General features: G+C 34.7%; 4 protein-coding genes and 1 pseudogene across 4 annotated transcripts; 2 read left to right on the top strand and 3 right to left on the bottom strand.

The window, feature by feature from the left end:
• Nucleotides 1-8,880: 8,880 nt before the first annotated feature.
• On the bottom strand, nt 8,881-16,713 carry LOC120211908. The gene is made up of 17 exons (XM_039210383.1): nt 16,563-16,713; nt 16,340-16,478; nt 14,643-14,846; nt 14,372-14,553; nt 13,909-14,035; nt 13,632-13,826; nt 13,377-13,424; nt 12,932-13,228; nt 12,314-12,829; nt 12,073-12,180; nt 11,715-11,788; nt 11,032-11,083; nt 10,849-10,935; nt 10,721-10,764; nt 10,378-10,449; nt 9,411-10,298; nt 8,881-9,331 (listed from the first exon to the last, which is right to left on the bottom strand). Exons 2-17 carry the CDS (start codon nt 16,472-16,474, stop codon nt 9,157-9,159), a joined length of 3,204 nt encoding a protein of 1,067 aa, XP_039066314.1. The 5' UTR covers nt 16,475-16,478; nt 16,563-16,713; the 3' UTR covers nt 8,881-9,156.
• A 4,924-nt stretch (nt 16,714-21,637) lies between these two features.
• Nucleotides 21,638-43,617, top strand: LOC120211979 (annotated as a pseudogene).
• Nucleotides 43,618-46,132: 2,515 nt separating this feature from the next.
• LOC120211787 lies at nt 46,133-47,246 on the bottom strand. Its single transcript, XM_039210262.1, has one exon. The coding sequence runs from the start codon at nt 47,225-47,227 to the stop codon at nt 46,133-46,135; it is 1,095 nt and encodes a 364-aa protein (XP_039066193.1). The 5' UTR covers nt 47,228-47,246.
• A 4,748-nt stretch (nt 47,247-51,994) lies between these two features.
• Nucleotides 51,995-52,246, bottom strand: LOC120211978 (ethylene-responsive transcription factor ERF003-like). The gene has a single exon (XM_039210433.1). The coding sequence runs from the start codon at nt 52,244-52,246 to the stop codon at nt 51,995-51,997; it is 252 nt and encodes an 83-aa protein (XP_039066364.1).
• A 5,543-nt stretch (nt 52,247-57,789) lies between these two features.
• LOC120211786 lies at nt 57,790-58,806 on the top strand. The gene has a single exon (XM_039210261.1). It carries the CDS (start codon nt 57,897-57,899, stop codon nt 58,476-58,478), a length of 582 nt encoding a protein of 193 aa, XP_039066192.1. The 5' UTR covers nt 57,790-57,896; the 3' UTR covers nt 58,479-58,806.
• Nucleotides 58,807-67,907: the final 9,101 nt, after the last annotated feature.

Below are 67,907 nucleotides of genomic sequence, written 5' to 3'. Positions count from 1 at the left end.
TTACAAACCATGTCTCTACCGACGATTTTCTCTATCTCAAAGTCTCTAAAGTTGAATCATTTATTTCAATAGTTGTCATTTTCATTATTACCAAATTTATTTTAACGATTATATCTATTTATTATGTTGACCTATAAATAATTATCGTCACTTCGTACATAAATTACCTTATAATTTATAAAATTATAGAGATACTCTCTCTCTCTCATACATACTATACCTCAGCCTTTTTCATTGTTTATCATCTTTCTCATATCACAAAATTATTTAATTATTTTCTTATTTCCAAATGAAGTAGCTTTAATTTAACAATTATATAAATTAAATAACAATTTTCGATGAAACATGAATAAATTATTGATCTGGTTTGGTGATTAATGAGTTGGATATATATTTTTTGAAAATGTTATATATTTGAATATCGAATTCAATAAAATTTATTTATTTTACATTAGTGATTTAGTAAAAATTAAATATATATTTTGATAAAAAAATAATTTAATTAATATGCTTAGACTAGGGGCTAGGAGATTGATCCTTTTCCAAGAGGATTAGGGTTTGAATTTTGTTATCTTTATTTTTAGAGTTAGGGTTTGAATCCAATTACTTTCAATAATTTTATTCTAATAAGGTGATGTCACGTTTCATATAAAAAATAATTAAAAAATATTATTTATATAAAAGATGAAAAATAATTAAAACAATATGTCAATATAAAAATAATTAAAAATATCACATTGATATTATTATTAATCTTTTAACGATGAACTATCAAACTAATAATTAATAGATGACTAAATAGATAATTTATATTAAAAAAAAACCTTCAAATACTTTGAACCCTGAGGAGCCCGGACCTAAAATAATAATTTTCTTAATTAATTTGAGGTAAGTACAACATAGTATATGTTTATAGATTACTCTTCTCCATTTGACATTTAACACTCACACCCGTGAAATTCATGATGCTCGCACCTAGAACCTCTACGAATAACAATAATTCATTCACTAGCGAAATCACTTGGTTCATACCAAAAGAGCTCAAACCTACTAAAATATACTCAATTGCTACCTATATACATATTTATGCAATGCAAGTATTTCGTTTTGTATATTTTAAAATAAAAAAAAATCATTGCACGAATCAAGCGATCTTGATGGTTATGACACTTATTGTTATCTTTTGAGATCTCATGTATGAGTACCACATATGTCAAGGATATGAGTGTTCATTGTTAAATAGTTTATAGAAGTGATATTATCTTATATACCATCCAAATTTATAAAAAAAAAATTAATGTATTATAAGTGAAGAAAACAATTTTCAAAACATTAATAAAAATGAAAAATGTATTTTTAATAAATTTAAGAATTAAAAAAACCAAAACTTTTACCAACGGTAATGGTTCAAGTAATAAGTAACTTTATATTGCTTAAGCAATTTGTCGGGTTCGAGTCTTTGTGTATGCAGAAAATCTTTGTTGGGAGACTCACCTATCAAAGCTATGTGTACGATGCGGGTCGGTTTGGATTAATCAGGACAATACATTGGAAAGGAAAAAAACCCCAAAGCTTTATCGATATTTTAATTTTGTTTGCAAAAAATACTTTCAATTGAGTAAATTTAATTGTAACTTTTTGCACGAATCAAACGGTCTCAATAATTAAGGGATTATTGTTATTCATTAAGGTCTTAGGTTTGAGCATCGTGTATGCTGATTTGTATAAACTTTAATTGTCAAATGATTAAGAACCTTTGCATATAAACTATTTGTATTCACTCTAGACCAATGTTTTAAAACCGGACCGGACATTGAACCGGTGAAGGTAGTGGTTCACTGGTTCAACCAGGTTCAATCGCGGTTGAACCGGATTTTATATAAAATAATATTTTTTAATTTTACATAATATTCAAAGCAATATTAATATATATATGTAACACTTTTTTTAAGTTTACAATATTAAAAGGTATAAAAATATCACAAGTCATAACATATATAAATTAAAAACCATAAAATCAAGTGAAACAAAATGATTCAAATCAACTACAACATAATATTGAAGGTAAAACATATTAAATAATAAATATAATTATATAACTATAATAAAAAAATAAAATTAGGGCTTAAAAAATCATAACAAATGATGTCATTTGGTTTAATTTTTTTTTTAAATAATATCGCATGTCTAAGAAACATAGATGAGCATCCCAAAAGTTTAAAGAGTAAAAATACGAGAACAAAACAATCCCACATGGCTAAGAAACATAGAAAGAGCATCTCAACTTACTTCTATAAATAATAGAGGTAATTTGACATTCAAAACCATAGAGTCTTTTGGTGAGCACAGAGCGAACTATTCTTTCGCTTCAATTGTAGGTTTCAATCGAACTTCTAAATTTTTTTTGAGTTCGGTCATTTTTGAGTTCAAGTTTTAATATTATATTTAGAGTTTGAGTTGAACTTGATAATTTTTAGCTCGTGAGTTTTTTAGTCGAGTTGAGCTTACTTTTAAAGTTTTCGAGTTCGAGTTGAGCTCAGCAATACTCGAATTTGACTTGGCTCGTTGAACAAACGACGTCGTTTGGTTTAATTTTTTTAAAAAAAGAAAAAAAAATGAACCGGCGGTTCAAATCGGTTTTGCCAGTTTTCAGTCGGTTCACCCCAGTTTCACCAGTTTTCAGCTGGTTCTACCGGTTCATTGCTAGACCGGTTTTGTGAGGTAACTGGACCGGACAGGCCATCGGTTCATGGTTCAACCGGTTGAAATGGTCGATCCGGTTTTGATAACCATACTCTAGACTAATAAAAGATAATAATGTTTTAAAAATATAATTTATTTTTTAAAATAAGTAGGCATCTAACCAAGCCATACGAACACGAACGAGGGTATGTTCATATTCGTTCGTTTTACTTTAGTCGAACGAACACGAACAACTAAACGAATAATTTTTTTTGTTTGTGTTCGTTTATTAAGAAATTTAGCTTGTTCTTGTTTGTTCATATTCGGTCGTTAAAATTATAAATAAACATAAAATTAATTGAGTTTATATTCGAGAAGAGTTTTTTTCTTTCCAAATAATTTTAGGATTTATATTTTCTTTAATTAATTTGAGTATTTGTTTAGGTTTAAAATTAATTGAGTTTTAAAATATTAATGGGTTTAAGGTTAAAATTTATTAGGTCTTAATATTTCAAATGATTTTGGAGATTTGGTCGAATAAAAACGAACGAACATAAGCAAAGGAATTACCAAACATTCACGAATATAAATGAACGAACGAACATTTTATTCGTGTTCGTTCATTTTAATTAAATGAATATAATATTTTATTAATATTCATTCGTTTAATAAATAATAAAAACATAAACTAATATTCCACTGAATAATTTACGAACGATTCACTAGTAGTTCTCGTTTACGTGTATAAAAATAAGTATAGAGGAACTTGAGACAAAGTGTTTTTTCTCAGTGATAAACCGACAAAAAGGAAAGAAATTAAATGTCAAGCAGTGATTGGAACATGGAAGGAAACTATAGGATCCACGAAAGCCGCCGAGTGAGTCGGCCTGACCATGGTGGCCCCGGCAGCCCCACCGCAAGTAAAGTGGGCTATCATCATCTTTACCTTTGCTTTCCATGTCGGGATAATCTCAAAAATTAGCTCACCCTTTTTTCTCATATGAAATGAGGTAAGGAGAGGTATAATAGTAGGCTACCTCTAACGTCAGGTTGAGATCAGTTTTTGTGGAGATTTTCGAATTATGAAATGCCCTCCGTGGGACTCGATCTCATGACCACAAGTTCTGATTCAAATTCGAATCATAGTGGTTACATGCGAATTAGAGATGAACATTTGATTCAAATTCTACGAGTTTTGATTTGACTTAACCTTATATAATTGTGTTTTTTAAAAATAAAAGGTTCAAATACGATTCATATTTATGATGAAACATATCTGACTTGACCTGATCTAATCTGACCCAACCTTATATAATCATTTTATTAAAAAAAAATTAAGATATGTTGGGTTTAAGTTTAAAGTGAAAAACATTATACCCGACCCCGACCTAAAAATAATAATATAATTGACTTTAATATATTTAGGGATAATTATATAATACTTTTATCTATATTTTTCAATTATCTTCCTATTTTATATAATAAAATTAAGTATTATATCTGAATGTGTATATTAGATCATGTTGGATTGAGTGTAGATTTTATCTTAAAAATTAAATTAAGTTTAAATCAAATGAAATTTTTTTAAACTAAAATTAAGTTGGGAGACGGATAAAAAATTGTTATATTCAAATTAAGTTCGAATGTGTAAAAAATATGACGTTAACAAAATTTTAGAATAAAATATATGTATTATATCCAAAGAACAACAGCAGCAAGATGCTACAAAGGACTAGAATGTTGAAAAAAAAAAGACAAAATGGTACCTGAGGTCCTCTACTTTTAAAAAAAAAACTAATGTGCCCCTCCACTTTTTTCTCTCTCAATGTGGCCCTCTAATTTAGAAAAAAAAGACTCAATGTGGTCATTTGACCAACGTTTTTCATCGTTGATTGACAGGGTTGTTACTTTGTGCTGACGTGGCACGTTAAACAGGCCAACATCCTATTTTTTGTCTTTCAATCTGACCCTCCAACTTAAGAAAATAACTAAATATGACCATTGTAGATATGTTTAATGCTGTTATAAATGAGAAAATTATGTCTTTCATTACTCAACTATCTTCTCTCTTCTATTTTAGGCACTAAACTTTAAAAGTTTTCAATTTAATCACTCAACTTTTGAATTACTCTTGTTTTGATCATCATGATTTATTTTATTAATATTTATGTATGATGTAGCATTTATTATTCTTATTTTATTAATATATGATTAAAATAATATTAATTAAATTAAAATTTTAAAATTATATTGAAACAAAAAAATATTCCAAAATTATAATTAAATTAAAAATATTCCCCCTACTTTATATTTTTTCAAATCTCCACTCTCATCCTTTATCCTCTCATTTCATTTTTCTCCCTTTTCAACTAAAGAATTCTTTTCTTTTTTCCTTTCATTACCCGATCAAGTAGGTCATCCCCAGTTTTTTCAATTTTTTTACAACTTCAATATGGGTCCACTGAATCTGGTAATGAAAGAAAAAAAGAAAATTTTGATTAAAAAGGAAAAATGTCACATTATACATAAATTCCACATCATACATAAATGCCACATCATTCATAAATATTAATAAAATAAATCGTGATGATTAAATTAGGGGTAATTCAAAAGTTGAGTGATTAAATTGAAAACTTTTAAAATTTAGTGACCAAAATAGAAGAAAAAAATAAGAGGGCCACATTAATTTTTTTTTTTTAAATGGAAGCCTAATATACCCTTTAGTCAATATATATATATATACTCAGTCAAGCAAGCTCTAATCTATACAAAGTCTAGAATTTACAATATTAGTCCAATCAAATTTTCCTTTATAAAGATTACTTCTACGGTTTCTTTATTGCATTTAAAACATCAAGTTTCTCACTAGCAGTAAACACCATGCTAATTGTAGTGGTGTTCAAAATTTTTGTTAACCGATTAAACTAATAGAACCAAAATTTCTCGGTTAATCGATCAATTAACAATTAATGATTTTTCAAAGTTCGGTTATCAGTTAATTAGGTTTGAAATCGGTTAATTAACCTAATTAACTATTTTTTAAAATATTTAATATATTAATAGCTTTAGGAGTGTTTAAATTTTGGTTTTAACCAAATTAATCTACTGAATTAACCAAAAATATTAAATATATAATATATATTATATAAAATTTTGATTAATTTGGTTAACCGACCTATTGACTAAATTTTATTCAGTTTAGTTAATTATTTTCAAAAAAATTTGGTTCGATTAACAGTTAACACGAAAAAAAATCAATTAATGAAAATTTAAATTTAAAAGAAAACACCAAGTGCATCCCATTATTTGAAAAAAATATGAAATTTAGTTTAACATATTAAAAAAAATTTACATACCAATTATTTGTAAGAAAAAATATTAAAAATTTATACTCGTATTTTTAAATTTCTAGATCAGACCAAAACCGTTAATCTTTGAGAGTGAGGCGATGCATTGATAGGGTCCCCAACTCCCCACGGAGACGGCTCAGAGTCGAAGTAGGAAATATTCTTTAAGTAAATTACAAATTTGACAGCTGAACTTTCATATGATTCTCATTTTACTCAAAATACTTTCAAAGTTTTCAATTTGCTCACTCAACTTTTAAATTCCTCCTGTTTTGGTCACTCAATCGTTAAATAGCTAACGATGTTATGATATGATAATCTCAACAAAAACGACGTCATTTAATATCCTACAAAAAGTTAAGGGTAAATTACAAATTTGATAACTAAACTTTCATATAATTTATATTTTACTCACCGTACTTTTAAAATTATCAATTTGCTCACTCAACTTTATAGATTGAGTTTTTTTGTCACTGTTTCAGGGTTAGATGAACGAACGGCCAGCGGAGGCAGAGACGGTGAAAGGGCAAATCGACTGGGTTTTGGTTGGAAAGAGGAGAGGACTTCAGTGGTGGCGGGGTGAGACAAATGACGATCGAGGTGTTAGAAAATCGATGAAAACCAATGGGAGGCTTTGGTTTCCCGATGAACCATCGACAGTTTCTTTACGATTAATGGCGGGGAGCCTTGACGATCGACCACCAGGGTTTCGATCAGGAGGAGACGCCGGTGTTGGAGATGGAGGTGCATGGTCGGAGATGGGTTCAACAATGAGGGCAGCAATGGACGATCGTTGACGATGAGAAGTTTAATGGCAGAATGATCAAAATTGAAAATTTTGAAAGTACGGTGAGTAAAATATGAATCATATGAAAGCTCAGTTATCAAATTTGTAATTTACCCTTATTATAATTATTATGTGGAAATCCGATGTGGCATGTTTAATATTAGAATATTCCACACCAACGAGTTGTCAGTGATATAACGGTGGAGTGACCAAAAAGGTTCAATCCACAAAGTTGAGTGAGCATATTGAAAATTTTGAAAGTACGGTGAGTAAAATAGGAATTGTATGAAAATTCAATTAACAAATTTGTAATTTACCCATATTCTTTAGACTTCAAATATATTTGTACAATTAAAACTTGGGATTCTTTAGACTTCAAATATAATTCAATGCAAGAAAAAATTACTCATAAAGTTTGTTTGTTTTAATAAAACTAGTCAAGGTATTGATATTTCAATAAAAAAAATATAAGTTAATTATTTAACTGATACATATATTATATTAAACTATTCTATGTTTTATAAATTATTTAACCGATACATTATCTAGTGATTAATAAATTATTAAAAATTTATAGAAATAAAGACGACGACGACGACACGGTGGAGAAGATGCTATAAAGTATGTTATACTAAGAATTGATACATTATATTAAAACTTTTATTTTTAAATTTATTTTTCAAAATATGTCTATTAAATTTATCGTCAGTTTCTTTTGTAAAATATGTTTTTCTGCAAGGACGTTTTTAAATATGTTAAGAAGTTGAAAAAAGTGAATTTAATTATGCTTTATTAATTATTGTAATTTAATTATTTTTTATTAATTATTGTAGAAGTCTTCAAATTTATTAATTAATTTATGTAAAATCTATAAACCCATGGTTTAAATATACAAATAGAAAAAAACAATTGAGTTTAGGGATGGCAACGGGCCGGGTATTGGTCCTCACGTCCCTGTCCCCGTTTAAAAAATCACGTGTATTTAAACGGGGATCCCCATCGGGTAATCGCGGAAAACCCGGGGAAACGGGTATGGGCCGGGTATCGGGTCGGGTAATCGGGGCGGGATTACTAAACCCGTCCCCGTTTAACATAAACGGTTTTTCTCGTCCTCGTCCCCGTTTAGCATAAACAATTTTTTCCCGTCCCCATTTAATTCGGTTTTTATTTTCCCCGTCGAGTTCGAATTTTTTGCCATCCCTAATTGAGTTCAGTTCAGAAGAAAAGATTTTGTATGCTTAAACGCACAATATATTTCAACTTAAAGATTAGGGTAAAATTTACGCTTAATACCTACACTATAAGTTTTGATCCGTTTTAGTAACTAAACTTTTAGTATTTTCAAAACTATACCTAAACGGACTAGAACCTTAGTTTTAAAAGGCACAAGACCCAGCAGGACGCAAAAGGTCCCTAGAGTCTAGGCGCAGGGTGAAGGCGCGTACCTTTTCTAGGCAGGACACAATTTTATACTAAAAAACATATAAATCGAGTATACAATGTGATTTATACTTAAAACAACGTAATAATCATATTATATATGTTTAAATATCATAATATTCAATATAATTACACTAATAACATACATTAACATAAGAAAACATAATTCAAATACAAGAAAGCATAGTTCAAATACTTGAGCACTAATAGTATAAACAACCATAGTTCAATATTATATAATATACTTTAAATATGACAATATTATAATACCTGTAAAATTTGAATGCCTTTTAAATGAATATTCCCAAATAATAAATGCAGGCATAAACTATAACTTCCGATAGAAACAAACCCCATAAATTTAATAATCACACACACTCATTATTTATTAATTAAAAACAATTATAATTAATAAATATTTAATGCAGTTGACCAAATCTCCTTTTAGAATTTTTGAAAACTTAAAAGTAATCTCTAGTCTTTGTCATCCAATATAAAAAAGTATAATTAATTAAAAGTAACCTAAAATACTAAAATATACTAAAATTAATAATTTAGGTACTAAATACGCAATTTAACCTAAAATTTAAAACAAAATGGCTTTCAACCGAAGATAAAACCAAATTAGTCTATAAAAGCAGCTCTTTTTTTTTTATCATAAAGTAAAAGGCCAACCCATTGTATGTAAATGCTGCACCTTAAATACTTGAAACTCCTAAAAATAAACTAGAAACTGTAACTGTGAATTTGCTAGGCATTGTAGGCCTAAAAACTAAAAGGTCCATACCAGAATGCATGGATAGCTAGCTGTGAACGCAGCATCTCAAAGGCTGCAGAAAAAAATAAAAGCTAGGGTTCAGCCAAAGTTCCACATTGGACAAGATTCAGCCCTTGCCCTGGCTATGACTCTGCAGTTGAAGTGGCTTTCACCTCTTTTCGCTGCTTCTTTTCCGGCTTGGAATCGGTTCCCGGTCCCACAGACGAAATCAGTGCCTTCCGCTTCAAAGTTTCCACAGCATCAGCCGGAACAGTTGGGTTCTCTTTCATGCTCTCACTTTCTTTCACCTTGGTTGAACCGGATTTCGACTTGCCACCACCGTTTGCATCTGATTTGCCACCGGTTTTAAGAGGCTTGCCCCCTGGAATGGGAGGGAACTTTGGGGGTGTCCTGCTTGGACTTGGTTGTCTTTGTAGTGTCTTGGTTTGGCTCGTCCTCGGGTTTAGTAGACTTGGGAGTGTCAACACTGTCCTCATTTTTGGATTTGCTGCCCACTTTTGAAGCAACGTCAACTGGTCCACTAACAGTGTTAGTGGTATGATCCTTGGCTTTGGTAACATTGTCGCGCTTGGGTTTGTTGTCATCCTTCGGTTTGGTTGGCTTGGCCGTAACGACACCGTCCTCAGTTTTGGACTTGCTGCCCACTTTTGAAGCATCGTCAACTGGTCTACTACCACTTTTAGGGGTATGATCGTTGGCTTCGATAACATTGTTGCCATCCTTCGGTTTGTCATCGGCCTTGGGTTTGGTTGACTTAGGCCTGTCGACACCCTCCTCAGTTTTGGGTTCGCTGCTCACTTCTAAAGCAACAACAACTGGTCTACTACCACTTTTGCGGGTATGATCCTTGCCTTTGGTAGCATTGTCACCATCCTTGGGTTTGTCGTCGCCCTTGGGTTTGGTTGACTTGGGCGTGACGACACTGACCTCAGTTTTGGGTTTACTGCTCACTTCTAAAGCAACAACAACTGGTCTACTACCACTTTTACGGGCATGATCCTTGGCTTTGGTAGCATTGTCACCATCCTTGGGTTTGGTTGACTTGGGCGTGACAACACCGTCCTCTTTTTTGGATTTGGATTTGCTCCCCACTTTTGAAGCAACGTCAACTGGTCTACCACCACTTTTAGGGGTATGATCCTTGGCTTTGGTAACATTGTCTGCTTTCTCGTCACTATTGAAGCCACGCACTTTGCCATCTTTTATTTTGCTACCAGACTTCATGGCAGCACCCTTGGATTTTCCGGACGAAGCTCCTCCACCCCTGTAAATTCAATTCTGAGATATCCAGAAATCAAGGATAGAATCGTAACAAAGATTTTCGTTCGGAAGAATTTAATAACCTTTTTGGCGAAGCATCCATCTTGGCTTTCTTCACCAGCTGATCAGCAGCTTTTGCTTTCTCCTTTTGAGAGCTGTTAATGGAAATGGAAACAAGGGAGAAAAAATATAAGCCCATAGAAGATATCGGGCAGGAACAGACCAGGAAACGATCAAGCATATGCAAAGATAGTACGAAATATATTAATCCCTACACCTAAAGTAAAACTATAGCATTCACGTAGAATTAGTATTGCTAAATATCGGAAGACGTATCAACTTGCCAAAATACATAAATGACACTATCTATAACCATCATTGTGATACAATTAACTTTACTAATCAAGAATCAGAAAAGGAACCTACATTTCGAACGAACCATCTGGACTTGGATGATCTGCTGCAATCTCCTGTTTCAATAAAATATTAGCAATCTAGAACACCAATCAAATAAAAGCTTGTAATATACTATATTAATTAGGAAAACTGTCCACCTCATTCGACTTGGGCTCAACTTTGATCACCTCCCATTTTTCCTCCTTGAGATTCAAAATTTCTACATCACCATCATCATAGCACACCTACAGACGAGAAAATGAATTTTTTTTTAATTTCTAGCATGAACAGTCAAGAGAATCTGCAAAACATACAAGGAAGTTATTAATTGATGTGTCAACCTTGTGCTTCTTTATAATAGGATCAAATGACTCGATAACACCGTCATAGAATCTGCAAAAGAATAACACCCATAAGGGGAGAAAGAAACTGAACCTTAATCAAGTAGAAAAAAAAAACTCATATCTACGAACATTTACATGACTAAGTTCTAAAGTTGGTCCAGCCAAAGACTTGATAAATCTTCATACAAAGATGACTTGATTAAAAAGTAATTAACCCTCGAGTGACAAGTAACAAATAAATAACCATGTGGCACTTAAAACTCATCATTCAAAATAATCAAGTAATTCACCCTTTCAGGTACATGTTATTTACTTTCTCTACTAAGCATCCAGCATAATCGATTGATAGTAAGTGAAGAGGCCCAACAGAAATATAAGACAATAATAGTCCTTATAGATGTGGGGTAATACCGTTTCATACACTCAAGACTCACATTTGCACCACACATTAGAAAGAGAGCACTTTCAATTAATTATCTTCTTTTCCTTGGAGAAAATGTAAGTTGTGTGTGTGTGAGAGAACATGGTAATAGAAGAATGTTATAAACTGGTACGGAAAAAGACATTCACACGTATAAGAAAAGATAAAACAAATAATATACCATGGTTTCTATTTTTAGAGTATCTCCGCTATAATACTTGTAAGTAGAGCATGGAAATACAGAAATAAATATACTTACACATGGTCTAGAGGCCACCAGACCTTCACCTTCAAGCCAACTAGATTCTCATCATATTCTAAGGTATCAGACCCCTGACAGAGAATCAAAATGAAATATAAATCATTTGTTTCCAGAAGATGGATATGTGATATCATTGCTTCAACTAGTTTCAAATTGCAGTTTGCATGAACAGAGTCAAGCAAAAGGTTTACGGTACTTCATATAGAATTATCTGAGCCTCTATTTCCATAATGAGATAAAAGGGACTAGCTATGATCTCAAGAAACAGCAAAAGGAATTATAGAAGTTAGCAAAATGACACATACAAGTAGAAGACAAATGCAGCCTCAACAGTCTTGTACCTACAGACACTTACTTTTTCTTCACTTTGTGTATACTTTCTCTTGGAATTTGACTTATGGATCTCATCCATGTGAGAATCATGTTTGTTTGGCTTCACTGCCTTCGGAGAATCAACCATTTCCTGAGTAAACGATAAGACAACAACAATTCCCTTTATTGAAGTATACAGAACAGCTAAAATGTAAATGATAAAGCTTTAAATAAACAACTCTAACAGAATATAATTTACAACTTAGAAAGCCAAAAGTAAGCACCTCATCATCAATACTGGTCGAGATTTTGGTTTTATCCTTCTCAGGAAGAACGAGTTTTCGCCGCTTTTTCTTATCCCCCATTTTCTTTGAGGATCCATATGCATTATTACTACTAGTATCCAGCTTCTTTGACACCTGCTTCAGTGTTTTTTCCTCTGAATCACTTGCAGTGCCACTTTCCTTCTTAGTTTTATCTACATCGGCTAGAGCACTGTCCTTGTTCGAAACTGCAGAAGCAACCTTTTTCCCTGGTCGTTTATTTGTTTTTTCTTCTGAATCACTCATTGCTCCAGATGACTTCTTGGAGGCATTGTCAACAGAAGGTGTGATGATCTTGCTCAAGCCATCTTTCTTTTTTGGCAGAGCGGCCTTGTTTGAATGGCTCTTATCATGTATGGTCCCACTTCGCACTGGGGAAGTAACATCATTGGATTCATCCTCAGTTGCTTTTGTCAGGGAAGGCTGAACATCTTTCTGTCCTTTATTTTCCTTGAATACAGCCCCATCAACAGAGGGATCCTCACAAGGTGGATGAACATCATCCTTACTGTCATCTTTCTGGCCTGTTAAGGTCTCAACTTCCTTACCATCAACATGAATGCTGTCAGAAGGTTCTGTTGATTTTGAATGAGGTTTCCCCTGTTTTTCCTTGGTACTTTGTTCCAACTTAGAATCTGAAATTACCACTTTCTCCCCTTCCAATCCATTAGGCTCAGCAACAGTCAACTTATCAACATTCTCAGACTTATCAGCAAAGCATTCATCCTCTTGCTTCTTTACGGAGTTTGAATCAGGCAGTATATTGTTTTCATCAGTTTGAGCAATGCCATTGCTAACAACTGAAGTTGGAGATTTTTCATTTGCATGATCAACTTGTTCAGTTAAAACTGATTCTTTAGGAATCTCTTTGTCCTCCTGCATAGGATTTGAGGATTCATAAATGACTAATTTCAAGTACCAAATTCTAATAGCAAAATTGGAATACAATAAAAAAAAAGGAAGCACTTGAATCCACTCAAACACACACACGCTCATAATACATTCATAAATATAAGAAACATGCCTGGATTGCATTGGCTAAAGGTGCCTCCGCTGGTTTGCACTCAACATCCTACAGAAAATTAACCCCAATAAGGATCAATAACAAAGTATTGTACAAAATTAAATAAACAATTCTAAACCTTAAACAATCAAATAGCACCTAATCTATCTGCAAACAATATAGACATACAGAACCAGAGAAAAAAATGACTAAACAAATTGCCCTCAAACAAAAAGAATTTATGGAATTATATTCAGATGCAAATGAGATAATTACCACACGTTTTTCAGTAGCAGCATCATTCTGCAGCACAACATTGGGTGCCACTTGGCATATAGAAGCTACTACGTTACTATAATCCTCAAAAGGAATTCCTGAGTTCTCTACAGCTTGTGTTAGGTAAGGTTTCAGCTTTGATGCACAGTTTTCAAGCACACTGCTCGCCAACCTCCTAGCAATAGGAAGAACCTCCTGAGAGAAAATAGATGCCCTATGTGAACTGAACAAGTTCAAAGAAGAGAACAGGTAAAAAATGACTTATATGGTAACGGACCTCATTATCTCTCTTTACCCTAGCTATGATCGTGGAGAGCAGCTCCATAGAGATGTCTTCACTTTCTTCTAAAACAAGTGTCATAATTGTCACCATTGATGTAAAGACAGTATCCGCATGATAATCTCTGAAAAGCAAACAAAAAGAATCACAAGAAAAACAATGGTTCAGAATGCATATACAAGATAGCATACTAAACCACTTCTTTTTTCTCTATTATAATAGCAATCTACTCGAGTAAAGCAGCCTTATAGAAGGACAAGGACAACAGGATCACAACAACTTTTTATTCTAGATAATGCAATAATTTTTTTTGGATAAGTTAATGCAATAATCTTGAGGAAAACTAAAGCTTACGAATCACACAGAACTCATAAGGTTGGAAATAATGGTCAAAGATTTATGTTGGCGAACGAATGTGAACAAGAGAATTCATCTCTCCAATCAGGGACTTAGTTTGTACCTTATTGCATTAAGAAAATGCTGGAACATCTCAATGATTAAAGCATCACATTCAAGATCCAACATCACCACACATGATCTGACTCTGGCAACAGTTTCAAGAATTGAGTTCCTCTTAATATATGAGCGATTCAACTCGTCAGACAAACTCTCAAATGATGATACAATCAGTTTAAAGACCTCCTGCATACACATTAAGAATAATCAACACTTTTAGTTCAGAAAATGGGTCAAAGATAATGAAATATGCAGAAAAAATGAATTCAAAGTACCCTCATTTGGTCATCAGGATAAGGAGCTTCTGGTGCAGTTATCCTTGTTATCTCGCTGATGCATGCAGCAACTGCAACTTTGACATCATCATCAGGATGTCTGAAAAGCTGCTCTGCAATCAATGCTTTAAGTGAATGAGAGAGTGCATTCTGCATTGCTTGACCTGGAGATTGTTCCACCCTTGAAAGAAAACTCTCGACTTGCTATATTTGCAGAGGATAGAAAAAACAAACAATCACCAATCAACGTAAAACGAGGATAAACAAGCATAAGGCACAACCCAAGGAATACTATCATGCCTAAAAATTCAGATAATCAATTTGATAATCTCAGCTTCATTAGGAATTGCTTAAAAATTACCCATAAAGAATAAATTTCTACAAAAAGAAACGGGTTTAATACATAATCCAGCCAACTGCAAGGGTATGGTTAACAGTGAGTGAAAGAAACAACTATGCCTCAGTCAAAATGTCTAATAGGGTATAGTTAACACAAATGGACCAAAACTTGAGCACGTGTAGATATATCCTAACTTAAATGCGCTCACGCGATTGCCTTTAGGAGGAATCAAGACTATTACGCTGTATATTGACCAAAATGTGAAAACTTTTAGACGCACAAACTTAAATGCAGTCTGTGTGATTCTATTTAGGAGGAATCAAGACCGTTACACTGTATACTGACAAAAACATGCACACTTGTGGATACACACTTACATAAATGCAGTTCATGTGATTTCCTTTAGGAGAAATCAAGACCGTTACGCCGTATATTAACAAAAACGCGCACACTTGCAGATGCACACTCACTTAAATACAGCCTGCGATATTCCATTTAGGAAGAATCAAGACCGTTAGGCTGCATATAGACAGAAAAAAAAAACCGCGCACGTAGACACACGCTCACTTCAATGTCGCTCGCGCGCAATTTTAAATCTGAAGAATCAAGACCGTTAGACCGCATATAGACACACCCTCACTTCAATGTTGCTCGCGCGCATTTTTAAATCTGAAGAATCAAGACCGTTAGGCCGCATAAAGACAAACACTCACTTCAATGTCGCTCGCGCGCATTTTTAGATCTGAAGAATCAAGACCGTTAGGCCGCATATAGACAAACACTCGCGCATTTTTAAATCTGAAGAATCAAGACCGTTAGGCCGCATATAAACATAAACAACCCCAGGCACAGAGATACATGCTCGCTCGAATGCAGTTCGTGCGAATTTTTAAATCTAAAAGAATTTCAAAACTGCAAACCATTCCAGCCAAATACTTGCTACTGCATAGCATTTGCACCCAAATACACACAGCATTCCAGCACTGAATCCATAGGAGACCAAAATCATTTTACATATCAGATTTTTGAAAAATTCAATCCACAATACATCTATAAAAAAGGATAGAAAATTGGCTATCCCCAGACTAGAACTGAACACCAGTTAGAACTCACTTTTGAATTCATTCAAGATAACAAAGTAACGGCAGAAGCATAATTGAACACACGAATAAATCCAAAACAACAACAAAAAGGGGGGAAATAATCCTTGAGGACAAAGGGAAATGCAGATTACTCCGATTTCAGAAAACCAAAAAATTTTCCAACAAAAAAACGAAACCAGCATGCACACCACAAAAACGAGGAATGAAACGAAAACAAGTCTGAAAAGAGTGAAAAAGAAGACGCTAGGGCTTACATCGAGGAGATTGATGAGCTTATCAACTGACGAGACAGGTTCAAGGAGCTTGTTTCCGGCCTCCATTAACTTCAGCTCGAGCTCCTTATCAGGTGAAGCCATGGCTTTTTTCCCCCTACGAACAAAAGTAAGCATGTACCTAAACAAACAAAGAGCCAAACAGTTCAAAATCAGTGTCTGGAAACCACCATTGAAAAGGCTCAAACCCAAAACCAAAACAGACGAATTCAGGTGGAGACGAAGACTTAGGGTTTCTTGATTCCTTCCCGTTAGTAGCTGAATGAGTGAATCGAAAACCCCTTGAAGACTAAGATCAGTGGTGTCAGAGGAAAAAGAGAGATTTTTTTTTGTACTTTTTCACACCTCACTTAGTCTCTGTGTCGGACAGTCTTTGTGCATGTGTTCGTTTGGTATTTAAAGGGGGAGAAAATCCAGTGCTCGGATTCCGCCTTGCTTTATAAACTGGATTTGATATTACGGCTTCAAATCCACCTTTGGATTTTCGGTATATGGGGTCCACCTAGATTTTTTTAGTTAAATTATAAATTTGTTTGTTAAACTTTACTTTCTTTCCTATTTCACCCACAATATTTTGAATCCTTTTAATTTATTCACTGAGTTTAATACACTAGATTTTTCCGGTCACTCAGTTGTTTTTTTACTAACAACGTTATAAATGGGATTTCATATAGATGCAAAACGAATTTGTTTTGGTGAATTTTTTTATTAATCTGGGGTAAATACAAAATATTATTTGTTCAAAGATAACTCTTAACTGCTTGACATTGAAAGCTCACACCCCATACATCCCTTGTGCTCGAACTCGGAACCTCAAAGAATAACAACAATTCATTTACCACTGAGGTTGTTCGGTTTGTGCTTTTGGTGAAAATTTTGTTTTTTTTCAAACTGTGTTGTTTTAACGCTAATAACTATTTAACAATAGAGAGACAAAAAAATCAATGTATTAAGTTCAGTGATGAAATTGAAAAATTTTAAAGTTAAGTGATCAAAATAGGAGAAAATGTAAATTTTAGTGATGAAATTTGTGATTTACTCTTTTTTCTAGGGCCACCTGATTTCCGCCCTTTTTTTCCGTCTATGGAAATTCAGTAACGGCTCGAAAATACAACTAAGCGCTGATGCGTAATATACCATTTATTTACCATTAAGATAACCCATACTTTTCAAAAGAATTAGAATTCTGTTAGCTTGGATAAGTTTGTAATAAATTTTAATTTTTCCACGTAAGAATTTTAGTTATATAAATAATAAACTTTAATTGTGTTTTTAATTATATGCCTAAGTCTTCTTATTTTGATTTAATTATGTGCATTTAAAGAAATAAACATCGTTCGAACAATGAATGAGATGTTAGATCTTTTAAACGGGGTTTAAGATTCGAATTTTAATATTGTAAATAAAGATAAAGTATACAAATAGTCTCTGACTATATGGCTCTGTTTTGTTGAGTCCCGCCACTATTAAAAGTCACAAAACGATCTCTGACTATATGATGTTGTTTTGTTGAATCTATCGACTATTAAAAGTTACATAATGGTCACTCGACTATTCATATGTTCCAAACTCTTCATTTTACGTTAAAAAACTGACGATCGTCTAAGCTACATGTTAACATGCTTACTGTAAAATAACAGGGATGAACGTAGGATTTTATGTTAGAGGGGACAAACATACAATATTCTAGGGGCGAAAACAAGTTTTCGATAGAAAATACATATAAAAAATCTAAAATATATGATAATTTTGAATTTTTAGAGGGAGACTGTCCCCACCCTTCCCCTCGGTTCATCCTTGGTAATATGATAAAATCATATTATTGACACTGCCGTTACTTTCAAGCATTGACTCGACGATATAATATTTCAAGGACTGACTCATCGATATAATATAAACGAAGAGTTGATCCATAAAATGTAACTCAAACAATTCTGGGAAAATATAGCTCAAACGATTTTGGGAAAATAAGCATGGTGGTGTGGGTTCTTTCTGACCAAAACAAGTTGTTAATATCATTTTGTCACTATTGAAATGCTTAAATTGAAGCAATTTTTTTTTTAATAAAATATGTAATAGTGACAACGTAGTGGATATGATTTTGGATATTTGCTTGAGCTTTTGACCTGCAGGAGTTTGCCCGATACTCAAACCGGCTTCTTCGAATTGATCAGCATGTACTTCCCCATGGTGTATGATATCAAGCATATGATGAAGTTCTGCAATAGCCTTCACGGTGGATTGAACAAGCTCGCCGAGTTGTTGGAAGTGGAAAGAGTTGGCGTCTGCCATCAAGCCGGCTCGGATAGTTTGCTCGCATCATGCACATTTAGGAAGTTGAGGGATAACTTTTTCAATGGCTGGACTGAGAAATATGCAGGTGTACTCTATGGCTTAGGGATGGAGAGCGGACAGAATGCTAATTAGAAGAAGAAGAAGAATATGCAAAAAAAGGATTGATAATGAATGTAGACTACTCGAGCGTGAGACTTAATTGTATTTGTATACATTGGCAAAAAAGATTGTTGATTTACTTGTGACCTCTCTCGTTTGCTTGCATTGTAACCCTTACATGATTGTTATTTGTTGTATGGAATTAGATGGATTGGACATGTAGGGTAATTGTTTAAGTGTGTGTTTTGCAGGCTTTGCTGCACTGAATCTGTAGGTTCAGCGAATCGGGCATGTTTATGAGGAAAAGCACGCAAGGTCTCTACTGGCTCGGGATGCATCATGTGATACGTGCTTTGCTGCTCCCGATCTTGCACGCGCAACAGATCAAAGCTAGCTTAATATCGAAAGGCCTGCAAGACATGTACCAACTCGGAATGCATCATTCTATTGCATCTGATAGGTTCAGCAAACTCAAGCATGCTTATAAGGAAACTCTTGCAACACCTGTACCGTATCGGAAATGCATCACGTAGGTTCTGTGACTCGAACAATGCTTATAAGGAACTGCTCGCTAGGCCTCTATCAGATGCAAATGCATCATGCAACACAGCCTTCATTAATCTGGTAGCATTTGATGTAATCATCAGGGATTATGGATCAAAACTGTGAGGTAAAGAGGAGGCTTACATATACAGATTGTGAGCAGGTTTGCTTGCTATTGTAACCGAAGTCAATCTGGAAATAAGGACCGAATAAAGTAAATTTCACAAGTGAGGCATCTTTTTGTGCATTTTCTTACATCTGTTCTTTCTAATTTACTGCAGTTTATTATAGGTACAGAAACCGAGAGAGAGATCTTCTTTTTAGGCATTTTATGGTTTGTATTACATACCAAATAGGTCATGGATTCTTCATGTGTGCATGAAAGGCATGTGTGTGTGTGTGAGTTACATTCTTCATTGTTTTTTCCCCTTGTTTCCTGGCTTAGCTTTAACGGTCATTCACATCATATTGCATTGGTGACAAATTTGTATGATTTTTTTTAATTAGACATAGGCAGGGACGGAGTTAGATCAAATATTGAGAGGGGTAATGTCTTATTTGACTAATATTTAAACTAACAAGGATTTAAAATATTGTTCTATCATAATTCATTAAGTGCTCTCAGTGGATAAAGGGAATGATGTTCTCCGTAGAGGTCTTAGGTTTGATTAGTTATATTTGCAAGTTGTGTGTGCGTTGTTCTGAAAATATATTACCTCAGACTATTAAAAAAATGCTACTCTACTCTCGTATTGGTTGTCTGGTAGTGAGATGACTGGGTGATTCGAGTTAGGGATGGGTATGAGACTCGAACTCGATGGGTTCCGACCCGATCCGATCGGGTCAGTTTTTTTTAAAAATTCGGGGTCAGGTTTAGGTTTATGGTAAAAAAAAAAAACCCAACCCCGAATTAAAAAAAAACTAACCCGATCGGGTAGGGTATTTTTTCAATTAAATCACTGTTTATATTGAATAAAAATAATATTTTTTATTATTTCGGGTCAGATTGAGTCCAGTCGGGTTTTTAAGTTATATATCGGGTCGGGTGAAATCTTGTTTCATACGGGTCGGGTCGGATCTCGGGTGGAAGAATCGTTGTTCTCGGGTCGGGTCGGGTGGACCAAAAATCCGACCCATGCCCATTCCTAGTTTGAGTTTGTTAGTTGTTATTTTTAATTTAATAGTTGAATTAATTATATTGTTATACATTATTTATTTATGGTCCACGATGATAAAAGATGTGATGTTTTTCAGGTTTAAAATGAATAATTTTAATTCATTATTAAATTCATGAATTCATATATGATTATAAATTTATCTGATAAATAAATTATAAATATTTAATTTAATTTAATATATTACTCATCAGGTGAAAAGACCATAACACCCAAATAAATTTGTTGCCCTTAATTACCATCAAAATGAACCTAACGCATGCTTATATTAATTTTAGGCAAATATATTGTCCAAAACTCCAAATGTCTAAATTATTATTTACAGCCTGTAAATGGCAAATTAAAATACAATAATGCCCATCCTAATAATCCATATTATCATGTATTAGTTACGTCATTTTAAGAAGGCATAATATTAAAATAAGTGCCTAAACTATACCCTAATTCTCAAATAGGTGCTTAAATTATTTTTTTCACTCATCCAATTACCACAAACGTTACCCATTTAAATGTCTCAGCCATAACAACTGTTAAATAGTCTCGTTAAATGATACGTGTGCATCTCCCTCTCAACTCTCCCTTCCCTTTTGTTATTTCCATATCCATGGCCAAACCGCCAAAATTCAAATGGCCAGCCAGTAAACAATCAATTATCACAATCGACTAAAGAGATTTAAGGGATTGGGTATTTTGATTTTAGGGATTAGGGATTAAAGTTTATGGATTTAGATTTTTTGTGTTTTGAGATGATAACAAGGGTTATGACCGGTCAGTGGGTGGTCGGCGATGTATGAGTGGCCAGTCGTCGATTGATAGGTGACCAGAAATGACCGGCAATTGAAGTAAATGGACTAGAATAAGAAATTTAGGGAGTTTGGGTTTTTTTTATATTTTTTAAAAGTAGGCCTTTTTCGAAAATAAAATATTTTTTTGAAAAATAAATTTTCAAAATTATCATATTGTGACACATGTCACTTAAAGGACTTTTTTAATGACCGTTCGAATCGAGGCATCTAAATGGACAACGTTTGTAACGTTAAACACCTAGATAAGTAAAAAACATAATTTAGGCACTTATTTAAGAATTAGATTATAGTTTAGACACTTATTTTTGGTATTAAGCCTTAAAAAAACATATGAAACCTGCCGGTTCAAGTTATTTTTCTTTTGCATCCGTAATTTTTTTTCCGCTACTTTCCTCCACCCTGCGCCGGTCCGCCACCGTCTCTCCGGTTCCGTGTCGGACGCAACTTCAACGTACTTGAAAGGAGCTCAGATCCCTTAATTATCGATAATTTGCTTTGCCTACGTTGTACATTTTTTAAACGTTTTGACGTTCCAGTTCTTTGATTCCAGTGCCGAAGAATGCTGCAAATGAGGTTTTGATTTTAACTTCTATGAGGTTTATAAGTGGGGATTGCTTGTTTTTGCATGCAATTTTGTGTGTCTATAAAGATTTTTTTGACATATAGGCTTTGCTTTGATTTTTGGTACATTGTTTACTTGCCAGCTTGGTAGTTCAGTTCTAGGGTTGATGATTAGGTCATTCTTACTTGTTTTTTTCGTTAAAATATGCTTAGATGTAAGTGTATGCCTTTGTTTCTTGTGCTTGAAGTGAAATTTGATTCAAAGTTACCGACCAGTTTAAGAAGCAGGCATGGAAACCTTTAGTCTATAGTTGTTTGATGGTAGACATATGAGTGGATATGTCTTTTGCATTAAGTTTCAGCGACTCAGGTAATTTTTAACTCCAAGCCTTTCATTTTCTCCCCCCTTTTGTAGATTCTGTACAGTATCGTTACTGGATATTTTGATAAAAATTTCAAGATTTACGAATGTCTATTCAACGGTCTAATTTAATCTGTGTCATTGCATGTTTTCCTTATTTTTCCTGTCCATTTACTTGCTGTTCTTAGTTTATTTGCTGTGCCACTATTTTACCAGGTCTTATAGGGGTGTCTTGCCGCTTTTGGATTAAGCTACATGCTGGTTTATTGGCTCAATTGTTTTCTCGTCGTGATCTAAGCGATTTTCTTCTTGACCATTTCCTTAGTCTTCCTGTAGTATTTACTGCATATAGCTGCTCCTGTTAGGTTATTTTATCATACAGTGCTTCCTGTGCTAGGTAAAGGTGGCCTGGCTAATTGCACAAACTTATGCAATCATGATCCATTGAGAGATCATACACTTATGAAGTATGGTGGTCCCTGCATTTTTGTTTCACATGCATGCCAATTTTATGCATGGAACGCTTTTAATTAAATGAACAACGAGACGAGGAACATGAACAGCCATTTATTTTACATTGTAGTTTGCCTTTTTCTTTTATATGTGGCGGGGAGCAGTTATGCTTTATTATCAATATCATCTTATGCACGTGTTTCACGTTTTAAATGAAAGTTTGTGTCCGGTCTTTTTTTTGTTTTTGTTTCTCTAGTTGGAAGTTTTACCATATATGGAAGGTACTTAGGCTGGGGAAGAAAAATTATATATAGTAAAGACGGAAAAAGTTGTTCCGAATAAATCGTATTTATTTTTGCTGAATATGGCCGACTTAAATAGAGTTTACAATGTAATAATTTTACATAAAAAGATGCATAAAATTAGCAACAGAATAAAAACTGATTCTATCTAATTAAAAATGATCCTATCTAATAACTAATAGAATAAAAAACTGATTCTATCTAATTAAAATGATCATATCTAATAACTAATAGAATAAAAACTGATTCTATCTAATTAAAACTGATCCTATCTAATATTTAATTTAGATATTCTCGACACCCCCCCTCAAGCTGGATAATAGATATCGATCATTCCCAGCTTGGACAGAAATCCTTCGAATATCGTAGTAAACAGTCCCTTGGTGAGAACATCGGCGAGCTGCTCTGATGATGGAACAAACGGTATGCAGATATCGCCATTTTCCAGCCTCTCCTTGATGAAATGTCGATCTATTTCGACATGTTTGGTCCTGTCATGCTGTACAGGATTCTGAGCAATACTGATTGCTGATTTGTTGTCGCAATACAACTTCATCGGTTTAACTCCTTCAACCTTCAGCTCCTCCAAGATCCTCCTAAGCCATAACAACTCACATACTCCTTGTGCCATGGCTCTGAACTCGGCCTCCGCACTGCTTCTAGAGACAACTGGTTGCTTCTTGCTCCTCCAAGTAACTAAGTTGCCCCAGACAAGGAGCAATAACCGGTAATAGATCTTCTGTTTGTAGAACTTCCGCCCCAATCAGCATCAGTGAAGATCTCCACTCTTCGACTTCCATTCTTCGAAAACATGATTCCTTTACCATGACTCCCTTTCAAGTAATGAAGAATCCGGTAAACAGTCTTGGAGTGTTTTTCTGAGGGACAATGCATAAACTGACTAACCAAGCTCACAGCAAATGCAATATCTGGTCTCGTATGAACCAAATAAATCAGTTTCCACACCAGCTTCTGATACCGATTCTTGTCCACAGGCTCGGCACCATCTTCTTTTTCGAGTTTTTGATTCGGTTCAATAGGAGTCGCCACTGGTTTACATCCGAGTAATCCGGTCTCTTTCAAGATATCGAGGACATATTTCCTTTGCGAGATAATTATACCTTTTGAGGATCTAGCCACCTCCATTCCAAGGAAATATTTGAGTTGTCCTAGATCTTTGACTTCAAACTGGTTGGATAAGAAGTTCTTCAACGACTCCAACTCTACTGTGTCATCTCCTGTCATAACAATGTCATCTACATACACAATTAAAATAACAATTTTACCATTATTGTGTTTGTAGAACATAGTATGATCAGACTGGGCCTGAGTGTAACCATGTTGTTTCACAGCTCTCGTGAATCTCTCGAACCAGGCTCTCGGAGATTGTTTCAATCCATAAATGGATTTCTTTAGCTTGCAGACCCTGCCATCCTTCTTCAATTCATCAAAGCCTGGAGGAACTTCCATAAACACCTCTTCCTCTAGCTCACCGTTTAGGAACGCATTCTTCACATCAAACTGTCTGAGAGTCCAATCCAGATTGACGGCTAGTGAGAGTAGGACACGTACGGTGTTTAGTTTGGCCACAGGTGCGAAGGTCTCCTCGTAGTCAAGGCCGTATGTCTGAGTGAAGCCTCGTGCTACGAGTCTTGCCTTGTATCTCTCGACCAAGCCATCTGCATGGTATTTGATGGTGAACACCCACTTGCTGCCTACAGATCGTTTCCCCTCAGGTAAAGGAGTTAGATCCCACGTGTCATTCTTCTTCAGGGCCTTTAACTCCTCAAAAACTGCCTCTCTCCATCTCGGAACTTCTAGAGCTTCATGTATCGACTTAGGTAGTGCATCATCCATAATCCTGGTGGAAAAAACTTTGAAATCTGGAGAGAGTTTATTATAAGATAAGAAATTGGATATTGGATGTTTTGTGGTACATGATCTAACACCTTTGCGCAAGGCTATGGGTTCAAAGAATTCTGTAGAAGGCTCTAAATTTGGAGAAGAAATAGGAGAAAGAGAAGTCGTACCTTGGACCATAGTCGAGTCCGATGGTTGGCATACCTTGGGGGCCGGTGGAACATTACTTGGTCGAGTCATCCGTCTAGAATAAACACGAAGTTCAGTAGGTGGTTCCAAGTTGGTTTCTACCTGAGTCTCACGAGGTTGTGAATTTATAGGTTGTGAAATCCTAGGATTAGTTACGGAAATATGAATTGGTTACACTGAGCTATTTACAACCGATTTTGGCAAGGATGTTTGTTCCCAAAAACTCATTTCAGAGTCATTCTCCCCCGGAAGAGAGTTTTTGTCAAAAAAATGTTGTTTTTCAAAAAACGTGACATCCATACTCACATAATACTTCCCAGATTTAGGATCAAAGCATTTATACCCTTTTTGTGTTGGTGAAAAACCTAGAAATATGCATTTATGTGCTCGGGGATCGAGTTTTCCTCTATTTTGGCCGTATATATGAACAAAAGCAATGCAACCAAAAATTTTAGGTGTTAAATCAGTGAAAGATCTATTTTCAGGAAACATATTCTTTAGAGCTTACAAAGGAGTAATATAATTAAGAACTCTTGTAGGCATTCGATTTATCTAATAAGACGCTGTTAAGAGTGCTTCATTCCAAAAACGATTAGGAACATTCATAGCAAACAGTAAAACCCTAGTCACCTCTAATAAATGCCTATTTTTTCTTTCAGTAACTCCATTTTGTTTGGGAGTATCAACGCAAGAACTATGATGAATAATTCCTTTTTGTTTCAAAAAATCACCTAAGATTGCATTAAAATATTCTCGACCATTATCGGTTCTAAGAACTTGAATATTTGCTTGAAACTGAGTATTGATCAGTGAGTGAAAATTTTTGAAAACACTTGTTGCCTATGATTTTTCTTTTAGTAAATAAATCCACGTGACTCTAGTGTAATCATCAATGAATGTGATGAACCATCTAGATCCTGAGGCTGTTTTTACTCGTGAAGGGCCCCAAATATCACTATGCACAAGAGAAAAAGGTTTTGATGGCATATACTTTAAAGATGGATAAACAGATCTATGATGCTTTGCCAATTCACAAGCTTCACACTGAAAAGAAAAACCGTCCTTTTTTTGAAAAGATTTGGAAACAAATATTTCAAATAATTAAAACTAGGATGACCTAACCTATAATGCCACAACATTATTTCATTCTTACAAGACAAGGTAGTAAAGCATCTCGGTTTCTGAACTTGTTTATCTGAAGGATTATCCGTGACCAAGTGATAGAGTCCATCAACCTCCTTAGCATTGACAATCATCTTCCCCGAACAAGGGTCTTGAAATTCAAATCCAACAAATGTTATTGTAGCAATGCATTTGCAATCATGAATAATACGATTAACAGAGATGAGATTGCAAGAGAGCTTTGGAACATGTAGGACATTTAGTAATGTGAGAGATGGAGAAATAATGATAGAGCCTTTTCCAGCTATAGAGGTTAGGGAGCCATCAGCAATTTTTACCTTCAGATTACCAGATAAAGGAAAATAAGATGAGAATATGGAGGAATTACCGGTCATGTGATCTGTTGCCCCTGAATCTATGATCCAAGGGTTTGATTTAGAACCGGCTATGAAAGCTGTAGGATATGTACCTTTCTGGGCTAATGATGAAGAGGCAATATAAGATGATGGGTTAGGAGTGTTGGATATGGAATGAGAACTCATTAGTTGATACAATTGCTCTAGTTGTTCTTTGCTGAAGGCAGACAGTTCTTAGGCAGGTTTCGGCTCTTCAGAAGCATCTTCAGATGAGGCATGAAATCCCTTTGCATTACGAGAATTTCGATTGGTTGAAAAATTCTCGGCTGGCTTCCCGTGTAGCTTCCAACACTTGGCTTTAGTGTGTCCCGGCTTGTTGCAGTGCTCGCAGATTGGCCGATCTCTGTCGTTCCGACGATCGTTGCGACGTGGTGGCTGACCCAAGAACAAGGCAGAAGACTCGGTGGGATTTGGTGAGTGGCCTCCAAGCATGACTGTCCGCCGACTCTCCTCTCGTCTGACTTCGGAGAAGACTTCTCTTGTGCTTGGTAGTGGTTCACGACCAAGAATGTGCCCTCTGACTTCATCCAATTCCTTGTTAAGGTCGACAAGGAATTCGAAGACGCGTTCTTTTTCCACCATCTTCTGGAATAGAGCCATGTCCTTAGCACAACTCCATTCGTAGTCGCTGAACATGTCAACCTCTTACCACAAGGTCTTGAGTTCAGTGTAGTATCGAGTGACAGTTTTTTCTCCTTGTTTTAGCCTCCATAACCAAGTTTTTAGTTCAAACCATTGTCCTGCGTTCCCGAGATCAGAATAGGTCTCGTTCATAGCATTCCAAATGTCATGAGCAGTAGGTAGGAAGAGATAAGTTATCCCTACACTCGGATCCATGGAATTTATGAGCCAAGACATAATCATCGAGTTTTCTGCCTCCCATCTTTCAGATTCTTCATCTTCTTCGGCAGGTTTCGTAGTGGTACCTGAGAGATAGCCGAATTTTCCACGGCCACGAATAAACAGTTTCACAGATTGTGACCACTGTAAGAAATTATTTCCATTCAACTTGTGAGAAGTGATGGATATGTTTTGGAAGGATTCAGTGTTTAGGGTGATTGAATGTGAGCGAGTAGAACTCATAGAGTCGATACCAGAGGTATCATCGTAGGGTTTGGCCATTTTGGCTCTGATACCATAAAGACGGAAAAACTTGTTCCGAATAAATCGTATTTATTTCTGCTGAATATGGCTAACTTAAATAGAGTTTACAATGTAACAACTTTACATAAAAAGATGCATAAAATTAGCAAAAGAATAAAAATGATTCTATCTAATTAAAAATGATCCTATCTAATAACTAATAAAATAAAAAATTGATTCTATCTAATTAAAATGATCCTATCTAATAACTAATAGAATAAAAACTGATTCTATCTAATTAAAACTGATCCTATCTAATATTTAATTTAGATATTCTCGACATATAGAAGTAGATTTACAGAACCAATATGCTGCTCAAATCCATGTTGGTTGAATTTATTGATAAAGTTGTGTTTCTTTATAATTTCTTCCCTCATTTTGATAAATATTTGCACTTTTTAGCCCCATGGATTTTTATCCATGTTGAAATAAGTTTCTCGAATCAAGTAGGTTAGAATCTTCACTTTGTTTCTCATGTTGTTTAAGATCCATTTGCATCTATGTTGCTCTGACTCTTCATTTTACTTGAGGTACCGATGTCCAACACAAATTACAAATGTTTTGTCTTTCTTGCAAAAGATGAGTAGCTTGGTTGAGAGGCTCCGGGTTAGATCAGAACGAAAGCCAGTTTACAATTTGGATGAATCAGATGATGATGCAGATTTTGTGCCTGGAAGATCTTGTAAAATTGACGAGAACTTAGAAAAGATAGTAAGGGATGATGTGGTCAGCCTCTTTTTTCTTTTGATAATTCTTTAACGTTTCCAAAAGAATCACCTCTGATTAGGAAGGATAGCTTTTCTTCCTGTCCATACTGCATCAGATTTAATCTTCAGATAGTCTGTGTTGTTGGTATTTTCAGATTGGTTTTTAGGTTCCTGTTAGGATGGGGTTTGCTCATTGTTGTAAGGGTTATTTGGAATAGATTTTTTATGGTTGTAATTATTATTTTCTATAATGAAATATAAAGCACTATTTTTCTCCTTCCGCTGATTAAGGAGTTTCTATACAAGCTCCATTAATCATGAAGGAGGTTTTTAATGAGGCCTTCAAATCTTATAAAAAAAAAAGATAGTCTATGTTGTGAAAACTGCTGATGCCTTGCAGAAAACAATGTTGGCGATATATTACTCTCTTTAGTTTATGTTTTTGTTCGTTCAAATTTACAGATATGGAACATTCAGATGGTTCTTGGTAATTTCTTTTATTCTTCATTAACCATTTTTAATGATTGAAATCACAGAAAGAAAACTCATGTCAAGCCTGTGGAGAAACCGAGAACCTCTTGAGTTGTGCAACATGTACTTATGTATACCATCCAAAGTGCTTACTTCCTCCACTGAAAACTCCTCCTCTTCATGACAACTGGAGATGCCCTGAATGTGTATGATTAAATAGTATTTTCTGATATTGTTACTATCTCTATATATTGGGTTTCTGCAAACCTTTCACAGCAGCTTAGAGTTAACTTTTTTTGCTTGCAGGTTAGCCCTCTGAATGATCTTGACAAGATATTGGGTTGCGAAATGCGTCCTACTGTGGTTGATGATAATGATGCTTCCAATACGGGTGCAAAGCAAATATTTGTGAAACAGTATCTTGTAAAGTGGAAGGGATTATCCTATTTGCATTGCTCTTGGTAATTTTCAGATTAATTATGTTTATAATATTGTTTTTAGCAAACATTAACCATATATCTACATTGGTGATGTTAGGGTACCTGAGAAGGAGTTTCTAAAAGCTTTCAAGTCCAATACTCGTTTAAGGACTAAGGTGAACAACTTCCATCGACAAATGGAATCAAAGAATAGCTCCGAAGATGACTTTGTTGCCATTAGACCTGAGTGGACTACAGTTGATCGAATTCTTGCTTGCAGGTTCATCTATCTAATAACTTTATCATATGCATGCACACATACATATGTTATACATGTATATCGTAGTTCTTTGTCCTTGATTTCGATCATCTGATTTCAATAATCATCCTCATGTACGTTATCATCTGAGATCTGGATCTTTATTTACTCTACTGATTGTGAATCTGACTTGGTGTTTTTGTGTGTTGTTTTAAGCTTGGGTTCTGGTTCAGTAGCTAATGTATGTGTGTTATGTATACTGACTTCTTCAGGGGAGATGAGGATGAGAAGGAATACCTTGTTAAGTATAAAGAACTTCCTTATGATGAATGTTATTGGGAGTTCGAATCAGATATATCTGCATTTCGAGAGAGATTCAATAAAATTAGGTCCAAATCTCATAAATCTTCTAGTAAGAAGAAAAACAGCTTTCAAGATGCTGTTGAGTCCAAGAAAAAATCAAAGGAATTTCAGCAGTATGAAAATAGTCCTGAGTTTCTTTCTGGCGGTACATTCTATTTCCTTTTCCCTGCAATCTTGCATTTGTCTGAGTATGCTTGTACATAGTCTGTCATCATTAATTTCTGAAATCATTTTAATGGATTTCTAGGCACATTGCACCCTTACCAGCTTGAAGGGTTGAACTTCTTGCATTTTTCTTGGTCCAAACAAGCACATGTAATTCTTGCTGATGAAATGGGCCTTGGTAAGTCCTGTTTGTAGACAGTTTATTTTTTGAAGAAATTTGAGTAGCTTATATTGTATTTAATAGGTTGCAAATGCTTTTTCTTGTTTTCTTGCAGGTAAAACCATCCAGAGTATTGCTTTTTTAGCATCTCTTTTTGAAGATAAAATTGCTCCTCATTTGGTAGTAGCACCACTTTCCACATTACGGAACTGGGAACGGGAGTTTGCAACATGGGCTCCCCATATGAATGTTGTATGTACATGAAAATATAAAATTACCAGTTATGATTCCCTGTATATGCTATTTTAATTGAGAATACTATGATGCAGGTTATGTATGTAGGTTCTGCCCAAGCTCGTGCAGTGATAAGGGAGTATGAGTTTTATCATCCTAAAAAAAGTCATAAGAAGATAAAGAAAAAGAAATCTGGCCGAGTTGTTAGTGAAAGCAAACAAGACAGAATAAAATTTGATGTTCTTTTAACGTCATATGAGATGATTAACTGGGATACAACATCGTTGAAGCCAATAAAATGGGAGTGCATGGTATATCTTGTTGCTCTTTGAATCTCTTATGTAGTCTTTTGAGTGAGTTTTTGCTCTTAGATGATTCATTGTGTAGATCGTTGATGAAGGACATCGGCTCAAGAATAAGGATTCAAAGTTGTTTCTTTCATTGAAGCAGTATACGAGTTACCACCGCACTCTTTTAACTGGAACTCCTCTTCAGGTGTGTTTTTTTGTTTTCGGTATTGCCTTGGAGATTGTGAAAGTTATCACCAATGGCATTAAAATTTGTTCAACGAGTTACGAACATGCTTTTCAGTAGTGGCACAATTATTTGCATGTTATTCCCTTCATACCATTTGCTATCTCAAGATGATATCTTCTTTTCCAGCCTTTTATTTGTTTATATATCTATTTTATTGTATCTTCTTACCTAAAAGCCATTAAACTCTTATATGATAAAATTCTTGAATTTAAAAGTTTGATGTTAAGAAACAAAGTCAGACAGCATATTTCTCTTTTGTTAGTAAGAGCTGTTGCTAACCGTTGTACATAAACAGAACACCAGAAACATTCGAAAATAAACCTAAAAAACATCAAAAACTCTGTCTAATCCACCTTAACTAGAACAACAGCCTCAAATAGGACTGACCACACTTAAAACCTAAGCTTGTCCCGAAAGACACCACAACACCAAACAACTATAATATAAGCCAAATAAAACAAACGATTCAATCCAAATAAGCCAAATTCATTATGATGCTGCTGCTAATGATAGGTAATCTATTATTCACTATTGGTGCTACATCTTGATTGATGATGGCCTCTGCATATTTGAAGTTAATTTCTCGGTTCTATTTTTCCCTTTGATAGATTACTTGATCGTCAACAAGTTGATGATGAAGAGGCTGCACTGGATGATGAAGAGGAAGATGGATTTTTGAAAGCGTTCAAGGTTGTCAATTTTTATATCTTAACTTTTTTTGTATTATTCTTTTACTGGCTGATGAACTAAAAAGGCATGCAGTTATTTGCTTCTTGAATGACCAACATGTTGCCAATTGATTTTCTTCCTCAAAATTCTCTTTTTTAAAATTCCAAATTTATCACAATTAAATTAAACATTTTTTGGAAGAAAGAGTTCTCATCTGTGTGCAATCTTAGCGTATTGGTTTGATTACAGCACCCCACTATAGTCTGTGCCATATATGTAAGGCCGTTTATTTTTCCATGGGTCCAGTTATCCTAGGGCAACCATCTGTCAAAATTATATTGTTCTTTTCAAAGGTTTGATTTCTTAATCACAGGCAAGTGCAGAATGTAACGTGTTAGCCCGTGCCATACATGTAAGGCTGTTTCTTTCTCCATGGGTCCAATTACGTTACATACTGCACTTGCTAGTATTTCAGAAGTCAAACATTTTAAAAGAGCAATAGAGTCTTGAAGGTCAGTTACATGAATTGGTGGTTTAATGGAATCTGTTCCAATGGAAAAATTGGAGCTGACATTCGCATTGGGTCGTTTTGTTTGTTCTTCGTTGACGGTTCATTAATAAGAAATGGCATTTAAAACAGTGGTGGGTATGAAGTCTGAAATGGTAAAGTTCTGAGCAAGTCTGACCTATCATTAATTAATTGGCTTTAGTGTGGAATACAGAATTTTACAATGCATAATGCTGTGAATGACTGAATATATAGTTGGTGTTGCAAGTTTGTTGAATCACATTCAGTCACTCCCTTTTAGACTCACTGTCCATAGTTCACTACCTTTTAGTTTATTAAAGAGAAAGAACTACTGTTATTTGCTGCAGGTAGCTAATTTTGAATATAAGAAGAAGAAGAAGAAGAAGAAGAAGAAGAAGAAGAAGAAGAAGAAGAAGAAGAAGAAGAAGAAGAAGAAGAAAATGTTGTAGAGGAAGAAGCTCAAAAAGTGGTAGTGGAGAATAAAAGTACTCTGAACAATTCTGAAAGAACCAGTTACTGGGAAGAGTTGTTACGAGACAGACACGAAGTTCAAAAAGTCGAGGAGTTCAATTCTCTAGGAAAAGGCAAGAGAAGCCGTAAGCAGGTGTGTGTTATGCCATAATGGCATAACTCAAAATTTGGTTCAGTCAGATATTGATTTATTAGTGGTGTCTCGGGAGTGATTCAGCTCCACTCTGCTTATTGATCTTTTGGTTACTAATGGTGTTGTGGTACTTATTGATTTCCTGATGTTATCTTCAGAAGATATATTTTCTATTCTTTTTGCTAAGGCTTCTTCCCTCTAAATTTCTATAGATGGTATCCATTGAAGATGACCTTGCTGGATTGGAAGATGTAAGCTCTGATGGAGAGGATGGTAACTTTGAAGCTGCACTGACCGATGGTGATACAACTTCATCTGGAACTCAATCTGGTAGGACTTCCGGGAAGAGAAATCGTGGTATGTTTTGTCTGTTCTCAAAGGGTGTTAACTCTTTGATAGCCATAATTTATTCATATGGTAGCCATAATTTCTCCAATTTCTAATAATTGCAGCAGATAGTATGGAGCCAATTCCTCTAATGGAAGGTGAGGGAAAGTCATTTAGGGTGCTTGGTTTCAATCAGAGTCAGAGGGCTGCATTTGTACAGATATTGATGAGGTTGGACTTTCTGTTATTATTTTTTGTGCTATTTAATGGAGTTAATTTCCTCTTTCTCCCCCTTTCTTTCTGTTATTATTCTTTGTGGGTGAATGTATTACTTTCCTTTAATATTCCTAGTGTCATCGTGTTATTTTGATTGTGATAGTTTTTATTGCATCAGGTTTGGGGTCGGGGACTTTGACAGGAAGGAGTTTGCATCTCGTTTAAAACAGAAGTCTTATGAAGAAATAAAAAAGTATGCAGAGTGGCTCTTTCTTCTTATTTGTTATTTTCCGACTAGATTATGTATATTATAGATGTTTTAAACATTTAATAGTTAAGTCTTAGCTGGTATTTTCCTAGTGTTGACATTTTCTGTTCATTTTCTAATGGGTTTTAATGATCTGTGTGCATATGTCATTCTAGTTCATATAAAATATGGTTTAGGAATTTTTAGTTTCCCATCTGTTGGTGTGCTGTACACTGTGGTTTTTTGAATTCATGCTAGCATGAATGCAGTTTATGCTTTCATGTCTCTTGCTCTCTTTCTAATGCTTCGTTCAAAAACGTTTGATCAGTTTTGATGTCCATTATTGTAATTTGCTCGTGCAGATTTCTTTCTCCAGCTTTACTTCTTTTATTGCATGTTGCATGAGAATAGATAGTATTCATTTATGGCCCTTTTTTCTATCTTAATTTCAGTTATGGTGTTCTTTTCTTGTCACATCTTGCAGAAGGTGTAAACGACTCTCCAACATTTTCAGGTGATTGATCAATGCTGCTTGTCATTCTTTTTTTCCTTTTTTTCTTTTGGTACTTCACCTTCAACTTGTGGTTTCTTCCCTTGGTGTTTGACATTTGATCTAATATATATATTTGGCTGTAGATGGTATTCACAAAGAAGGTCTCAGAATTTCAGATGTACTAGTTAGGATTGCTATTCTGCTTTCAATAAGTGACAAGGTAAGCATGCTAATTTGGATTCATGGAGCTTGATTCTTCTTGCACAGACTATAGGGTTACAGTTACATCATCTTAATTTTAAACTACGTTGTGCATTTCTGAAGAATACTTCAGTGTTAGAATTAGAAAAGAATGAAGAAATAATATGCGTCTTATTTCTTGAATGAGTACAAGGCTCCTTTTATACAGAGGGAAATTACAACAAAAAAAGAAACTAATTAGAGCCAATATTTGACAGCTTCTACTTTCCTACTTTTTCTTGATTTACATCTTTTACTTTCTATATTTACATAGAAAACAAATCCTAGAATATCTCACAGATTATGACTAAATCAAGGCTTTCAATGACCAAATTTCCAACACTCCCCCTCAAGCTGGTTTAAAGATATCTTCCATAGCCAGCTTGCTAGTCAGATTACCAAATTGCTTCTTGTGTAGTCCCTTCGTTAGTACATCAGCTAATTGTTCATCAGTTGGAAGATGTCATGCATATTATTCCCGCATTGACTTTCTCCTTGATGAAATGTTTATCCACTTCTATATGTTTCGTGCGATCATGAAGAACTGGATTATGAGCAATAGCAATAGCAGTTTTGTTGTCACAATAGACCTTCATTGGAGTTGAGTAAGAAAACTTCAATTCTTCAAGAATCCTTTTTATCCACATCGCCTCGCAAATTCCATGGGCAACGACTCTGAATTCTGCTTCAACACTACTTCCAGCTACCACATTTTGTTTTTTACTCTGCCATGTAACTAGGTTTCCTCCAACAAAGGAACAGTATCCAGACGTTGATCTTCTGTCTGTAACACTTCCTGCCCAATCTGCGTCTGTGTAGACTTCAACTTGAAGATGTCCATGTTTCTTGAACAATAAGCCTCTTCCTGGAGTTCTTTTCAAATATCTTAAGATCCTATAGACGGCCTCGAAATGCTCCGCCCCTGGTGAGTGCATGAATTGACTTACCATGCTAATTGCAAAAGCAATATCAGGCCGTGTATGAGACAAGTAAATCAACTTCCCTACAAGTCTCTGATATTGTTCCCTGTCCTTTACTTCTTCAACCTTAGCAGCTTGTAACTTCAAGTTTGGCTCAACCGGAGTTTCAACCATCTTACAACCAAGTAGACCTGTTTCTCCAAGGAGATCAAGAACATATTTTCTCTGATTGACAAATATGCCTTCCTTAGATCTTGCAAATTCCATTCCAAGGAAATACTTAAGAGCTCCCAGGCCCTTAATTTGGAACTCCTTTGCTAGCCTTTTCTTCAGAATAGTTAATTTTGTTTCATCATCACCAGTGAGAATAATATCATCAACATAAACAATCAAAATTGCAACTTTACCATCTTTTGAATGTTTATAAAATACTGTGTGATCAGCTTGACTCTGCAAGAAGCCATAATTGATAATTGTCTTTCCAAAGCGGTCAAACCAAGCTCTTTGTGACTGTTTGAGTCCATATAGTGACTTATGTAATCTGCATACTTTGTTACTGCCAAGTTTCTTCTCAAATCCTGGCGGTAGGCTCATATATACCTCCTCTTCCAGATCACCATTGAGAAATGCATTTTTAACGTCAAGTTGATATAGAGGCCAATCGGAGTTCACTGCAAGAGATAACAATACACTAATAGAATTTATTTTAGCAACAGGAGCAAAAGTCTCTTGGTAGTCAATCCCATATGTCTGAGTAAAGCCTTTAGCCACCAATCTCGCCTTGTATCTCTCAACGCTTCCATCAGCTTTACTTTTTATTGTAAACACCCATTTACACCCGACTATTTTCTTTCCTTTGGGTAGATCGACAATCTTCCATGTACCACTTCTCCTTAGAGCATTCATCTCCTCCATGACTGCTAATTTCCAATTCGGATCATCCAATGCTTTCTGTATATTCCTTGGAACAAACAAATGTGAAATCCTAGATGTGAAAGCTTTATGGTTTTTTGATAGTCTGTGATAGGAAAGATATTTTGCAATGGGATGTTGAGTGCAATTTCGGACACCTTTCCTAAGTGCTATAGGGATATCAAGATCAAGAATACTAGGTGAATTGTTGGACAAAGTGGAGGAAATCAAAGGTGTAGTAGGGATAGGATTACCTGAAGTTTCGACACCAGAACTTAGATCTTCATATTGGTTTCGTGCAGGGTTAATATTTGAGTCTTTATTTCTCTAATGAAATCTCTTCCTAGTATAAAACTGAAGCTTAGAATTCAAATCACGTTGATTAGTTTGTATTACTTCTCCCCCTGAACGAGAATCTCCTTCATTAGGCACCAACAAACCTGGTTCTCCTAGGCAATCGTTATTAGAAACACTTGAATTTGGATTTTCAAAGCGACCACTCAGAAATGCATGGTTTTTGTGTAGGATAAATGACATTGGGTAGTGGGATAGAAATGTCCCAAAAATTGTCTTCTACATCACTTGTCTCCCCCTGAAGAGAATTTTTTGTGAAATAATGTTTTGTTTCCAAAAACGACACATCCATACTCATATGAATTTTTTTTGTTTGAGGATCAAAGCACTTATACCCCTTTTTATTTGAAGAGTACCCCAAAAAAATGCATTTAATAGCACGTGAGTCAAGTTTTGAACGAAATTGGCATGGAACATGAACATAGACAGTACATCCAAAAACTTTGACAGGTAACTCAGAAAACAACCTTGTTCCAGGAAAAGATGATTTTAGGCAATCGAGTGGTGTTTTGAATGTTAACACCTTAGTAGGCATCCTATTTATCAAGTAAGCGGCTGTTAAAACTGTTTCACCCCATAAGTATTTGGGAATATGCATGTAAAACATTATGGCACATGCTACTTCAAGTAAATGTTTATTTTTTCGTTTTGCAATGCCATTTTGTTGAGGGGTATCCCGACATGTAGAGTGATGAAAAATCCCTTTCTCTTTCAAAAAATCACCTAAGTGCTCATTAAAATATTATGTTCCATTTCAGAATGTAAAATACTAATCTTGGTTTGAAATTGGTTTTCAATCAGAGTATAAAATTTTTTGAATAAATCTTTCACGTCAGACTTTTTATTCATTAGATAAATTCAACATAACCGTGTGTAGTCATCAATAAAAGTAACAAACCACCTTTTACCAGAAATAGTAGTAATTTTAGAAGGGCCCCAAACATCACTATGAATCAGATAAAAAGGTTTGGAGGCCTGATAATCTTTTGGTAAATAAGGGGAACGACGATTTTTTGAAAAAAATGCAATTTTCACAATGAAAAGAAGAACAATCAATCCCTTTAAATAATTCTGGAAATAAGTGTTTCAAATAAAGAAAACTAGGATGTCCTAGTCTATAGTGCCACAACATTATTTTTTCTCGAACAGAAATTGAACTAGTACCACTAAAGCTATGAACTTTTTTATAACTGATAGATACTTCATCAAAGTAATAAAGACCTTCAATCATCCTAGCACGTCCAATCATCATTCCCGAGTTCCGGTCCTGAAGTGATTCAAAGAAGGTAATGCAACAATTAGAATCTCTAGATAGTTTACTGACAGACAAAAGATTGCAGGCTAATTTAGGGACATGAAGAACATTGTTGAGATTAATTTTCCCTCGATTGTTCTCCATTTCCACAAACAGAATGGGTAAACTGGTTGAATTTGGGAATTGCAGCTCATATGGTTGGAGTTGGGATGTGCAGTTTAGAAGAAATTTAAACGACTGGGAAGTAGAAGAGTGGGTTAACTTGATGAATGCTATCTACGGAGTTATGTGATGGGGTGATTTGGAAAGGTACTGGAGATGGGGTATATACTGTTAAATCTGGCACTAAGATTTGTTCAACCATTATTTCGGATTCGGAAGAGGTATATTTCTGGAAGAAGATTATTTGGAGGGGCCAGATTCCACCTAGAGTGGAGTCCTTTGTGTGGCAGGTGGTGTTAGGGAAGCTGGTTGTTAGGTCAGAACTTGTTAAAAGGGGAATACAAGGAATTGTAGACATTAGGTGCCCTCTTTGTAAGAGAGAGGTGGAGTCTCCATCGCACTTGTGTGGATGATTTGGAACAAATTTCTGAATTTCTGGAAGATTAAGTCTGTTTTGCATGTTAATGCGAAAAAATTCCTACTTTCTTGGGCTGAGTTGAAGTCTTCTTCTACAATTTGGTCTTTTATTCTTGGGGTAGTTATTTGGACTACTTGGAAAGTAAGGAATCTTTTTTTTGATAAGATTAGAAGTCCTCATTAAAAACCTCCTTCTTGATTAATGGATCTTGAAAAGAAGCTCCTTAATCATTAGAAGGAGAAAAAGAGCGCCTTAGATTTTCATAAAAGAAAATAAGATTACAACCTCGATAAATCTCTTCGAAATAACCCTTACAACAGTCTATAAATCCCACCCGAATAGGAATCAAATGCTAAACTGAAACAGCAAGCAACATAAAAATTAGCCTATTCCAACCTTTGCTAAAGCATCGGCGTCCATATTAGCTGCCCTAGCAACCCAATTTATAACCCTCCCCCCCAAAGATCTAAGATTGTCAACTATATCACTAACAACGAAAGCATAAACAACTGGGCATGAATTGACATTGTTGATCCAGTCTACTGCAACCCTGCTATCACTCTCAACAATCAGCCTATCTTTGACCCTCATTGTGTTTGAAGGGGGAAAGCTGGATTTGGCTGAATATTTTTTCCTAGCAAGGTTTAGACTAGCTTCTTGGTTCCTTGCTAAGTCCAAAGAGGTGTCTATTCCTAAGGATTCTCTTATTTCAGACCCTTCATTAGGGGATTTGTGCTCTCTTTATCCTAATCGGCTTGTATCTATATTTCCTTGGACTCCTCCTCCTCAAGGTTTTGTAAAGTTAAATGTTGATGCGGCTACTACAAGAGATTGGAAGAAGAGTGGGATAGGAGGTGTTCTAAAGGACTCATCGGGTTTGACTTTAAGTTCTTTCAAGGAATCTGCTGGTCCGGGACCTCCAACTTTTATGGAATTAAAAGCTATTCAAAAGGGTCTAATGTTCTATGCGAATTTACGAGACAGGAAGGGTCGTCTAATTATTGAAAGCGACAGCAAAGTTGCGGTAGACTGGATTAAGAAAGAGGATCTAGTTCTTGATGTTTATGCGTTTTTGATCAAAGATATTGTTCATAGGCTTAATGTTTTAGAAGGTGTTGTAAGATGGGTTAATAGGTCAGCCAATCTAGAGGCTGATGCCTTAGCTAAAGAAGGAATTGGCTGATTCTATTCTAGTCTTATATTTCGGGTGTTTTATGGTTGTTTCAAGTTTATTTGGTTGGTGGGGTGTATGATGGTTGTATCTTATGTAATTTTATGGTTCAATAAAATCCTAAGGCACTCTTTTCCTCCTTCCACTGATTAAGGAGTTCATATAAACTCCATTAATCAAGAAGGGGGTTTTTAACGAGGCCTGAAATTCTTATAAAAAAATGAGTCATTTTCCTGCAATAGGTGAAAAACTACCATCGGCAATTGTAATTTTTTCATTTCCAGGGCAAGGTGAATAGGTATTAAATAAATGAGAAAAACTAGTCATGTGATCTGAGGTTCCGGAATCTATTATCCACGGAGAGGAATTTGGACAAGAAAGGGCTTTAGGATTACTACATGTTTGTGCCAAAGAAACACTAGGAATACCGGATGAGAAATTGGATTTTAACATTTTCAAGAGTTGATCAATCTGCTCTTTGTTGAAGGGACCTGAGTCAGCTTCACTTGCAGTAGGAATTCCACGATTCTTCTCTCCTTGCTTGTTGCTTTTCCAGTTAGCAGGTTTGCCATGAATTTTCCAACATGTCTCACGTGTATGGCGGGGTTTGTTGCAAAAATCGCACCAGACCCGTGGTTTATCATCAGACATGCGCTGGTAGTTTACTGCCTTGTAGGCTGCAACATCACTCAATAAGGCAGAATTTTCAATTAACTCACCAGTACTCTTCTTTTTGAGCATGACACTCCTTCGGCTTTCTTCTCTTCTAACTTCGGCAAATACTTCGCCAATGGATGGAAGAGGAGGTCTGCCAATAATCCTTCCTCGTACTTCATCAAACTCAACATTGAGGCCGACAAGAAACTTCTAAATACGACTATCTTCTACAGTTTTCTTATGGTGATTACAATCGTCAATACTTTTCCATTCGTATGTGTTGAAGAGATCAAGATCCTGCCACAGCCTTTTCAACGAATGGAAATATGTGGTGACATAATTATCTCCTTGACGAATCTCCTCCAATTTTAAAGTCAACTCAAAAACCTGAGATTGGTTGCCTAGGTCAGAATACATCTGACTAACATTATCCCACAATTCTTTTGCAGTAGGATAGCACATGTAATTGGAGCTTATATCCTCCTCCATGGAATTGACCAGCCATGTCATAACCATGGAGTTTTCAGCATCCCAAGTAGCGTACAGCGGATCATCAACAGCAGGAGCCTTCTTGTCACCAGTGATGTAACCGATTTTCCCTTGCCCACGAATATACATCCGGACTGATTGTGACCATCGGAGGTAGTTGTCACCATTTAAGCGGATGGTGGTGATTTGGACAGAATGAGAATTGGAGTGGTGCTGCGGCCACTCCGCAGCAGGGGTTGAGGTGATTTCCGACGCGACTTCGGACATGGCTACAGTGATTTTGGAACTGCTGTGTTTTAGGGTTAAGACACGATTATGGCTCTGACACCAAATTAGAAAAAAATGAAGAAATAATATGTCTTATTTCTTAAATGAGTACAAGGCTCCTTTTATACAGAGGGAAATTACAACAAAAAAAGAAACTAATTAGAGCCAATATTTGACAGCTTCTACTTTCCTACTTTTTCTTGATTTACATCTTTTACTTTCTATATTTACATAGAAAACAAATCCTAGAATATCTCACAGATTATGACTAAATCAAGGCTTTCAATGACCAAATTTCCAACAGTTAGTGTTTGGGAAACCAAACCTTATGGAAGATTTGGAAGAGATTTTAGTTAAATTACCTTTGAAATTGATCGATTGAATATGTTGTCTTGTTGTGTCAATGTTTCAAATAACAGGTGAAGAAAGTATCAGAACAGCCTGGCCCCCCTCTTTTTACCAATGATATTATCAGGCGCTATCCAGCATTAAAGGGTGGGAAATTTTGGAAAGAGGAACATGATTTGTTGTTACTGAGTGCTGTTCTAAAGTTCGTATCTCTGATGTTCTTGGACATACACTTAATGGCTGCACTTATATTTCATGTTTGTGTTTTTCTTGTGTAGTTGATGAAATATTATTGACTGGGTTATCAGAAAATTGATGTTTTTGACTGCCAATTTTGGTGTTTCTAATAGAGGAGATGTACTTTTGAAGATGCATCTTCTCTATAATGTCTGTTGACATATTTGTGTCCTGTTTTTTGTACTCACAAAGTCTAGTGAAAGTGGGACTGGGTGCCCTAATGCCTATGAACCAATTCAAGTTATAGCCAACGATACCTATTTTACTACATGAAATTCGTAGATGCGAAAAAAAGTAAAGCATGCCAACAACATTAACTTCAGATATTGATATTTACGCATAATAAGCTATACTGGGACCTACGTTTCTTTGGTTAGCTTGCTGGGACTCGTCTGTTATGTTTCGTTGCTAGTTGCTTCTGCCTTACGAATGTAACTAAAGACATCCATTGAAATTATTGAGTAACAATTTGCATACAGTCATGATAGCCATGGCAGACAATCAATTTTATGCATTATATTGTAGACTCTTGCTTTATCTACTGTAATGCAATTCATATGCAGCTATGCATCAAGATCCGAATTGTCCATACGAATATTTTACCACTTATTTCCTTATTTGATTGTTAGGCATGGGTATGGAAGATGGCAGACTATTGTTGATGATAAAGACCTGAGGATTCAGAAGCTCATTTGTCGAGCTGAATCTTCCCGTTATAAATCTTCCTGTTCCAGGGCAAGGTGGTTCTCAAGTGCAGCATGGAGTTAATGCAAGTAACGCGGAATCTAGTGGAAACCAGACTCGTGTAAACGACTCAGGGAATGGCGTAGGATGTGGGATAAACCAGGGAGTTACTGGTGCTGCGAACCAAACACAATCGTACCCGGATTCTTCCATTTTGTATCATTTTAGAGATATGCAGAAAAAGCAGGTTGAATATGTCAAGAAAAGGGTGCTTCTTTTGGAAAAAGGGCTCAATGCTGAAACTCAGAAAGAATACTACGTAAGTTCAATTACTTCTAAAGGTAGTGTTCTATGAATTATAAATGGCGCCATTACTTCCGACTAAGGTGTTCAATTACTAGAAGTTCTTGTAGATAATCCGTTTGGTCTTGTCAGATCGTTGTCCGCATGGACAATCTTCTAGTTTCTTGTACCATAAATCTTAAGTTTCATGTTAAATCTATCATAAACTTTAATATACTTGCTGACTTACCGCTTGCTCTCGTCCATAATTCCGCTCTTAGGGTGAACTGAACACAAATGAGGGAACAAGTGAAGAGCCAGAAGGTGGACAAAGGGCTGCTGACATTCCAAGTGCAAGCTCAAGAGAGATGCCCTCCATAGTGGTTGAGCAGATACCTCCAATAGAAGTCATTGGTAAGCTGTAATTTCTTCGAGCATAAAACCAGTCGAGAAAAATTATTACCTACATACAATATATCAGATATCATTCTCGTGTGTAACTACCATTGTCGTATACAATACACGCTAAATTCGTCATGGTGTCTGAATAAGAACGATAAGATATTAGACAGCCAATCACCCTCCTGTCACCTTTATATGACGAGAATTATCCTTGTGCAGCATCGGCAGAAATTTCTGCAGCTGCATGCAATGATGACGCAGACCGGCTAGCATTGCCTCAACATTTCAACGAGGTACGTGATCGTGTATGAAGAGGCTTGAATTTGGTAGACCAACTGGATAGGACGTTGTTGCAATTTGTTCAGCGTCTTAGAAATCAAAATGGAAGCGAGCTTGAGGATCATGTTTTTGATTAATAACTTGATTTTCTTTTCCCGATCCGTTGCAGATATGCAAGATCTTGGAGGACAATCCTGATGAGAATCAAGCAAGCCTTGATTTGAAGAAGAACCTCCGTTCTTTGGACGAAATTTGTGGGGACGTATCTCGGATTCTTTCCCCTAATCAACAGTCTGCCATAGGGACAGAAGTTGGGACGGAGGACTTGGACAATGTGATTATAGAAGAAACAGAGGAAGAAGATGGCAGTGCGGCTTCTGAAACTGAAAGGGGAAGCACCGAGAAAGCCGAAGCAGCAGCCGCGGTTACCGTGTTGGACGATTAAAAAGCATTGGTCTTTAAACTATCCGGTTAGACTTGGCATTTACTAATCCGTTTTGAGATATTTAGGAAACCCAAGGATTTAGGTAATTTAGTCGCAGCTAAAAGCTTTAGCTTTGCAGACATTTCAAGAGACCATATCTCATTGCTGAACTGATGAATGTATGGATCTCTTTTCTTTTTCATAATTATAAACCCTTTTACACTAATTATATGTTTTATGTAATATCTGTGTAATTATGTCATCTTCATGCGTTGCATCATCTCATAATTATATGTATGGGGATGGAACGAGAGGAGAGGACCGAGAGGAGAGAACGAGGGCATTTGCTTCCTTAAAAATTTTAAATTGGCTTAAATCCTCGAGTGTTTCTCTAGTTGTAATCTTTCAAGAAGATAGAATTCTCTTGAGTATAAACTCTCTAATGGGGTAAGATAAAATAAGAGATAATCTATTTCTTGGAGATTGTAACCTCTTTGTATAGTTGATTTAAGAATCAATTATTGTCTGTACTTATAACTTTGTCCCTCGTCAAATTATAAATATAACTTTAATAGTATATATTTTTTTCACGATACTTCTAATAATTTTATAATATAATTTACCACTTAATTTATTCATATTTTATGATAATGAGATACATTAAAATATATGTGCTCGTAATTATGAATTTTAATTCAATACTTTTGTCTGAATCACTTGGTAAGAAAAATATAAAAACCCAACAATAAGTTGAAAATGTGGACCAAGTTATGCCTTAGTTTTGCACAAATGCAAATCTTTGTTGAACAAAGGCCAAAGTAATGTTCTACGGTCAGAAATGGAATCCAGCACCGACAAGATTTGGCCATTTGTCACCACGTTTTTCGTTGGATCCTTGTCCATTCAGTTTTGCCTTTTTTAAGGTCACTGACCACCACAGGGACCCACACAAACAACATAATTTTGCCTTTTTTAAGGTTACCGATCCACCACAGGGACCTACACAAACAACAGAATTGTCCCACTCTAACACCTAACTTGTGCCTACGGTTGAAAATATTATGATTTATAATTAAACTATCACTTTCGATCTATTTTAGTATATAAACTTAAAACTATAGATAATGTTTAGTTTTTGTTTTATTTCGTTACTTCACCGTTTTAAACTTAATGGGGTGATTTGCCGGTGTCACCTTTTTTATAAATAAATTATATTATTTATCACTCAACTATCTTCTTTCTTTTATTTTGGTCACTAAAGTTTAAAATTTTTAATTTTATTACTTAACTTTCAATTACTCCTAATTTAATCACTCTAACTTTCAAATTTAATTTTTTAGTTATATATTAATAAAAAAAAATCATATCACAAAAATTATTGATAAAATAAATGAGTGTGATCAAAAATATAAGCAATTTGAAAGTTAAATAGTTAAATTGAAATTTTTTAAACTTTAGTACCCAAAAAAGAGTTATTAAAACAAATGAGAGTGATTAATAAAATTATTGGTTAACTATATTGAGAGTGATTAATAAAATTATTGGTTAACTATATTTATTGTTCACGTGACGAGTTTTATATGTTCAAAGGAATTACGTGATATGTGTCATGTCATTACTTATATGTATATTATACATGTCACACTACATTTTTTATATGTAATATATATCATGTCATCATATTAGATATATATTATGTGACACGTCATTACTTTAGATACATAACACATATCACATCATTTACTTTAAGTGCACAAGTATATGTCGTATCATCACTTCACACATAAAATATATATCACATCATCACATTTGAGACACAACTTATTAAATTACAGTAAATATTAACTGTTAGTCAAATAAATTTCTATCCAACCATAAACTATTTTGACTCAAAATGAAACATTGGATTGAAGTATTTCAAACAAAAAAATTATGAACTAAAATCACTATCCAATCAAACATTAGGGATAAATTTTGGCATTATGCCATCAGAAAATAAAAACTGAAGTGTTGGTCTAATGTGTTTTTTAGTCCCTTTAATATATTAAAATTCGAGATTTAATCATTTTGCTTAAATTTGGTACAATTTAAGTAATCTTCGATTACAACCAAACAACATTACCAAATAAAGAGATATGCATCAATCCATCAATCTCTATCTATAATTTTGTTTAACTTAATATAAATTTTTTTCTCATTTGTACTATGTTCAACAACAAATGGGTTAGTGAAACCGTACATGAAAGAATAATAAATAGAACGGAAAATTACGCGTTTAATTCTTTAACTATAAGTTTTGACCCGTTTTAATACATAAACTTTTTTCCTTTAAAATCACACTTAAAGTTTAGTTCTTGTTTTATTTTAGTACATCGTCGTTAAAAACTTTGATTTTTGTTTCATTTTAGTACTCTCGTTCAAAATTTAACGTTAAGTTTTGAAAAATAAATGTTAGATATGATTTTAAAAAAAATAAAAATTTATGTATTGAAACGGATCAAAGATGATAGTGTAGGTATTAAATGCCTAGTTTATCCAAGAAAGAATCATCACTTTTTCCAGGCATAGACGAGCAAAGAGAAACCGGTAGGAGCATTTAACTCACTTTCCTCAACGCTTTCCCAATCCATTACCGACGAGCTTCCTCCCGATGAAGCCGAAGACGTCGAAATCGAAGAAGACGAGGAGCTTCTAGCCGTCGTCAACAAGCTCCTACTCTTCTTTCCGCTGCCAGGTGAATCCGGCCGACACGGAACGACGCCGTTTTTCTCGTTAAAAGCACCACCACCCACCGGCGGCGCTACTTGTTCGAGAATTTCGGAGCCTCCATCTTCATCCTCGAACTTAAACGCAAAAACGGCATGTCCGTTGTTCGAATCCCGATCAAACAACCAGTTATACACGTCCCACGAAACTCGAATCGAGACCCCATCGACTTCAATCTTCTCGTTGCCTCTGAATTTCCATTTCAGATGCTTTATTCGCAATACCCTTTCGTCATCGACGCTGAAACAAAGCTCCGGACTGTCGTTTACCCTACATTCGATCGAGACCTCTCTCCTTTTGCCGGCAAAAATGGCTTTTGTAGTGTACGATTTGTTGCCAAAAAGGTGTTCCCTTCTAAAAACAAGAGCTTGGGCTTTCCCGGGGTTTTGTATTTGAGCTCTGGTTTTGGCGTAAGCTTCTCTGTTAGAATCGCCGACGAGAAGTATCATTTCCCCGTCAACAACGACGGCGATATAGAATCCAGATTCGGGTTCGGGCCCGGACCCGAATTTGGCCCTGGAGAAGTCCCAGAAGACGTGGATATTTGGGGTGGTGCTGAGTTTTTTGTTGCCGTATTTCTTCCAAAAAACGAAGGGTTTGATAAGAAAACGAAAAGAAAGGGATGAAGAGGGAGAGAAGTGAGAGGAAGGGTGGAGGTTGAAGATGATAGAACTGCCGAGGAAGGTGCGGGACCAGGTGAGGGAGAAAATCCCAAGATTTGTGTCGTAGAAACTTGTTGTAACGTCGGTTTTACCAGCCGTTTGCGGCGGCGGCGGCGGTAGCGACGCTTTGAACGTGTCTTCGTCTTCTTCGGCGGCGGAGGGGCTGAAGCAAGAAGGTAAGGAGGAGGAATGGTGCTGGCGGCGGTGGAGGGACATTATTTACTGATTTTGAGATTCAAGAGAGATGAGGTTGAAGGCTATATAGTAATACCAGTGGGGGTTTAAAGGAGACCGTATTCAAGGGGTTGGGGACTGAAATGTTAATTATCCCTTTTTCACATTATTTTTGACAAGTTTAAGTGCTTATACTATTTATTATGACAAAAATGGTAAGTAATCAAAAGAATAAATAATGTTGACTGAACATATCAATAAATTTCAAGTTTGACCAAACCAAAGCACTACTGATATATAATAATTATATAATAATACTCTAAATGTAATTAAACATATATATACATTTTTTAATTAATCACCGGTATCTGATCTATTGACCAACTAATATAGATCGAGTATTGCAGAGACGAGGGCGACCCTCCCAATCCAATTTGCTCCATTCACAAACGTCAGGATTCGAACCCTGACATAACTTAAGGGACCTAGTGTCTCATCTCACTAGACCAACTGATTATTGGTTATATATATATATGGTTCTAGACCCTAGGCTTGTAAACGAACTAAACGTTCATCGAACCGTTCGGAGGGAAATTCGTTTATTTATTAAACGAACAAAAATGAACAATATTTTATGCTCGTTTAATTAAATGAACGAACGCGAACAAAAGGCTCGTTCGTTTGTGAACTTGTGATAATCTATTTGTTTACGTTTTCTATACCCGTTCGAAGAGAAGTTCGTTTATGTTCGCTTGTTCGATTGAAGTCAAACGTATGAACATGAACATACCCTTATTCATGTTCGTTTGATTCATTTATAGGCCTACTAGACCCACTAAGGATATTCACATTCTTTTTACTCACAAATTTTCCTTACTTTCATCTCTAGATAAGATAAAGATTAGATCAGGAATTTATAAGAAAATAATACATGTATATTAATTATATTAATATTCATATATTTTTATTAAATATATTAATTACACTGATAATATGTTAAATATATTTCACTTATTTTTTTAAGCTATTCATCTTAGTTTTTTTTATTTATAATCATTCAATTATAAATTCTAAACCCACCAGAAGTATTTTTTTACCTTTCGAGTCTTCATTTCCTCTCTTGTAAGTAGGATTAAGATTGTATTTAGAATTTGTCGAAAGAGTCATGTTCGTCGGTATATCGAGTTATTGAATTGGCTAAGGTGAAAAAAATAAATAAAATAAATAGCCACGTGGAATATTTCATTATTTGATTATTACGTTGAGATAGATAGGAAGTTCATAATTATTTATTTATCCATAAATTTTGAAATTTGAATTGTGCGTGTGTGTTCAACGTGCATGAGATTTTCTACTTTGGCCTGCATTATTCATGAACTGGACCCGGCCGCCATTAGAAACCAAAACAGCAGCTAAACAGCACCCGGCTTTGCACTTGGGTTCTTTTCCTTCTTAAATCAATGATGACCAGGTTCAGGGATGGACAGAGGGAGGACGGGTAGGGTGATCGTGTCTCTTAAAAATTTAAAATTATCATGTATCTTAAATTTTTACATATTTTTATTGAAAATATGTTTTTGTCTTTTCTGAAATTTTATAAATTCAAGTTTACATCGTAAGTTCAAGTTCGTCCTATAACATAAAATCTTAAATCCGTTCCTAACTAGGTTATTATCAACAAATCCGTTGTTCCAATGGAATGGGGTATTGAATTTTTTTAAATAAGGTCAAATGTTTTAATCCTGATGATTGTGAAAGGAAAAAATTGGGTTGGAAATATCGTCCTGTGATATATCTTTATAAAACCATATATGAATTGGTCAAATAATAGATCGAATATAAGTAGTTAATTTAAAAAAAATTGACTAGGTTATTATTGCACCATATGTAATTATTTTTTTTAAAAAAAATTATAGCTGTATAAAAGTTTTAAATTGTATATCTTAAATTTATAATAAAATTTATTAAAAATATGTACCTCTAATATATAATTATACATTCGACTCTCTGTATATTTTTTTTGGAATAACTTAAGATTTTTTCGTGCAAATAATTTTTTAATAGTCTGAAATGATTATAACGTTGTATCTATTCAAAATCTTTCTTAACCATTGATAATATATATATATATATATATATACTCTACAAGCATACTTACTCGAACATTAATCTTCTTATAAGGATAACAACATTTTTTTTGAGATTTTATGTTTAAAATTTCGGTATAAGAAAACGGGGCAAAATTATTTGAATGGGGTGTTGAGAAAAAAAGATTAGTTGATATAAAATATTAGAAGAATATTTTCTCAACTAGGGTGATATGAACAGTGCACGATGAAAGACGCATGAAGCACGATGTATCTTCAGTTTCATCGAGAGAGATACATAGATTACAGTGCGCCTTTAACTTCACATGGAAGACAAATAAATACTAAACACGCATAGTATTTCCAACGTCTCCTAAAGACGTATGGTGATCCTAACGTCTTTCCCTTACCACGATAACAAGTGCCCTATTTCTGCAAGCAAAAATCTCCTTATTATTTAATATCTTTATTATTAAATATCTTTATTTAATTTATATTTTTTTCAAATAAGTTATTATGTAATTATTAACTTTCTCATTATTATTTCTTTGAACAAAAATTTTCATTATTATTTATATTAATGGTAAATCAGTATTATATAATTTTACCATATTTGCTTTCAATTAGGACAGCTGCTACCTCCACGTACTTCCAATTTGTTGGTCCATTGTATTTTCTTTCGATTCTGAAATTAGAGATTATTGTATGAATCAAACGATTTTAATGATAATAAAGATGATTATTATCGTTTAAAGTTTTATATTCGAGTACGATCTTTGTATGGTGTTTGGATATTTATTGTTAGATACTTGAGAGTCTTTTGAACAGATATTACATTATAAACATCTCATATTAATAAAAAAAATAGAGATGATACCGGGTAATACGAGTTTTTGATTGATTCAAATTTGATCTAATAAAATAATAGTAAAATTTGATTTTATTCGAGTTTAAAACTATTTTACTTCATTCAAAAATTTAATTAAAAATAAAATTCAACTCAATTTGATCTGATTTCACATATTTTTTAATTTTTATATAATATTTTGTCAAAATAAAAAAAAATAATCAAATAAAAATACTAATTTATTCAATTTAATAATATAAAAATAAATTAAATTTTACTAATATTATAATTACAATATTTTATTATATATATATATCATTAAGCTAAGGTGATAATAATTTTTTAATTATAAAAAATAATTAAAATTATAAAGAACATAAAGAAAATTAAAAAATCATTAAGAAATACCAAGTTTCCCTAATTAACATGTGGACCAAAGATACCGAGTTAAAAAATTACCAAATTAAAAAGTTAAGGTTGAAAGTAATAAAGTTTATGGACCATGTTTTAAAACATGGAAAATTTGAGGACTAAATTGACTTTATCCCAAAGGGTTAATTGAGAAGTCAAAAGGTCAAAGTGTGAAAAGATCCACGACTTCAACGTTGGATGCCAGACCGCGTCATACAATTCAGGCTGATCTCAAAGGTAAATAAATAAATAATTGAGGATCATTTCGCAATTTGACCATTTATGTATTTTATCTTAGTTTTAATTTGTGTTATATACAACAATGCCATCTAATCGAAGATTATTTGTTTAGTTTATCCTAATTTTAATTTAAGACTGAATTACTCTTTTTTATTAAGAAAATCGTACATATATCTTATATTGTATTTGTAATTATATCATTTTTATTATAATTATATTAAAATATTATATTTATTTGAAAATTTTTAAAATTTATTTTGTATAAATTTCAATACATTCGTATATTTATAATATATTTATGTTGTTTTTATATTATATCTACATATTCATATTTTTTACGAATGGGTATTGGTTTTAGTGATAAATAGCTTGATATTACTTAAGTAAGGTTTCGGGTTTGAGTCCTTATGTATGCAGAAAATTCTCACTAAGAGATTCATCTACCAAAGTCAATTATGTAAAACGGGTCGATCTCAACCATTTATTTTTACTATTCCGATAATCCTAAATCTACGTAAAACTAAAGAGTTTTACATTGTATTGATATCATACATGGACCGTGAAAAAAATACTTTACATGCGAGATTGTATTGGTATCATATATTTCGTTTAGGGTTTATCGTTATATGTTTTAAAGCTAAGATTTATGATCATTCAAATGCGTTAGATAATTCACGAATCAAATTTTCTCAGTGGTTAAAGGGATATTCGTTATCCATAGAAGTTTCGAGTTCGAACATCAGCAATTGCAAAACATTTGAGCGTCCATTATTAAATAATTTGAGTTCGCTAGAATAAATACATGTAGAGAAGTTCAACTTATGGAACAAGTGAAGGGAATACTTTTACTCACTTTAAACTAATACGCGCTTTTAACAATGTATTCAAAACGTTGAATCTGAATGTAACTACTTTTCCATTTTGTATAACGAATATGGTAGTTAGGGATGGGCACGGAATTCGGATTCAATGGATTTTGACTTCGGTTTTATATGATCGGGTGTTTCTCTTTAGAAGATCGGGTTTAGATCAAATCTTTTTATAAGTTTAGATCGGGGTGGATCAAGTTCAAATTTAGAGTGAAAAATACTTTTCTCGAGTCAGGTTAATCGAAAACTGACTCAACACAACTCATGTTCATCCTAAATCGAAGTTTCCTCCTATGGTTTATATAAGCTGATGTTGTCTTTGTTGTTGCTTGATGCTCGTCTGCTCTGCGCTTCCTTATTGTTCATTGTTGCTATAGTGTTTGTCCGACAGCAAAGTTGGTAAAATGTGTTCCTCTTCGAGTGGTTTGAACTGCTGTTGTGTTGTGGCTTCCTTCTCTTTCGTCCCGTCTATGGCCACAATGCCGGTAAAATGCGGAGTTGTTGGTGCCTTGTTTCGATCGATTTCGAGCAATGCCGATTGGCATTTATGTAGCTTTGCCGTCAAAGTCGCTGAGAGAAGCTCGGAGGGATGATGACTGGGGTGCATTTGGATTGTAAGGGATGTTCGCTCGAGCCCTCAGTCCTCGCATAAGCCTCGCCGCTTTGTCGTAGGCACGGGCCGGTTCGAACGTTCCTAACCAAACGTTCCATTTAGTGCACCAACATGGAGCGTTCCATTTAGAGCCCCATTGTCTTTGTGGGACACCAAATGTTTAAAAAAAGTGTTTGTGGAAATGCCTGAATGAGCAAACGAAGCAAGAGGGCCTATCAAAGATCAATTTAATAGATTGCAGCTTTCCGAGAAATGTTGAGTGTATAAGACTTTCTTTAAAGGATTTGTGGTGCGAAAATGGTATACATAGATCTTGAACGAAGGTAAAATAACTTTTGAGACGTGAAAACAATATACAAAAAATCTGTGCATATTAGGCAATGGAACTAATGTGGATGTATGATTTAATCGTTGCAACATCGAAGATCGCGTGGCAGCTTGTTTTCGAGTCATGTCCGGACGCACGTGTCAGTTTGTAGTGTCAAGGGACCGTAGGCTGTCTAACTCTTAGGGTCCCTCCAAGCTCCATGGGAACAAGAGGTACAAGTGAGTGCAGAACATCGGTTATCAACGGACGATAGCTCGGTTCCGGTTACACGCATAGCACTGCTACAGAGGCAACCTGATATAAGTGCTTCAGATCCATGGTATCTCTTATCATCGGATCGACGATGTTCAGGAGTTTGGATCTGTCGGTAACCTGAGGCATGGCCTGCATACATGAACAGGAACGCCATTAGATTTTCGAACATTCTTTGCTTTGTTTTCTTCACTTTAAGTAGTAGCATTAGATCAAGGCCTACCCCTGTGACGATCGATTGGTATTGGGTGCTAGTTTCTCTAATGGCTTTCCTCCCGGTAGAAGCTCCAGCAGCACAACACCAAATGCATAAACATCACTCTTATCCGTTTACCTAGAAAAAAGCAGATAACAATAGATTTAACCTTCTTATCAGTGTTTCCAACCGAGACCCCGTTTCCCCGAAAATTGCAGACATCGCATATTATAACAACTAAATATGCCTTGGGGTGGCAGCACATGGGGCAGAAAGAGTAACTTCACTTCAGCACATGGGCCTAAAGATACAGAATTTCAGAAATGAAATCCATAAAAGATCAGACAAGTAATCATTCATTTCAAGTTCTTACCACGTAGTTGAGTTTCCAAACAACCATTTTGCATCAACTCATAAACAATGAACCTTGTGTCATTGTCACTGCTAAAACCCAAAAATGATATTATGTTCGGATGCTGGAATCGACGAAGCAATTCGACGTCGTTCTGCAATTTTGAAACAATAATTCAACAGTAAAACACAAGAAAAAAGGAGCTTTCCCCCCCTGCAGAAATAGTACCTAGTATTCTTTTTCTGCATCTTGGCTTGTACGGTCAAGTTTCTTAACAGCAGCATAAGAAGCACCATTGAATTGAGCCTTGTAAACACATCCAAATCCACCTTTACCCAGAATATTACACGGATGAAACTTATTTCTAGCTTTTCAAGTACCTTACAATCTATAAAGGAACCATAACCCTCCTTCAAAACAGTCCTCATAGACTTAAATTTACCCAGAAATTGTGCCAAACCATTCCCTTTTTCACCATCTTCATTTAAAAAAAAAGAGAGAGCAAATCCTCAAACTAAAAGGTAAAATAGATATGGGTTTTAGCTGAAATGAAGATCACCTGAGGATTTTCTCAAATTCTTCCTGTAAAAAACCCATAAAGAAAACAAGAGAAAATTTCACCACCATTGAATCCCTGCTGTTTTCTTTTAACAGAACAAACATGAAATCTCAAGAGATAGAACAGGGAAGTAAAGGGTTCACGCTCAAAGAATTAAATGCACCGAGCTATGTGGTCGTTTTTTGAAATTTCAAAAAAAAAAAACCACAAATAAATGATGAAATGAGAACCAGAAACAAACGAACAGTTATCTCCACCGAGAAGAAAGGGCAATGGGCAGCTTCACGAGTGCAAAGAACAAGTACCAGAAACAAGTAAAAGAACAAATACCAGAAACAAGCAAAAGCTTCTTCACACCATGTGTTTTGTTTTCTTTTTTCTTCACACGATGATTCTTTTACAATTTAGAATTATTAAATGAATAAACATTTCCTGGAGACTCAGACTTTAAGAAAAAGATGATGTTTTTGCCTTCGGATATTGTGGAAATGTAGACTTTCTGGGATTTGGCTGTGTGTTTTTCTTGCGTTTCAGCTGTCCAACCATTTCTGTTCAGCCAAGAAAGGGGGGATAGCGCATAATTTCTTTTCCAGCGTTTCAGCTGTTCAGCCATGGAAGGAGCGGGGGGAGAGAGCAGTGCTGTCCAACCATTTCCCAACGTTTCAGCTGTTCAGCCATGGAAGAAGGGGAGAAGCGCACAATTTTTTCAGCATTTCAACTGTTCAATCATAGAACAGGGGAGAACAATGTTGTTTAGTGCCCCTCCAACTGATGGGTTGTGTACTGTTGGGCTTTAATCCATGGGTTTTAGCTTTATAGATAGTAGAGAAGATAAATGATCACGTTTGACAGTATTAATATATGATTAAAAAAATATTATCGATTTTTTATTATTTAAATAATAAAATTAATAAAAAATTATCAAAAATATTATTATTTTTATCGATTTTGGTAAAGTTTTATCGGTTTTGTTATTTTTTCTACCTGTTTTGTTATTGTTGAACATTTTACCAAAAATTTTAAAAAATAATGATATTTTAGGTAGAAATAATAATGTTTTAGTTAATTTTTTATCGGTTTTGTTATTTAAATAATAATAAAATTGGTAACACATTTTTTAGTCGTATATTAATATTGTCGAACTGTATAACTTCCTGAGTAGAGTATCGGGCCAACAAATTTATTCATTAAATTGATAGAACAAAATAAATTTTAATTTATATTTTAATTTTAATTTTTTTCGTCTGATTTTTTAACTTTTAATGAATTATGTATGTTGTTTTAATTCCTTTTGAGTTGTAATTTTATGTGAAATCTCTAGAATGTGTCACATAGTATATAATATATATTAAACTTAAAAATTATAAAATATAAAAATAAAAAGAATCTCAAAATAGTAAATTATTTAATTAAATAAAAAATGTTCAAATACCAAAATAAAATAATATAACTTGAAGGGTCAAACTACGATTTAGCCCATCAAATCGGCTTACTGAGGGCATCCTCCTACGCCATCCCATTCCTTAGGCGAAACGTGTACGTATAAGGTTCCTCAACCTGTCCTCCGTGAGATATCCGTCAAAGCCGTACCCTAATTGGAGGGACAGAAACCGATCAGGTTATGTCGGATTTTTACTCAACCTTATATGATTTGAAAAATATATATTATCCATCTGAATTTAATCGGACTCAAATTATATATCATTTACTTGATTTGATTCAATACGTAAAATATATATCTTTCATCTGATTTTAACTCGACGTAAACTTTTAAAGTATAAGTTCAATCCGATTTGATTTGGTATAAGATAAGGACTTAATTAAGAATAATAAACTTTTTTAAGGATATTACATTATTATTATTGAGTCCGGTCGAGTCAAATTTTTTTCACCCTCTATTTGAATCTAATTAGACCCGACCTCACCCCTTTAAATGTCTAATTTGACCTGATCCGAACCTGAATTATAATTTTTTTTAAAAATTGATCAGATCAAGTCGAAACCTATCGGTTTGACCTTAAATTGTCATCCCCACTGAAATTCCACAAACGTCCACTCAATTTCGACGGAATTACGAAACCTACCCTCAAGTCACGGGTGACTCTTGATTGCTTTAAAAAGCTATTCCGACGCGTGTCGACCTTACCCTGTGTAGGGATGGCAACGGGCCGGGTTCGGGTCGGGTATTGGTCCCCCCGTCCCTGTTTAAAAAACCGGTACCCGTCCCCGTTTAAAAAACCGCGGGGATTTAAACGGGGATCCCCGTCGGGTAATCGGGGAAAACCGCGGGGAAACGGGTATCCCCGTTTAGCATAAACGGTTATTTAAACGGGTATTGGGCCGGGTATTGGGCCGGGTATTGGGCCGAGAATCGGGTATATATATATATATTTAAATTAAATATATAAATATATATTTTTTATTTAAATTAAATTTATTAATATTATATATATATATATAAATAATTATTTTTAATATTTATCGGGTCGGGTATCGGGGCGGGTAATCGGGGCGGATAATCGGGTAATCGGGGCGGGGATTACCAAAACTGTCCCCGTGCCCGTCCCCGTTTAAAATAAATGGGTTTTCCCCGTCCCCGTCCCCGTCCCCGTTTATCATCCCCGAACCCGACCCGTTTAATTCGATTTTCGGTTTTCCCCGTCGGGTTCGGGTTTTTTTTGCCATCCCTATCCCTAACCCTGTGCCAGCCGTTAGATATTTTCGGAACTCCTTTAAGGGAAAAAAGGCGGCCGCTTTCTGCTTTTGACTTTACGGGAACTTTATAATCTTTATATCTTCTTTACTTGCATATGAAGAAAATTTTTCCCCTTTAGTGGCCCACATTCTTAGATTATATGTCTAGAACATTTTTTCGTTAAATATTAATTAAATGTTTAAAAAATAAATAATTTTATGGTAATTATTTATGAATAATAAAATTAACTTTAATTAAAAAATTTGATTAAAAATTTCAATAAATTTTATCAACAATAACTTTAATTAAATCAACTTCAATTATTTTGAGCTAATCTAATTCGATTTATTCAAATAGTCATCTAATAAGGATAATAAGACTGGAGTAAAGTACATAAACGGTCTTCTAAATATGAGGCACCTTTGAGTTTATCTATGATTAAAATTTATAAAATAATTTAAAAAATAGGTGATTGTTTTGTGGAATTCATCAACCAACGAAGAAACTTTATAGGGCCAACACCAATTATTTTTTTTAAGTATGAATTAATATTAAATATATATATATATATATACTTAAAAAAATAAAAAATTAACACAGACTTTTCTCAATTAAAAAAAATTGTATTTATGAAAAGAAATATTTTAACCCTGATGTAATAAATTTCTTGTTCTGCCTTGTAATCGATCATTAAAAATTAAAAATTAGCAATCGAACTATTTATATATTTCGAATTTATCATTTTTCATTAAGAAGAAATGACGATATTCTCATATGAATATGTGTTGACTGGGATTTGTAGTCGTTTGAGTTTCTAAAATCAAATTTTATTATATCATAGTCAACATATTAATATCAAAACTCATACTATTGTCAATTTTAAATAGAAAATGTCGAATTTGAGATATATAAATAATCAAATGATCATTTTATAAATTTTAATAATCGAAAAAATTAATAAAATAATAATCTATAATAAAAAAATTATTTTATAAATTTTAATAATCTAAAATTTTAAGTAAAAGTAAGGAATATTTTTGTACTTTATGGATAAAATTTGAAACCGCCATAATAGCGCGTGATTAGCCGCCACGCAATCAATTTACTTTAACCTGTCCTTTATAACCTCTCTTTCCTTCGATACCCTAACTCAGTTTCTTGTTTCATCTCTGATTTTCCGTCCTTTCCCACTTCTTTGATTCTTCTCTAAACTTATTCTGCAGAAATTGCTTTATAATCTGTAGATTCCTCGCTGTTTGATCATGGGTGTTGAGGTTCTCAAACCAGAAGATTGTTTAAAGATTCCTAATCCCATGAAACACCCAAGAAATCCTCGCCATAATCCAAACCCTAACAATAACCGGACGAACCGCCGGAAGCGTTCTCCCAACGCCTCTCCCCCTTCTCGTCCGAGAGTCACCCTCCCAAAATCTCCGACCAAGAATCTCGTGATGGGTCAAGTCAAGATCCTCAAACGCGGCGAAGAAATTAAATCGTCTAAGCCGGATAATCCTGTAGAAAACGTTGACGTAGATCTGAGCGGTGAACATCTTAAAGGATCTAAGCCGGATAAGCCTGTAGAAAACGTTGACGTAGATCTGGGTTCTACTCTCCGTTCCGACCCAGATCTCGTGTCCGTTCCGACCCAGATGCGAGCCGCCGAGTCTGAAAATGACACCGATGAGGTAGTTCCGCCCTTCTTCTACGCCGGATCTGCCTTCGTAACATCGCCGCCGCCGAGTTCAGTCCCGTTGCCGGCGTTCTTCACAAAGAAGGTTGGGGTTGCTTTAAAAGATGACGTTGCCACGAACGTCCTGAGGGGGATCTTAAGGCTGGATTTGTAGGAGTTGGTGATTTGACTGAATTCGGTACGGAATTCTAATCTCTCTGTTTGGGTTCTCTAATCTTGGATCATCCCTTATTTTTTCAAGGGGAGAGATCAAATATTGCGAACTCAAAAAGGTTGGTTTAGTTAGATTTTAATCCGAGTTTCTCTGCTGTATAGCTTAGCAATTGTCTGCTTCGACATGCAAATACGTCTAGCATTTTTACCTTCTTCTTCTCTTTAGGGTTGTTATAGTTTCGCTTTTACAACTAGTTTTACTGGGTTTGTATTTAAATTAGGATTAGTGTATCAGGGACATGAATTATGTGGTTGATTTATGTATCCACTCGTTTATCAATGAAATCTTGTTGGTTAGTGTTGAATCCTGCCTGGTATAGAAGCCATGAACCGACAGATATCTGCAAATTATTAATTCTTATAATTTAGAAATCCAATACGTTAATCGCCGGAAAATTAACTCCGGAGCTCCGGTGGACGCTGGAAATGGAAATGTTTTCAAATATGCTCCGGTGGACTCCCTATGGAAACGCTCTCAAGGCGAGAATTCGCCTTTTTGGCTGTTTACCCGGGTAAAAGGTTTATAATAGGGTAAATTACATGGGTGGTCCTTTACATGTTCAGTCTGTTCGATTTTAGTCTTTTATTTAAAACAATTTATTTTAATAATTTATGTTATTGATTTAATGAATTTTGCTTTAGTTAATTCCTGTTGTGCCACTTGATTTAAGAAAATAAAAAAATCACGTGTTTTAATTTCACATTGAACAGCTGTGAATTATTGGAACTTCTCATCAACTTGCTAACTAATATTTTCGAGAAACTTATGAATGGGTTGAGTTATTTTATTATTATATTTTCTTAGTGTTGGTTAAAGTATGGTATGGTATGTTATTTGTATCGAGTTGTCTTTAAAAATATTTTTCAAGATGTTTTGTTCTCATGATGATTAAATCGTTACTTCGTTTGTCTTAAGTCGCTCAATTATTTTTACGGTTCCACCACAATTATTTTTTTTCAAAATAATCATTAAATTTATGTTTTTGTTCTGTTTTAGTCACCTAATTTGATTCACGAGTAAAGTCCCTCGAATGAACTGAAACATCGATCACACGTCTTGCAGCGGTGAACATTGATCCCGGTCATAACCATAGAAACCGGTTGGGTTTGCGATTTTCTCATTCGACCTCGAGCCAAAAGCATCAAATAATTAGCCGTGTGTTCGTCTTCCTTGGTGCATTCTGCAAGCGGCTACATCAACATCTGTAGCTGGAAAAGCAAACCTCCCCTCCAATCATCACCGTTTCTTCTACTTTCTCCTCCACTCGAAGATGTCACAGCCGTTGTCGTCGGGCTCGAAACCATCACCAAACTCAGAGGAGAGAGCTGCCTTCGGCGCTTACTACGTTTCCCTTCGATAATCTGCAACTGATCGTTGCAAACATCTTTCTCCTGACCCTCTATCATCATCATCACTCTAATCCAATATAGGTAATTAACAGATTGAAAGCCGAAGAATTTGGTTTGAAAGTATATTATGTTCCAACCCCCGAAAGTTACAAACCATATATAGATATAGAGAGCCGTAGAGGGGGAAGAGAAGGTGCAATGGGGGAGCATGGGAAGGCGAGGGAGATTCAATTGGCTTTGGAGCAAACGCATTACATTTTTCCCAACGATTCCTACTTGGATAATTGGTTTGCAAGACTGGAAGTCTGGAACCACATAATTTGCGCCTCACCACCTTTATTTTGCATTGCCTGGATCAATCTTAGGTTTAGTGATTATTTTGGGGGGGGGGGAATTAAGTGATGAAAACGGAATCGTGAAAATAATTGAGAGATTAAATATGTAATTTAGTTATGTTGTTTGTAATGGAGTTAATAATTTGGGGCAAATGAGGTAACGGATCAAATTTTATGGGATAAAATATCTCAAAAAAATACTTTAGGAGTCAATTCATACAAATGATATACTTTATGGGGCAACGGTGCATTTAAGCCTATCCTCTATCGACAATGAGGTATTCACCAGATAAATTTAGGGTAAATTGCATCGAATATTACAAAATTTTAAACGCTAAATTATTTATATTATCAGAATTTTAATTTTGTCAATTTTAATATTGATGTTTACTTTTAAGTTTAATTATGTTGTTAATTACTTAACGTGATTCAACTAATATTTCCTGTCGGTGGCATCCTAAACCCTCGCCATTTACCTTCAACAAGCTTTACTTTCTTCAAAGCTTTGATCGATTCTTTCGTCGCCAGAACTAGCTTCGGGGCTTCTTGCATCTACAACTCCATAGCCATTATCGCTGACCCATCATAATGTTCCTACCTCACAACCTTTTTAACTCGAAGTATTATCTTTATCATGTCATCAAATCCTTCTTCTTCCCTTTTTCTAAAATCGAGTTCGCATCAGTGAAAGCTTGCCATTATCAACACTGACTACTCTTGAAAACAACCATTATCATCCTCAAGAAACGTGCGAATATAAAGTAAGATTTCGATCTGAGAAATGCGAGGAGCCTTGGTTGGAGTCGGAGAGTAATCTACCGTCATTTGAAATCGAGGTTCCCTGCTTGCCATTATCAACACTGACTACTCTCTTGGAAAAAAAAGAAAAACCATTATCAACAGGTTAAACTCACGATATAATGCACTCAAAATAAATAATTCACGATCTAATGCACTGTCTATATTATTTGCTGAAATAAGGCGAAATCAACAGTGTGGCCGTAGGTCGCCATGCCTTTTGGGCGACCTACTACGTCGCCTGGCTTCCCGGGAAATAATCGACGTCTGCATGGCACATGCACGTTCCCAACAGGTCGCCATGCATTCCCCAACACCCCTACAAGGTCGCCAAGCACTCCCAGCAACCTACAAGGTCGCCATGCACTCCCAGCGACCTTGTAGGTCGCCAAGCAGTCCCGGAGACCAAGCTTCACGTGCTCCCCTCTGCTCCCGTGCTCCCCTCCTGCTCCCGCTGCATGCCTGCAGCGTGAAATCACCTGCTTCATGCAGCAATGCATGCATGTGAAGCCGTGAATTATTGGTTCAATTATTGAACCATTGCAGCGTGAAATCAGCTGGTGCAATTGCACAATTATTGGTGAAATAATTGAGGCAACCGGTGACATTATTGGTGAAATAATTAAGGCAGTCGGTGACACCTAAATTATATATGGGGTGTGCATTATCGTGAGAACATAAAAGAAAGAAATGGAGAAGAGATTGCAGCAGAAGAAAGGGAGAAGAAATTGCAGCCGAGAAAGAAAGAAAGGGAGAAAGGAAAGGAAGAAGAAGAAAGGGAGATAAGGCTCTTGTGAGGTAATTTTTTTATTTAAATTAGTTTATTATTATAAATGTTTAGTTTGTTAGTTTAGGGTTTAGAGTAAAACAAAAATTAGTTAATTAGTTTGTTAATTTAGGGTTATATGATTGTTAGTTTAAGTTATATTATACATAAATAAAAAATTATTTAATTAGTATGTTTGATAGTTATATAGTTAAAAAATAATTAATTAGTTTGTTTTGTTAATCGTTAGTTATATAAAAAAATTATTTAATTAGTTTGTGATAGTTAAATAGTTAAGTTATATTTGTTTGTTGAATTTATATTATATAAAAAATTAGTTAGTAAGTTTATTAGTAGTATATTATAATGAACATCATATTTTATTAGTTTTAGTTATATAAAAGAATATTTTATTAGTTGTTTAAGGGTTTAGCGTTTACGTTTAACTTATATTTTAAAAAGTCTAGTTTGTTAGTTTATTAGTTTATTATATTATAAGTTATTATATTAAAGTTTAGTGTTGTAAATTAGTTAGTTAGTTTATATTAGATTATATTAAATATTTTTTAAATATTGTTGTTTAATTTTTTTTACAGATTCATCCAATGGTTGACCAAATTCCACTGTTGAGGCTTGACAATGAACATATTTCAAGTCATTTGGGAATAATGGTGAATAAAATATTTGTTTAATGAATTATAATTAATAAATATTTGAATATTATTTTATGATTGTGATAAATTTTTTGAAATATTTAATTGCAGGAGGACGAGCAGCGAGTCCTTCGTCTTCGGCTACATAAAGTGCCCAAGCCACACAGATTGATAGAAGAAAACTTGCAGGAGGCTGGATTTTGGTATGTAACATTTGTGTGAGATTACAAGTTGGTCCCAGGTTTGATCAGTGCCTTGATTGAGCGTTGGAGACCAGAAACGCACACGTTTCATTTGCCGTGTGGCGAATGTACGATAACTCTGGAGGATGTGGCATTGTAACTCGGGGTCCAAACAAATGGGATGCCAGTGGTAATGTCACATGAGTTTAATAATGTGGCACAACTTTGTAGCTTGTTTCTTGGGAAAACGCCCGTACCACCAGAGTGTAAAGGGTGGCGTGTGAGGTTGTCATGGTTGAAGAATGAATTTCATCTTCAACCAAATAATACGGAGCACGAAATTATATATGCAACACGAGCATATATATTACAGTTGATTGGGGGTATTTTAATACCGGATAAATTCGGTAGTTATGTTCACACTCAATATCTTCTTTTTTTAAGAAATTTTGAAAATAGTAGGCAATATAGCTGGGGATCGGCGATATTGGCGTTCTTGTATCGTGAGATGTACAATGCGTCATTAGTCGTGAATGATAATAATACAGCAGAAATCAGTGGATGTCTGTTGCTGCTACAGTCATGGGCTTGGCATAGACTTCCGTTTCTGACACCGATTAGTCAGACTGCGGTTGACTTTCCGCTTGCCGGAAGGTAATATGAATTCTCTATTTTAATATAAAATATTAATTATAAAATAAAAATGACCATATTTTTGTTTTAATTGATATACAGATGGAGGCATAAAATTGAAGGCACGGGGTTGGTGCACAACAACATTAAAGAGTTCAGGCTGAAGATCGACATTAAGGCAAAAAAGGAGGTATGTATAATCTGTTATTTTTAATTATTATTTAAATTAACTATATTATTTAATTTAAATAAATTTTATTGTTTTTATAATTTTACAGTTTAATTGGAGACCATACATGAATGAAGAAATACTTGCGTTGATACCGCACGATATTTTAGATGGGTTTCAATATTGGTGTGCTGTTACACCATTGATCAATTTTGCTTTTGTTGAGATCTAATTTGGGGATAGAGTGTTGAGGCAATTCCACTTCTACCAACCTATTCCGCGGTGTCCATGGGATCATGACCTCCTCCAAATCTTAGATGGTCGTCGTCAGGTGAATTGGGTTGAGACGCATGACCAGCTGCACAGATTTGATGGTCTTCGTAAAGAAAATGTTAATTGGGTTGAGAAGCATGCAACCTACATTAATGCTTGGAACAATATGGCTTCATTCATGCCAACTCTTTACGACATTCAAGACGATGACTTTAATTTTGAGACTTCGGCTTACCTTGCTTATTTTTTGGATAATGGAAAGCCATTCTTGACAACAATTGTAGAGAGGCGACAATTTTTGAGGTTTAAGAAAAGATTTGGTAAAGATGAATACTCTATACCAAGTGGGAGTTCATCTCAATAACCTGAAGCGGAAATGACCGATGTGGATAATAGCGCACCACAACCGTTCGACGATGCATACATACCAGAGTTTGTGCAGCCTGATGCATCCATCTACTCTCCCATATTTTCGTCGATGTATGACTTTGAACACATGTCAGTTCAAATGCCCCCAACGAATGAGGAGGATGGGTACCATACTCCTGAGCAACCGCAACGGCCACAACGCATCAGACGTCCGCCCCAACATTATCATTCAACAACACCCCGACATCGGCAACAATTGTAAACTAGTTTGTTATTTGTTACAAATTTAATATTGAAATTAGACTAGTTTTTTCAAACCTTAACAAATTCGACATATTTATAATGATTTTTAGTATCAAATCATTATTATAATTTCATCACTAGTTATGTAACGAAAATATGGTTAATTGAACCAACCATTGTTCATTGTTCAAGTCGTAAATCATTACTATCAAATCATTACTAAATCATTAAATATTAAGAATAATTTCATTATTACCAATCATTACTATCAAATCATTAAAAATTAATAATAATTTCATTATTACTAATCATTACTAAATCATTAATATCAAATCATTAAATATTAATAATAATTTCATTATTACTAATCGTTACTAAATCATTACTAAATCATTACTATCAAATCATTAAATATTAATAACAATTTCATTATTATTAATCATTACTAAATCATTAATATCAATTCATTAAATATTAATAATAATTTAATTATTACTAATCATTACTAAATCATTATTAATCATTACTAAATCATTACTATCAAATCATTAAATATTAATAACAATTTCATTATTACTAATCATTACTAATCATTACTAAATTATTACTATCAAATCATTAAATATTAATAACAATTTTATTATTACTAATCATTACTAAATCATTAATATCAAATCATTAAATATTAATAATAATTTCATTATTACTAATCATTACTATCAAATCATTAAAAATTAATAATAATTTCATTATTACTAATCATTACTAAATCATTAATATCAAATCATTAAATATTAATAATAATTTCATTATTACTAATCATTACTAAGTCATTACTATCAAATCATTATAATTAAAACATTGTTATAATGATTATTATAATGATTATTATTAAATCATTATCATAATGGTTATTATCAAATCATTACTAAATCATCAAATCATTAAATATTTAAATCATTATTAAATCATGATTATAATGATTATTGCTAAATCATTATTATAATGATTATTATCAAATCATTATTATAATGATTATTATTATCATTACTAATCATCAAATCATTAATATTAAATTCATTATTAATCATTATAATGATTATTATCAAATCATTTTTATGGTTAATTGAACCACACGTCCATTCAAATCTATTCAAGTCCTCGAATTATAAATGTCATATCAATTAGGTCCCTCTATTTAAAAACTCCGGTCGAATATTTTATCGACAAAAATTACATAATTTCAACTTAAATGTGAAGATATAATAATTTATCACCCTATTAGTAAATCATTATTATTATAATTTCATTATTATTAATAATTACTAATCATTACTATCAAATAATTAAATATTAATAATAATTTCATTATTACTAATCATTACTATCAAATCATTAAATATTAATAATAGATGGGTGCCTCAGACTGCACAAACTCTTGTATGTATGCCGGGACAATATTAGTTATGTAACGAAAATGGCGTTAATTGAACCACACATAATTCAGATAAATACATTACTAATACATATATGATTACTAATGATGAGGCCTATATCTTGGTAAATTAGGACAATTGTTTTTTGAATGGCCTTCACCCCTACATAATCCGCATCTCTTTGCTTGACCTCTCTCTCTAGCATGGAAATCCATACTGGTATGAATTCGAGTGGACTTAGGTCGACCCTTCAGACTTCAACGAAGCATTGGATTTGGTAGCCATTCATCATGATCTTTTTTGGGCCAATATGATTCATTCGAGATCTGTCTGAACGCATAGCTGTAGACATTTAATATCCTACGTAGGTGGAAGCATTCATCAACATAAGTGTATGCGCTTACACCAGCATACATACATGCAGCGACTGCATGAGCACATGGATATTTCCATGCCTGAAAACGACCACAATCACACCATTTGTGTCGTAAATCAACTCTAAATATTTGGTATTCTCCTTCGACGTTACGACGTATGCACGACACGACAAAAGTATGACCAACTCGGTCGAAATTATGAACAACCATTGATGTTGCCAATCGCTCATTTGCTTCCATTGATTCCACCACTGTAGGAGCCCAAGTTTGACCTCTATTTATGAGACTATCAATTTTCTTACCTTTGTCCGACCAAACTTTAGCCAATCTAAAGTACGTCTCTTTCACCACACTCGCTATTGGGAGATGGCGTGTACCTTTTAGTACGGAATTAATGGCCTCAGCAAGGTTTGTGGTCATATGTCCATATCTCCGACCTTCATCGTATGCTTGCGACCATTTTTCCCGCGGTATTTTTGAAGCCCACTTCTAAACACGCTGATCATCATAAAATACCTTTAAATTCTCCAATATCTTGTCAAAATTTGGTCGACGTAGTTCGTATCCTATTCCATAATATATTTTGTTAAACCGCAATTAAAAAACCACGTAAAAATGCACAAATATTGTAAATAAAACTTACCCATGCTGACTATCTCGTTACGAATATGTGCGTTATGAAACTGGTCGATACTATTCTTACCAATATGACGGATACAAAATGTCGGATATACATACGGAGGTATCCAACGACTTCATGGTCGTTTAATTGCCACCAAAATACTCGTTCCTCTATCGGATATCAAGCAAACTCCATCTTCACGAACGACATATTGACGTAGATTGGTCAGAAAGAAATCCCAAGCCTCTATTGTCTCTCCCTCAATAATGGCGAATGCAATTGGGAAGATATTTCGCTCACCATCTTGAGCAACTGCCATCAAAAGTACATGCTTATATTGACCATACAACCATGTACCATCTACTTGGATCATACGTTTGCAAAATGAAAATCCTTCAATACATGCCTTGAATTCCCAAAATAGTCTATGAAATATTTTCTTCCCTCGCAGAAGTTGATCTTCTTCGTCATATGCGGGCATGGTTTGAGACTTCACTATGGTTCCTGGGATAAATCGCTTCATTGCTTGTAGCAAATGTGGTAGCTCATTGTCCCAATCTCCATACGTCAGCTTCATTGCCTTCATATTCGCATTCCACACCTTGCCATATTTTACTTGATATCCAAATTGGCTTCGAATAGATGCAGCTAACTTTGAACAAGATATCCTTGGATCCTTTTCAACCATCGCCTTCACGTATTCACATATTACATCGGAGTCCAATAGTCGGTGGTCTTGTTCGATGGAGTTTCGCAAACATGTGTGCGGGCCATTGTACCTCGTGATGACCCAAACATCGTGCCTTTGATTTTTCAACACTCTGATCTTCCACTTGCACTCTGGGCCATATTTTACACACTTCGCGTATAGGGTTTTCTGGTTGGACTCTACAACATGGACATCAACATGGTATTTGATGCAGTACTCTTTAATCGCCAGTGTAGCTTCATTTTTTCCTATGAATTGCACCCAACTGAAAATTCACCAGAATTATCGAATGATTCAGTCATTTGGTACGGAGGTAAATGTGGCATGTCTGGGAATTCAGGTGCCCTCATCGCATCATAGTCTATCTCGTACATGTGAGGAGTAGCTTCATACGGTGCCGGAACTTCATCAATTGCACCTCCACCAAAAATATTTTCGTCGTCACCCAAAACGAG

The sequence above is a fragment of the Hibiscus syriacus genome, unplaced genomic scaffold (genome assembly GCF_006381635.1).
Source record: "Hibiscus syriacus cultivar Baekdansim isolate YM2019G1 unplaced genomic scaffold, ASM638163v2 tig00109987_pilon, whole genome shotgun sequence".
Lineage (NCBI taxonomy): Eukaryota > Viridiplantae > Streptophyta > Magnoliopsida > Malvales > Malvaceae > Hibiscus > Hibiscus syriacus.
The sequence above is the reverse complement of the archived record's forward strand: the minus strand, read 5'-3'. Positions and strand labels throughout refer to the sequence as shown.

Excerpts from the sequence above, each read along its gene's own strand:
- LOC120211978 (XM_039210433.1), bottom strand. The coding sequence starts at position 52,246 with ATGCACCCCAGTCATCATCCCTCCGAGCTTCTCTCAGCGACTTTGACG.
- LOC120211908 (XM_039210383.1), bottom strand. The coding sequence starts at position 16,474 with ATGCTTACTTTTGTTCGTAGGGGGAAAAAAGCCATGGCTTCACCTGAT. Across the intron at positions 14,036-14,371 it reads CATTTTCTTAATGCAATAAG|AGATTATCATGCGGATACTG; the intron begins GTACAAACTAAG and ends TTTGCTTTTCAG. Across the intron at positions 11,084-11,714 it reads TGGTGGCCTCTAGACCATGT|ATTCTATGACGGTGTTATCG; the intron begins GTAAGTATATTT and ends ATTCTTTTGCAG.
- LOC120211787 (XM_039210262.1), bottom strand. The coding sequence starts at position 47,227 with ATGTCCCTCCACCGCCGCCAGCACCATTCCTCCTCCTTACCTTCTTGC.
- LOC120211786 (XM_039210261.1), top strand. The coding sequence starts at position 57,897 with ATGGGTGTTGAGGTTCTCAAACCAGAAGATTGTTTAAAGATTCCTAAT.